The sequence below is a fragment of the Aethalodelphis obliquidens genome, unplaced genomic scaffold (assembly GCF_003676395.1).
Source record: "Aethalodelphis obliquidens isolate GAN/ISIS:26980383/991018 unplaced genomic scaffold, ASM367639v1 scaffold63, whole genome shotgun sequence".
Lineage (NCBI taxonomy): Eukaryota > Metazoa > Chordata > Mammalia > Artiodactyla > Delphinidae > Aethalodelphis > Aethalodelphis obliquidens.
The window spans coordinates 2,553,746-2,623,215 of record NW_020838007.1 but is presented as its reverse complement, the minus strand read 5'-3'; the positions used below and the strand labels follow the sequence as shown (position 1 = coordinate 2,623,215).

At 54.2% G+C, this 69,470-nt stretch overlaps 2 protein-coding genes and 1 long non-coding RNA gene across 5 annotated transcripts; 2 read left to right on the top strand and 1 right to left on the bottom strand.

The window, feature by feature from the left end:
- The first annotated feature begins 10,045 nt into the window (after positions 1-10,045).
- LOC113610446 (uncharacterized) lies at positions 10,046-12,701 on the top strand. Its single transcript, XR_003429086.1, has 2 exons — positions 10,046-10,095; positions 11,226-12,701. It is a non-coding gene; the product is annotated as an uncharacterized LOC113610446 (long non-coding RNA).
- A 7,170-nt stretch (positions 12,702-19,871) lies between these two features.
- Positions 19,872-28,368, top strand: LOC113610530 (protein DGCR6). The gene is made up of 5 exons (XM_027088769.1): positions 19,872-20,088; positions 20,175-20,335; positions 26,254-26,354; positions 27,221-27,361; positions 27,893-28,368. Exons 1-5 carry the CDS (start codon positions 19,979-19,981, stop codon positions 27,974-27,976), a joined length of 597 nt encoding a protein of 198 aa, XP_026944570.1. The 5' UTR covers positions 19,872-19,978; the 3' UTR covers positions 27,977-28,368.
- Positions 28,369-28,921: 553 nt separating this feature from the next.
- On the bottom strand, positions 28,922-47,924 carry PRODH (proline dehydrogenase 1). Of its 3 annotated transcripts, none has more exons than XM_027088766.1 (14): positions 47,652-47,924; positions 43,753-43,961; positions 39,957-39,991; positions 39,433-39,582; positions 37,569-37,633; positions 37,253-37,369; positions 36,752-36,831; positions 36,122-36,203; positions 34,955-35,047; positions 34,720-34,866; positions 34,020-34,195; positions 33,326-33,424; positions 29,549-29,637; positions 28,922-29,470 (listed from the first exon to the last, which is right to left on the bottom strand). In XM_027088766.1, exons 1-14 carry the CDS (start codon positions 47,922-47,924, stop codon positions 29,283-29,285), a joined length of 1,803 nt encoding a protein of 600 aa, XP_026944567.1. In that variant the 3' UTR covers positions 28,922-29,282. The 3 variants fall into 3 exon arrangements, with proteins under 3 accessions (XP_026944567.1, XP_026944569.1, XP_026944568.1); XM_027088768.1 differs by lacking the exon at positions 47,652-47,924 and adding an exon at positions 46,939-47,589 and having other exon boundaries at positions 29,579-29,637; XM_027088767.1 differs by lacking the exon at positions 47,652-47,924 and adding an exon at positions 46,939-47,587 and having other exon boundaries at positions 28,922-29,637.
- Positions 47,925-69,470: the final 21,546 nt, after the last annotated feature.

Sequence of the window (69,470 nt, the reverse complement as noted above, 5' to 3'; positions counted from 1 at the left end):
CTCTGACCCACAGCGCATGCGCGCTCTCTGCCGGCTCGGCTCTGAGCGCAGCGGAGAGGAGCTGTGTCTCCGCAGGCACCACGGAAGCTTTGGCTGGGGCGACGGGGTCAGCTTCTCTGCTGCTAAGAGCTCAGTCTCCTTAGGACTTGCTGGGGTTTCGGCTTCAGGACAAAGTGGAGCTGCGTCCACGCTGACGGGAGCTGGGTTTCCTGACGACCCAGACGATGCTGGGAGGAAAAGGTGAGAAAAATTGAGAAGTGAGGAGAAGCTTCCTGTGGGTGGCTGACTGCTGAGGGGCGGGGGTCTGTTTTCAGACGACCCAGAGGGGCTTGATGTGGAAAGCTGGTGTGCAGTGTAGCCGGTATGCAGTGTGCAGTGTAGCCGGTTTGGTGTGCAGTGTAGCCGGTATGAGTTATGGGGTGTCCAGTTTTCCCAGCACTGTTTATTGTGGGGGCTGTCCTTCCCCTTGGTGTATCCTTGGCCCTTTGTCATAGATTAATGGACCCCACCTGTATGAGTTTAATTCTGGGCTTTCTGTCCTGTTCCTCTGGTCCCTGTGCCTGTTTTTGTGCCAATTCTGCACTGTTTTGGTGACTGTAGCTTCTCAATAGACTGTGAAGTTAGGGAGGGAGATGCCTTCAGCCTGTTCTCCTTTCTCAGGGTCGCTTTGGCTATTCGGGATCCTTTGTGGTTCCACACAAATATTAGGAGGATTTGCTCTATTTTTGTGGAAAATACCATTGGAATTTCAGGAGGGCTTGCATTTACTGTGTACATTGCTTTGGGTAGAATGGGCATTTTAACAACAGTAATTCTTGCATTCCATGACCACGGGATTTCTTTCCATTAATTTGTGTCTTCTTCAATTTCTTCATCAATGTCTCTAAGTTTTCAGTGTACAGGTCTTTCACATCCTTGGTTAAATTTATTCCTTGGTATTTTGTTCTTTCTGATGCAATTGTAAATAGGGTTTTTTTCTCTCTTTCTGATGGTTCATTATTAGTGTTTAGAAACGCAATTGATTTTTGTGTGTTGATTTTGCATCTTTACATTTATTATTTCTAATAGTTTTTTGGTGGAATGATGTGGAAAATTGGAATTCCAAAATCCCACTGTTTCTACCACATCCAGGTCATCCACAACAGGGAAGAAAGGGAAGTCCTTTATATTGGGAAGTCCTAATATAGTTTCTAAATTACATGTGGACTTTGGGTGAACTGGATCTGGGTAAGGCTTGGCCTCTATATGGAAGTTTGATGTTTTCTCTGCTTTTCTGGCATGGTTTTGACATGGTGTTTTGAAAAGTAATTTACTTTCCAATAATTTCAAACATACAGACAACTTTAGATACATAAAAGCAAGTCTTGTATCTTGATTAAATATATTCCTAAATATTACTGTTGACATTATTTTAAATGGAATTGTTTTCATAAGTTCTTTTCAGATTATTTATTGCTAGTATATACGTATAAGATAACGATTTTTGTGAATTGACATTTTTTTCCTATAATTTTGCTGAATTATTGACTAGTCAAATAATTTTTTGTTGTTATAGGAAGTTTTATATATAAGATGGTGTGATCTGTGTTCTGTGAATAGACAGTTTTAATTTTTCCATTCACACATGGATGCCTTTTCTTTCTTTCCTCAAAACTCTGGGTAGAACTTCCAGTACGTTATTAACAGTGGTGAAAGCCAGCTTACTGGGCTTGTTCTTGATTTCAGGAGTAAATCTTTTAGTTTTTAGCATTGAGCGTGATGTTTGCTGTGGCTTTGTATACTACTCTTTTTCATATTGAACAAATTTCCTTTTATTCCTACTTTCTTGAGTGTTTGTGTCATGAAATAGCACTGGATTTTGATTATAGCTTCTTCTGCAATAATTGATATGATCATGTGTTTTTACTTCACACCTTTACAGTTGTTCAATACATTGCATAGTTTTGTTTTTTTAATTTTATTTATTTTTGGCTGCGTTGGTCTTTGTTGCCACGTGCAGGCTTTCTCCAGTTGTGGTGAGCGGGGGTTACTCTTCGTTTTGGTGCACAGGCTTCAGTAGTTGTGGCACACGGGCTCAGTAGTTGTGGCTCACAGGCTCTAGAGCGCAGGCTCAGTAGTTGTGGCGCACGGGCTTAGTTGCTCCGCGGCATGTGGGATCTTCCCGGACCAGGGCTTGAACCCGTGTCCCCTGCATTGGCAGGCAGATTCTTAACCGCTGTGCCACCAGGGAAGCCCTTCTTGATCTTTTAACAGGGTTTAGTCCCACTCTGTCCCTGCCATAAAAATGTCCAATGTCCAGTTATTTACCCTATTTCTGTTGCTGGTTTTTTCGAGGTGCAGATCTCGAAATATAGACAGGAGTCCAGTCATAAATCTGTAGTCCTGAAGCCCGTTTGTCTCTTGCTTCAGGAAATGTAAACAGGGGGCTGGTAATGAATGTCTGGCCTGGAGCCCTTCTTCTTCTCACCCCAACAAGTGTGAACAGGAGGCCAGTTGTAAATGTCTAGCCTGGAGCCCATCTATCTCCTGGCTGATACTCTTTAGGGGTAGCACTGCCGGATCATACGGTAGATCCTTTTTCATCTTTTATAGGCACTTCCATAACGTTCTCTGTAGTGGTTGTGACCATTTACATCTCCCTAGGACCATAAAAGTATTTCCTTTTCTCCATGCTTTCTCCACCGTTTATTCATTGTCGATTTTTGATGATGGCCTCTCAGACGGGAGCCAGGTGATCCCTCATTTTTGTTGTGATTTGCATGTCTCTGCTAACCGCTATGTTGAGAATGTTCTTATGGGGTGTCTATTCATAATCAGGGTGAGTAGAATTTACCTGTTGAAATTGCCTTCTTGAAAGTGTGCCCTGTTTTCAGTTATTTTCGAACACTTAGGCCTGGACATTGTTTGAGGGCAAGTATCATTTAGAGCACAGCAGGCCTTGTGAAAATTAAGTGCCCCCAACCAATCGCTTTCAGGTTGCTTTTGTGAGAAACGGCCACAAGGTGGCAGAATTTCCTTGGGCCCAACTCTGGTTGCCCCGGCAACCAGAGCCTTACGGGAAATCCTGTTGGGGGTTGTAAATTACAGTGGAATGTGCCAGAACAAACACTCAAATCTTGTGTCTCATTAACACTTTTTAAATTAGATTAATTTTTATTTTTTATTGCAGTAACATCGATATACAAGGTTGTGTTTGTTGTAGGGCTAGAGAATATTTTTCTGTTAAACATATACATATATCTATGCATGTTTGGCTTCTTTTCCCATAATGGTTATTAGAGAGTGTTGATAGACTTTCTTTGGTATACACAGATCCTTGTTGAAGATCTGTTTTATATGTAATAGTTTGTATTTGTTAATCCCATCCTCCTAATTTATCCCTTGCCCCTTTCTGTCCCCTTTCGTAACCATATGTTCGCTTTTTAAGTCCCCGAGTCTGTTTATCTTTTCTAAATTATTTCAATGGTGTGTATTTTTAGATTCCAACTATAAGTGATGGCATATAATATTTGTCTTTCTGATTCTGACTTACTTAGTATGATTATCTCTAGTTTTCTCTACGTTCCTACAAATGGCATTATTTCATTCTTTTACATGGCGGAGTCATATACCATTGTATACATGTATCACACCTTTTTTATCTGTTCATCTGTCCATGGACATTTTGTATGTCTCCACATCTTGGGTATTGTAAATGGTGCTGCAGTGCACACTTGGGTACATGTGTCTTTTTGAATTCTGGTATTCTCCGCATATAGTCTTAGGGGTAGCACTGCAGATCATATGGTAGATACTTTTTTACATTTTCAAGGCACTTCCATAATGTTCCCTATAGTGTCTCTTACCATTTACATCCCACAAGCAACATAAAAACATTTCCTTTTCTGAATGCTCTCTCCACCATTTATCATTGTCGATTTTTGATGATGTTTATTCACACCGGTGCCAGGTGGTCCCTTGTTGTAGTTTTGATTTGCATGTCTCTGCTTATTGCTATATTGAGCATGTTCTTATGGGCTGTTTTTATTCATAATCAGTGTGAGTAGAATTTACCTGTTGAAATTGCCTTCTTGAAAGTGTGCTGTGTTTTCAGTTATTTTTGAACACTTTGGCCTGGACATTATTTGAGGGCAAATAATATTTACAGCCCAGCAGTCCTTGTGAATATTAAGTGCCCATAAGCAATCGCTTTCAGGTTGTTTTTTGGGAAAGGGCTACCAGGCGGCAGTATTACCTGGGACCCAACTCTGCCCCGGCAACCAGACCCTGAGGGGAAACCCTGTTTGTGGCTTGTAAATTGGAGAGGAATGTGCCAGAACAAACACCCAAATCTTGTGTCTCAATACCAATTTTTAAATTCGATTAACTTTTTTTATTGGAGTGACATTTATATAGACTGTCGTGTATGTTGCAGGTATACAGAATCATTTTCATTTATACATATACGTATGTCTGTGCATGTTCAGCTTCTTTTCCCATAATGGTTATGAGAGTGTTGTTAGCCCTTCCTTGGTATACACAGATCCTTGTTGAATATCTGTTTTATATGAAATAGGTTGTATTTGTTAACCCCTTTCTCCTAATTTATCCCTTGTCCCCTTCGGTCCCCTTTGGTAACCATGTTTGCTTTTTTTTTTTTTTTGCGGTATGCGGGCCTCTCACTGTTGTGGCGTCTCCCGTTGAGGAGCACAGGCTCCAGACGCACAGGCTTAGAGGCCATGGCTCACGGGCCCAGCCGCTCCGCGGCATGTGGGATCTTCCCAGACCGGGACACGAACCCGTGTCCCCTGCATCAGCAGGCAGACTCTCAACCACTGCGCCACCAGGGAAGCCCCATGTTTGCTTCTTAAGTCCCTGAGTCTATTTATATTTTCTAAATTATTTCAATGGTACATATTTTTAGATTCCAACTATAAGTGATATCATATAATATTTGTCTTTCTGATTCTGACTTACTTCACTTAGTATGATTATCACTAGTTTTCTCTATGTTCCTGCAAATGGCATTAATTCATTCTTTTACATAGCGGAGTCAGATACCATTGTGTACATGTATCACATCTTTTTTATCTGTTCATCTGTCCATGGACATTTTGTATGTCGCCACATCTTGGATATTGTAAATGGTGCTGCAGTGCATGCTTGGGTGCATGTGTCTTTTCGAATTCTGGTTTTCTCCGCATATTCTCTTAGGGGTAGCACTGCCGGATCATATGGTAGATCCTTTTTTACCTTTTAAAGGCACTTCCGTAATGTTCTCTATAGTGGCTCTTACCATTTACATCCCACAAGCAACATAAAACCATGTCCTTTCTCCATGCTCTCTCCACCATTTATTCATTGTAAATTTGGGTGATGGTGTTTTAGACCGGTGCAAGCTGATCCCTCATTGTAGTTTTGATTTGCATGTGTCTGCTAACTGCTATGTTGAGCATGTTTCTTGTGCTGTAATTCTTCATAAACAGTGTGAGTAGAATTTACCTGTTGAAATTGCCTTCTGGGAAGTGTGCCGTGTTTTCAATTATTTTCAAGCATTTAGGCCTGGACATATTTTGAGGACAAGTGTCATTTAGAGCCCAAAAGTCCTTGTGAATATTAATGCCCATAATTAATCGTTTTGAGGTTGCTTTTGCGGGAAACAGCCACAAGGCAGCAGAATCTCCTCGGGCCCAACTCTGGTTGCCCCGGCAACCAGAGCCTTCGTGGAAATCCTGTTTGGGGCTTGTAAATTGGAGTGGAATGTGCCAGAACAAACACCCATATTTTGTCTCATTACCACTTTTTTTTTTTTGGTTGCATAGAACTGATTGGCTTTTATTCATGTTACAAAGAGTTGTTTTCTTTACAAAAATTATCTTTCTGTCTTTTTTTTTTTAACATCTTTATTGGAGTATAATTGCTTTACAACGGTGTGTTAGCTTCTGCTTTATAACAAAGTGAATCAGCTATACATATTCATTTATCCCCATATCTCTTCCCTCTTATGTCTCCCTCCCTCCCACCCTCCCTATCCCACCCCTCTGGGTGGTCACAAAGCACCAAGCTGATCTCCCTGTGCTATGCACTATGCTATTCCCACTAGCCATCTGTTTTACATTTCGTAGTGTGTATAAGTCCATGCCACTCTCTCACTTCGTCCCAGCTTACCCTTCCCCCTCCCCATGTTCTCAAGTCCACTCTCTAGCAGGTCTGTGTCTTTTTTCCCATCCTGCCCCTAGATTCTTCATGACCTTTTTTTTTTTTTAGATTCCATATATATGTGTTAGTATACAGTATTTGTTTTTCTCTTTCTGACTTACTTCACTCTGTATAACGGACTCTAGGTCCATCCACCTCACTACAAATAACTCAGTTTCATTTCTTTTTATGGCTGAGTAATATTCCATTGTATATATATGCCACATCTTCTTTATCCATTCATCTGTCGATGGACACTTAGGTTGCTTCCATGTCCTTGCTATTGTAAATAGAGCTGCAGTGAACATTGTGGTACATGACTCTTTTTGAATTATGGTTTTCTCAGGGTATATGCCCAGTAGTGGGATTGCTGGGTCGTATGGTAGTTCTATTTTTAGTATTTTAAGTAACCTTCATACTGTTCTCCATAGTGGCTGTATCAATTTACATTCCCACCAACAGTGCAAGGGGGTTCCCTTTTCTCCACACCCTCTCCAGCATTTATTGTTTGTAGATTTTTTGATGATGGCCATTCTGACTGGTGTGAGATGATACCTCATTGTAGTTTTGATTTGTATTTCTCTAATGATTAATGATGTTGAGCATTCTTTCATGTGTTTGCTGGCAATCTGTTTATCTTCTTTGGAGAAATGTCTATTTAGGTCTTCTGCCCATTTTTGGATTGGTTTGTTTGTCTTTGTGATATTTCATTACCACTTTTTAAATTACATTAATTGGGCTTCCGTGGCGGCGCAGTGGTTAAGAATTGCCTGCCAATGCAGGGAACATGGGTTCGAGCCCTGGTCTGGGAAGATCCCACATGCTGCGAAGCAACTAAGCCCATGCTCCACAACTACTAAGCCTGTGCTCTAGAGCCGGTGAGCCACAGCTACTGAAGCCTGTGCGCCTAGAGCCCATGCTCCGCAATAAGAGAAGCCCTCGCAATGAGAAGCCCGCACACTGCAACGAAGACCCAACTCAGCCAGAAATAAAATAAATTTATTTAAAAAAATAATAAATTACATTAATTTTTATTTTTTATTGTAGTAACACAGATATACAATGTTGTGTTGTTTGTGGGTATAGAGAATCTTTTTCCTTTAAACATTTACATATATCTATGCCTGTTCGGCTTCTTTTCCCATATAGGTTATTAGAGTTGATAGCTCTTCCTTGGTATACATAAGACCTTGCTCCATATCTTTTTTTTAAAATTTATTTATTTTATTTATTTATTTTTGGCTGCATTGGGTCTTTGTTGCTGTGCTCAGGCTTTCTCTAGTTGCGGCGAGTGGGGGTACTCTTCGTTGCAGTGTGCGGGCTTCTCATTGCTATGGCTTCTCTTGTTGCGGAGCATGGGCTCTAGGTGTGTGGGCTTCAGTAGTGGTGGTGTGTGGGCTCAGTAGTTGTGGCTCACAGGCTTTAGAGTGCAGGCTCAGTAGTTGTGGCGCACAGGCTTAGTTGCTCTGCAGCATGTGGGATCTTCCCAGACCAGGGCTTGAACCCGTGTCCCCTGCGTTGGATTCTTAACCACTGTGCCACCAGGGAAGCCCTCCATATCTTTTTTTTTTTTTTTTTTTCGGTACGCGGGCCTCTCACTGTTGTGGCCTCTCCCATTGGGGAGCACAGGCTCCGGACGCGCAGGCTCAACGGCCGTGGCTCATGGGCCTAGACACTCCGCGGCATGTGGGATCTTCCCTGGACCGGGGCATGAACCCGTGTCCCCTGCATCGGCAGGCGGACTCTCAGCTGCTGCGCCACCGGGGAAGCCCCATATCTTTTATATATGAAATAATTTGAATTTATTAATCCCATCCTCCTAATTAATCCCTGACCCCTTCTGTCCACTTTGGTAACCATATATTTTCTTTTTAAGTCCCTGAGTGTGTTTATATTTTCTCAGTTATTTCAGTGATGTTTATTTTTAGATTCCATTTATAAGTGATATCATGATATTTATCTTTCTGATTCTGACTTACTTTATATAATATGATTACTTCTAGGTTTATCTATGTTCCAGCAAATGGCATTATCTCATTCTTTTACATGGCGGAACGATACCATTGTGTACATGTATCACATCTTTTTTATCTGTTCATCTGTCCGTGGACATTTTGTATGTCTCCACATGTTCGGTATTGTAAATGGTGCTGCAGTGCATGCTTGGGTGCATGTGTCTTTTTGATTTCCAGTATTCTCTGCATATAGTCTTAGAGGTAGCAGTGCCAGATCATATGGTAGCACTATTTTTACTTTTTAAACGCAGTTCCATAATGTTCTCTGTAGTGGCTGTTACCATTTACATCCCACCATCACCATAAAAGGCTTTCCTTTTCTCCATACCCTCTACACCATTGATTCATTGTCAGTTTTTGATAATGGTTATTTACACCGGTACCAGTGATCCCTCGGTGTAGTTTTGATTTGCATGTCTCTGCTAATTGCTATGTAGAGCATGTTCTGATGGGCTGTTTTTATTCATAATCAGTGTTGAGTAGAATTTACCTGTCGAAATTGCCTTCTGGAAAGAGTGCCACGTCTTCAATTATTTTCGAACTTTTAGGCCTGGATCTTTTATGAGGGCAAGTATCATTTAGAGCCCAGCAGTCGCTGTGAATATTAAGTGCCCATAAGCAGTCATTTTGAGGGAAACGGCCACAAGGCGGCAGAATTTCTGGGGCCCAACTCTGGTTGCCCTTGCAACCAGAGCCTTAGCGGAAACCCTGTTTGTGGCTTGTAAATTGGAGAGGAATGTGCCAGAACAAACACCCAAATCTTGTGTCTCATTACCAATTCTTTAATTTGATTAATCTTTACTTTTTATTGGAGTAACAATGATATACACTGTTGTGTACGTTGCAGGTTGACAGAATCATTTTCATTTATACATATACGTATATCAATGTATGTTCGGCTTCTTTTCCCATATAGGTTATTAGAGAATGTTGATGACCCTTACTTGGTATACATAGATCCTTGTAGAATATCTGTTTTATATATAGTAGTTTGTATTTGTTAATCCTGTCCTCCTAATTTATCCCTTGTCCCCTTCTGTCCCCTTTGGTAACCATATGTTTGCTTTTTAAGTCCCTGAGTCTGTTTATGTTTTCTAAATTATTTCAGTGATATGTATTTTTAGATTCCAACTATAAGTGGTATCATATAATATGTCTTTCTGATTCTGACTGACTTCACTTAGTATGATTATCTCTAGTTTTCTCTATGTTCCTGCAAAAGGTATTATTTCACTCTTTTACATGGCAGAGTCATATACCATTGTGTACATGTATCACGTCTTTTTTATCTGTGCATGTGTCCATGGACATTTTGTATGTCTCCACATCTTGGGTATTGTAACTGGTGCTGCAGTGCACGCTTGCGTGCACGTGTCTTTTGGAATTCCGTTTCTTTCTGTGTATATTCTTAGGGGTAGCAATACTGGATCATATGGTAGATTTTTTTTTTTTACATTTTAAAGGCACTTCCATAATGTTCTCTACAGTGGCTGTTACCGTTTACATCCCACCAGCACCATAAAATGATTTCCTATTCTCCATGACCTCTCCACCATTTATTCATTGGAAAGTTTGGTGATGGTGTTTTAGACCAGTGGAAGCAGAGCCCTCGTTGTAGTTTTGATTTGCATGTGTCTGCTAACTGCTATGTTGAAGCATATTTTCATGGGCTTTTTTTCTTCAAAAACAGTGCGAGGGCTTCCCTGGTGGTGCAGTGGTTGAGAGTCCGCCTGCCGATGCAGGGGACACGGGTTCGTGCCCCGGTCCGGGAAGATCCCACATGCCGTGGAGCGGCTGGGCCCGTAAGCCATGGCCACTGAGCCTGCGCATCCGGAGCCTGTGCTCCGCTACGGGAGAGGCCACAACAGTGAGAGGCCCACGTACCGCAAAAGAAAAAAAAACTGTAAGTAGAATTTACCTTTTGAAATTGCCTTTTTGATAGTCTGCCCTGTTTTCAATCATTTTGAACACTTACCCCTGGACATTTCTTAGGGAAGGTATCATTTAGAGCCCAGCAGTCCTTGTGAATATCATTATCCATAAACAATCTTTTTGAGGTTGCTTTTGTGGGAAACGGCCACAAATAGCAGGATTTCCTCAGGCCCAACTGTGTTTATCCCGGCAACCAGAGCCTTAGGAAAAATCCTCTTTGGTCCTTGTAAGTTAGAGTGGAATGTACCAGAACATACACCCAAATCGTCTCTCTCATTATCATTTTTAAATTAGATTAATTTTTATTTTATTTGGAGTAACATTGATATACAATGTTGTGTATTTTGTAGGAAAGAGAATCTTCTCCGTTATGCATGTACATACATCTATGCATCTTTTGCTTCTTTTCCCATGTAGGTTATTAGAGAGCATTGATAGCCCTTCCTTTGTGTACATAGATACTTGTTGAATATCTGTTTTATATGAAATAGTTTGTATTTGTTAATCCCATCATCCTAATTTATCCCTTGGCTTCTTTTTTTTTTTTAACGGTTTTCTTGGAAAGGTTTTTTACTGTATTTTTATTTAAGGTATGTATAACTCTAAATTATATAATTATAAATTTCACCTATTCTGTTACATGGTTCTACCTATTTTGACAAATGTATATAGTTATGTAAAAACCACCACAATCAAGATATAGAACAATTGCATCATGCTAGGAAATTCTCCCATACTCACTTGTAGTCAGTCCCTCCCCCACTTCTTAGCCACTGATCTATTTTCTGTCCCTATAGTCTTACCTTTACAAGAATATTATATAAATGGAGTCATACAGTATGCATCCTTTTGAGCCTGGCTTCTTTCACTTAGGATACTATGTTAGAGAATCATTGTGTGCCCTTTGGTAACCATATGTTTGGTTTTTTTTTTTTTATTCAAGACCCATTTATTCTCTAGTTCTGCCACAGGGAGACACCCTCCTTGAAAAGGCGTTAAATCCTTCCGTTCACTTTAACACCTTGTGCTGAAAACACGTGTTCCAAGTTTTCAACTATGAGATCCACATTCTTAAAGCACTAATTCTTAAACCTCATCTAGATTTCTCCCCTTGGATGGGGGGAGATGACCCAAACACAGCGAAGAACAGCTCAGAACTGTGAGCTCTGCTCGCCCAGAAGACTTTGCAGCTCCCCTGACCACCCGGCTGGAGCCAGGATTAGGGCCTTGAGACGAGGAGCACCTGCTGGGCTGCCGCCACTGCCACCAGCTCCCTAACTCCTGTCCTCTTCACTGGCTTGCTGTCACCTCTAGTTTCCCTGGAGCTTGGGGATTCCAGACGGTCTCTGCTCACACTTCTGCATCACACCTGCTGCCTCAGCACTGCTGATCCACACCAAGGGGGAAAAGCACACAGAACTGCTTTTCAACACACCAACGTTCCACATAAAAGTTATTTTATAAGCCTGCAGGTTCTTTTTCATCAGAGGACATTCCCAAGGCCATGACTTCCCCCAGCTCCCCACTGCCCTTGCCGGCAGACTGGGCATGCTTGGTCACGGTGCTGAGTCGGGCACACGCCCTGGCTCCACTCAGGCGCACTCTCCTGGAGAACTGAGGGCAGTGCCCTGGGCTCATCAGCAGGATCTGTCCTGAAGCCAGTCCGAGAGTGACAAGAGCCACACCTGCAGGTCTGTTCCACTGACCAGCCGCACAAGACCGAGCTGGGCCCACGGACCTTGGTCTGGATTGTGTTGGCTGGTCATTCTTGCCTAGGTTCACAGACCAACAGCCAGTGTCCTTCCTTTCCTGCTCATCACTGCACCAGCGGCTCACTCCTACCTGCTGCCGTCACATGCCTGGCAACCTCGTGTTCCGGGGCCAGCCAAGAACTGAGACCCCAGCAGGCCCCTAGTTCCCAGCAGGCAAATTCCCCACTAAACTACTGCTGCCTAGCCGTGTTCTCGAGGCTTCAGAGCCGGGAAAGTGCGGAGAGCGTAGCAAGCCGCGGCGCCCCCATCCCCGGACCTGCGATGCACCGCGGAGGCGCCGGAACCTCGTCGCACCGCACTCCCCGCCCCAACACAAGCGACATCAACGCCCACCTGTCCCGGGGACCTGGGCGCACCTCCGGCCACCGCGACCCTGGACGGAGACGCGGGCGCAGGGCTCGGGGTGGGGGTGGGGGGGCGGCGGGCGCTGGGGCCGGCGGGGATCCCGGCTCTGGCCCCGGCCCCAAGGCTTTGCGGACCCGCCAAGCCCACCTCCGTCCCCGCCGCCCGGGAAGCTATATGTAACTTTTTAATACCATTTTCTAGTAAAAGGAACCAGAGCTCTTCGAAGAAATGGCTGACAGTAGGACTGAGACAGTAAATATATGAGCCAGGCCAATCTTGAATCTTGTATCAGAAAGGAATTACCAAGAAAACAAATCCACAGGATGAAATGATGTCAAAGGAAAACAATGGAAAGAGCTCTCAATAGCCAAAGTGGGAATGAACTTAGCAACCAAATCTGGATTGCTGGATAATAACACAAAGTTTACAAAATAAAAATAAAAAACTATCCATAGGTGTCCATGTTGGTAAAAATAAGTAACTGCATAGGGTTTTTTATGAATGGGGTTGAATAGAAATCTCCTATGTAGAAGAATTCCAAATAATTGATGTAGACACTCAGCCATCCACGGAGTGTGGAGGTGGAGCTAACTCCTGCCTCCATAGGTGCTGGTTCCCAGTGTGACTTCCTCCTAAGGAAGACACACAGTATGGAAATGGGAAAAAAATTAACTTCATTGTGGGGAAATCTGACAAGCACTACCTCAGGCAGGTAACCAAAGTTAATATTAACAGTGATAAGTTGCCTTGAGAGCCTGTTCCCGTGATATAAAGTGATGAGAAATCACTTTACCTCTGTGATCTGCTTACTCAAAACCCATAACTCAAGCCTAATCATGAGAAAAACACCAAGTAAATCCCAGCGCAGGACAGTCTACAAAATACCTGACCAGACCTCCTCACCAATGGCAGTGTCATAGAAACAAGGAGAGTCTGAGAAACTGAAAGCCCAGAAGGGCCTAAACAGACATGATGAGTAAATGTCACGTGATACCCTGGATGGCATCCTGGAAGACAAAAAGTTAGAATGAAGGAAACCTAAATGAAATATGGACTTCAGTTAATAATAAGGTATCGATATTTGTTCATTAATTGTGGCAATTCTATAGAAAACACTCTCTTGCAGTGTGATCTGGTCTCTCGCCAATCCTTTGTCCTGCTTTGGGGTGGCCCCATTCACAGGAACAGTCTCTCTCACTGCATCCAGGGCCTCCTGGAGCAACTCCAGGCTGATACCACTCAATGTCCATTTTACCAGAAAGGGTCTCTCCTTCCTATGAAAAGCCATGGTCTAAAATGCCTTTGGCTTGGGTCACATTCTCATTCTTGAACCCATCAGAGCACCAAGAGGATAGAACATAGGATTGGCTAGATGTGGATCAGAAGCGCATCTTCAATGTGGGTGGAATGTGGGGTCTGCCCTCTGGAAATGTTTGGATTGAAAGCGGGTAACAAGCAATTCCCCCAAGGAAAGCTGAGCTGCTGGACTTGGCCATGAGAACAGATACCCAGTCGGGGAAAGCAGCTGCTTCTGTATCACTGACAGATCACTGCACAGCTGTGGAATCTGAAGCCCAAAGAAGGAAGGGGTTCAGTTAGGATCAGGGGCTGCAGCCACCCATCCACGGCTCTTGCTGTCCTCCCTTGATGGCAAGAAGCTCTTCTACTTGCTAAAATAGCAACTTTGCTGTTGGTGGTAAACTCCAGGCTCTTGCTTTGGGCATCGGGTCCTCACATCAGAGACTGGCCCTGATTGCCCATGTGCCTCAAAAGGCACACAGACTTCATTCACGTCCCTGGTGGTGGGAGCCCAGGAGTCACACCTGCCCCCTGGCCACATTAGTCACCCATTCCTGAAGAACAAAATTGCTAATGTTCCAGTCTCTTCTCTCTCCTTTACAAAGAGCTGAGACCAAATGCTGGGTGGTAAGTAAACTCTTGCTCAGTGAAGCAGTGGGAGCTTCAAGGGTTATTCCATGCCACACAATCCACAGTTGGCAAGCTTTCTGGAGGACACAGGGGCTGAGCCCTAATCTCACATGGCTCACTGAGACCATGTGGCCTCAGTGAGAAACTGCCCATTGGGAGGCCCAGTGGCCCTCATATCTTTGAGTCTTAACGAGTATGAGTGTCAAAGTTTATTACAACTGGAAAGCCAAATAATTTTAGGGTAATAGTCTGCTGTTTGGATGTTGTGACCAGGGCCATACTCCATGTTCGGAGGGTTATTACCTCTCTTGGCCGGCTACAAGGCTGTGAGGGAAGAGACACTTCTCTCAATCACATGGATGTAGGGAACGGAAACATCCAGGGGCATGTCTACGCTGCCCAGGTAGCTGTTCAGTTGCACAGCTGCATGGTCAGCTCAGTAATTGGCAACAAGAACTTGACAGGGCCCAGGCTGGCCTGAGCTGGAGAACCACAGATGCCTGCCTGAATGCTCAGAGGTCAAGGGCTATCCTGTCTGAGACTTGATTTTCTACTGATGCCCACTCAGATGGGACAAAAGATTCATCAAGTCCCAGGAGGGCCTCAGTAGCCCTCAAAAAGGCAGCACCTGAGGACCAGCCAGTCACTGCACCCATCCTGAATAAATCCACACACGTCTTCTGAGTGCCCTCACGTCAGAGCTGTGCTGGAACCTAGGTCTGCCCAGGCAGAGTGGGGCCAGCACCATCCTTTCCAGGCAGGAAGGAAGGCTGACAGAAACTGCTTGATTTCTGATGCCCTCCACAACCCTTGACTGAGGTTGAGTTGGATTCGAAACAGAGACAAGTACAGACATTCATTCTTCTCTCAGAGCCCAGGACTGGGGGGCAGAAACACAATGATACAGCTCACCTACCTGACTAATGTGTGACCTTGGGAGAATAATGTCCATCCTGGAAGCCTCAGAGAAGGAGAAGGGGGATGAGGGTGGGTTATGCTTAAACCTAAATCTAACCCTAACACCACAGCCTATAACCCTAACCCCTAACCTATAACCCTAAACCTAACAACCCTAACCTTGGACTCTAGACCCTCGATCCTGACACCTAAACTCTAATCTCTGACCCTGACCCTTTAACCATCACCCTCTATCCTGATTCTCCAACTCTGACCATAATCCTAACCCTAACCCTGACCCCTAAGCCCTGACACTGACTCTGACCACAGACCTAAACCCTAGCAAAGTGGATACCGAGGGATGTCTCTATAATCTCTCAAATAAACCAAGGGAATAAATCTTTATCATCTTACATTTAGTAATAGTTTCTTAGATCTGACACGAAAGTACAAGCAATGAAAGAAAAAAATAGATACATAGGATTTCCTCAAAGTTAAAAACTTTATCATATCAAAAATGCTATCCAGAAAGTGAAAAGACAGCCCACAGAATGGAAGGAAATGTTTGCACATTTTATATCTAATAAAAGGCTATTTTTAGAATGTATCAAGAAACTTACCAGGGACTTCCCTCCTGGCACAGTTGTTAAGAATCTGCCTGCCAATGCAGCGGACACAGGTTCGAACCCTGGTCCGGGAAGATCCCGCATGCTGCAGAGCAACTAAGCCCGCGTGCCACAACTACTGAAGCCCTCGCGCCTAGAGCCTGGGTTCCGCAGTAACAGAAGCCACCACAATGAGAAGCCCGCACACTGCAACGAAGAGTAGCCCCCGCTCACGGCAACTAGAGAGAGCTTGCGTGCAGCAACAAAGACCCAACACAAGCCAAAAGAACCTAATTAATTAATTAATTAACTTTTTAAAAAGAAACTTAACAACAAAAACACAAAAAACTCAATTTTTACAACGCACAAAGGACTTGACCTGACTCTTCTCCAGACAAGATATACAAATGGTCAGCAAGGACATGAAAAGATGTCAAACATCAGTAGTCATGATGGAAATGCAAATGAGTACCACGATGCAATACCCCTTCAAACACACTAGAATTGTTATTGTCAAGAAAAATAAAAAATAATGAATATTGGCAACAAGGTAGAGCAAATGGAATTTTTTTTTTTTTTTTTTTTTTGTGGTACGCGGGTCTCTCACTGTTGTGGCCTCTCCCGTTGCAGAGCACAGGCTGCAGATGTGCAGGCTACGGACACGTAGGCTCAGTGGCCATGGCTCACGGGCCTAGCCGCTCCACGGCATGTGGGATCTTCCCGGAACGGGGCACAAACCCGTGTCCCCTGCATCGGCAGGAGGACTCTCAACCACTGCGCCACCAGGGAAGCCCATTTTTTTTTTTGCAAATGGAAATGTTAACCATTGCTTGTGGAAATGTAAAATGGTGCAGGCTATATGTATAATATTTTGATATTTCCTCAAAAAGGTAAATGTACAGTACGATATGGTGCAACAATGTAACTCCTAGTTATAGACACCAAGGTATTGAAAACAGGGGTTCAAACAAAAACTTGCACATCCATGTTAAGGGGAGTGGAATGTGACACCCCATATATGCCTCTTTGGCATAAGGATTATTTTGAACCAATTAATTTAGAAAAACAGACAGGAGAATCTTTGAAATTCGAGTAGAAGTTACCCTTTTGGGGAGGGAAATTTACATTTATAATGGAAATCTACATTTATAAAGGTGTCTCCCTCTCAGTACCAGGAATAGAAGGGTGACTATCTCAAGAAACTCTTATCAGTGGAGAAAGCCCGGACTTAAATCTGCATAACAACCATACTCTTTTTTTACTGTGCTTTGCCTGATAACCTCCTTTAACCGGGTTCCCCCCGCGCCTAACACCTTTCTTTTGCTTTTAGCGGAGGATGGCATTTGAGGAGCTGGCTTGGGCCATTTCAGGGACTTACTCAGTTTTCCTGGGTATCTCCCAAATTCACAGGATGTATGTACGTTATTAAGCTTCTGATTGTTTTTCTTTTGTTAATGTATCTTATAGGGGTGATCTCAACTAAGAACACAGAAGTATAGAAGTAAAATTATTTTTCCTCCCATACACATGCAATTAAATACTATTTAGCAATGGAAAGAAATGAACCATCAACCTATGCAAAGACATGGCTGAATCTTACATGTATAATGCTAAGTGTGACAACCAAAAAAAAAAAATTGCAGGAGACTGCAAACAGGAAAAGGGTTTATTTGGGATCTTAAGAATTGTGTTTGGGAGTGTCCACTGGAAAAAAAAAAAAAAGCACAACGTGAGAGTTGTGAGTTATGTTTTATTTGGGGGCAAAATGAGGACTATAGCCTGGGAGACAGCCTCTGAGATAGCCCTGAGGAACTGCTCTGAAGAGGTTGGGGTGGGGGTGGGGTCAGTATATATGTGATTTTGGTGAAGGGAGATACGTGCAATCAAGCACACATGTTGGCAGAAGATTGCAGCTGGTCATGAGGCGGTTGCTGCTAGTCACAAGGAACGGATGTCTCAGTTAATGATTTTAGTGCTTTTTTTTTTTAATTAATTAATTAGGCTGCATGGGGTCTTAGTTGCAGCACGTGGGATCTTTCATTTACAGCGTGTGGGCTCTTTGTTGCAGCACACGGGCTTCTCTAGTTGCAGAGTGGGGGCTCAGTAATTGCGGCGCGTGGGCTTAGTTGCCCCGTAGCGTGTGGGGTCTTAGTTCCCCGACCAGGGAATTGAACCCGTGTCCCTTGCATTGGAAGGCGGATTATTAACCATTGGACCACCAGGGAAGTCCCGATGCTTCTCTCGATATGAGAAAATGCAAGAAATTGGGCTCATAAAATCTCCTGTCTGAAGACCTGTTCTGCCAGTTTTCCCAGAGCAGAGTGCCTCATTCCTGATCTCTACCCTGAACTCCTTTCAGGGTGTGTTTTGAGACTGCAGTGGCTGGTGACCTCATCCTTGCAGAGCCAGATGGCGAGTGACAATTTTTAGTTGGCAGGAGACACAGATTCAGGTAACCCTTAAAGAGTGTTCTAGGGAAGAGAAAGGGTCAGGGGCTTATAAAGACAAAAAGACACCAGGTCGTTAAAAGTTGCCTGGCAATAATTGTTATTGACTCTGGCGGGAGTCAGAAAATATTTGTCCTTAAGAAATCACGAGTCTTGGGGACTTCCCTGGTGGCGCAGTAGTTAAGAATCCGCCTGCCAATGCAGGGGACAAGGGTTCGAGCCCTGGTCCGGGAAGATCCCACATGCTGCGGAGCAACGAAGCCCGTGCGCCACAACTACTGAAGTCTGCGCGCCTAGAGCCTGTGCTGTGCAACAAGAGAAGCCACCACAATGAGAAGCCCGCGCACTGCGACCAAGAGTAGCCCCTGCTCGCCGCAACTAGAGAAAGCCTGCACGCAGCAACGAAGACCCAACACAGCCAAAAATAAAAAATAATTAAAAATAATAAATAAATTTAAGAAAAAAGACATCATGAGGTTTTTTTTAGGGTAAGGATTGTTGCAGCAAAACTAAAAATGAAGTTTTCCCTCTCCTAAGAACAAGGAAAATAAAGGGAACAGTGAACAGGCTAGAGAAGAAACATAACCTGGCCTGAAAGAGTTAATCCTAGTTTTATTTTAACTGTTACTAATCTGTAGTGTCTGTAGTTAGAATTGTCCTTCACAAAGCTAACCTGTCATCCCAATCCTTTGTAATTTACATTCTGCACCTGGTATTTGCTCCCCCTGTAACCTCTTGTAGCAAATCACCCCTTGTAGTTGTTTGCATTTCAGAAAGGAGGTCGCAGACCGATAACCCGGGCTGGGGGATGCAGTTACCGGGTTGCTTGACTCCAGCGGTGACTGTTTTGAAATAATGCAAGAAGAATGCATGACCTTCACCATTTTGATCCTTGTCACTTACTTCGGATTGCGAACTCCCCTATAAGAATCCCTGTAATTCCCCAGGAAGGTTGGTGGGATGGGGCACAGTTCTTGAGGCACTAGCCTACTGTCTTCCCTTTGCCTGGCAAAGAAAATTAAGCCTCGCTACTTCCTATCTTCCAAACCTCTGTCTCCATATTTTTATTTGGCATCGGTGCACAGGGAGCCAAGATTTTTGCAACAGGCTTGGGATTTAATCCTTGTGGAGGTAGATGGCAAGTGCCAATTTTTAGTTGGCGGGTTTACTGTTACCATTTTACTCTAGCCTTTGTGTAAAATTGAAAAGTCTGAAAAGAACCAATGTTTTAGAAGAAGCAGTGTCACTTGTAAACATCCTGCCACCTAACAGGACAGCCTTTTCTTCTCCACCCATGACTTGATAAAACAGGAAGCTCTCAACACAGGCCTGAAGAAGGTGGATTTCACAAGTCACTGTGAATTAAAACTGTTCTAATGCAATGGAGCTACTAAATACATATGCTTGTTCTTAAGAAAAATTATAAAACTAACAAATCCTTTACTCCAGATATAAAAAATAAAATCTATTAATCACTACTGTAATTTGATTCCAGAAAAATAGCCAACTGAAGCAAAAAAAAGCACAGGCTGCCCATAGCACGGTCTACAATGTAGGGCGGGGGTGGGGGCGGGGCGTAGGTCCACGCCCACCGCGCGGGCGGGGGAGAATTCTCAGAAATCTCGCGATTTTGAGGCTGTGGAGTAACGCCTCCGAGGTCGCGTGGGCGGGGAGGCAGGGTAAGGGGCGGGGACAATGCGGGACGCTCCCCGGTGGGGCAGAGACAGCCTCCTTCTGGGTGACGCAAGGCGGGCCGCGCTGTGCTCAGAACTGTCGTGAAAGGGGGCGGGGCGCGCCGCGCTGTGGACTGACGTAGAGGCGCGCGTCGCTTCGGCGGCGGCTGGCGGGGTGCGGGCGACATGGAGCGGTACTCCGGCGCCTTGGAGGAGGCAGTGGACGGAGCCCGGCAGCAGGAGCGGCACTACCAGTTGCTGTCGGCACTGCAGGGCCTGGTCAAGGAGCTGCCCAGGTGCGCGGCCTCGGGGCACGCGGGGTGGGCGGGGCCGCGGACAGGCGGCTCGGCCCCGCCCCGCTCACCGCGCCCTCCTCCCGCAGCTCCTTCCAGCAGCGCCTGTCCTACACCACGCTCAGTGACCTGGCCCTGGCGCTCCTCGACGGCACCGTCTTCGAGATCGTGCAGGGGCTGCTGGACATCCAGCACCTCACCGAGAAGAGCCTGTACAACCAGCGCCTGCGGCTGCAGAACGAGCACCGAGGTGCGCGGGGGCGACGGGACGGCCCAGCTCCCCGCGCGAGAGCTCGGCCTGCCCGGGCAGTTCCGGTCTCTGCGGGCGGAGGCCTTCCGCGGATACCGTTCGAAAGAAGCCCTTGAAATTGACCGGATTGAGGGCGCGGGGCCATTGATGACAAATGGGTCAAGTCGGTTTTACTTTGTCAGTTGCAAAGTCATATTTTCGCAGGACATCCAGAAACTCCCTGCTCGCGCTCCCGCGTGCCCTCACTCCCCTTCCAGGCAGGATGGCCCAAGGCCTCTGTGCTTGGTCAGCCCACTGGCAGGTCTGGTGTTGGCGGTTGGCCGCCCGCAGTGATGCCCCGCAGTGTTGACAGCTCTGCAGCGCCCTTTAGTGTCAGTTTCCTTTCCGCAGCGCATCAAGTTCCCTTGCACTGATCCCTGAGGCACCCTCCAGAATCCAAAAACTTTTCCACTTGAGCCACGCGTTTGGCCAAAGCCTTGGGAGCCTTGGCCCCTCCCAGGCATCCCTACTGGGAATGGGAGGGGCCTCCGGAGCACCTTCCTGCGAGGTGTGCTGGTCAGCTCTTCCCGCCCCCTCAGATTTCCCACCTTTCTTATTTTATTTTTTCCCAACTTTTTATTTATTTGAAAAAGGTTAAGTATTTAGAAAAGTTGGAAGTATAATATAATGAATACTTATACGTTCTCCAGCTACACTCAGTAACTGAAGTTTTGACAAAGTTCTTTGTGTCCGTAAGTATGTGCAACACCACAGGGCTTCACCAGGGGTCCTCAGCATTCCTCTAGACCAGGGTTTTCAACAGCAGCGCTGTTATCATTTGTGGCTGGACAGGTTTTTTTTTTCCTTCTTCTTTCTTTATTTATTTTTGGCTGCATTGGGTCTTCGTTGCAGTGCGCGGGCTTCTCATTGCGGTGGCTTCTCTTGTGGAGCGTGGGCTCTAGGCGCACGGGCTTCAGTAGTTGTGGCACGCGGGCTCAGTACTTGTGGCTCGCAGGCTCTAGAGCACAGGCTCAGTAGTTGTGGTGCACGGGCGCCGCGGCATGCGGGATCTTCCCGGACCAGGGCTTGAACCCATGTCCCCTGCTTTGGCAGGTGGATTCTTAACCACTGCGCCAGTCCTTGGACAAGTCTTAATGGTTCTTTGCTGAATGTTTAAAAGCATCCTTGGCTTCTAACTACTAGATTATAGTGGCACCTTCCCCCAATAATGACAGCCAGAAATGTCTCCAGACATCCTTGGGGGTCAGCCTTGGTCCAGTACTGAGAACCAGCGATCTAGAACAAGAACGCTCTCCTCTGTAACCACAATGGATAGAAATGAATCATTCCAGGGTGTGTTCTGACATTGAGTCCACGGTCACATACCGAAACTTGTCTCAAATTGTCAGTCCCTTTATAAGGATCCAGTGTGTGGTCATGCATTGCCATTGGTTACTTTGGTCTCTGCTTCTGAAACAGTTCCCAACATTTACTGTGGCGCTGACTTTTTGAAGAGTCCAGGGTATTCTGCCTTAGAACGTCCCCACTGTGGATCTGTTGGATTGCCTCCTCGTGTTGACATTTTACCTCTTCCTCCACTTTCTGTGTTTTCTGTAAACTGGACAACCTGACGATACACACATTAAGCATTTGTGGCAAAAATTCCTCCTAGTGATGATAGACATCTGCCCCAGGATTAGTGTGTTTCTATCAGGAATGGATGTTGGGATTTGTCAAATCTTTTTTCTGCATCTATTGAGATGATCAAGTGGCTTTTTGGTTACGACGGTGAATTACATTGATTTTTTAAATTCCTGGGATAAACCGCATTCCTGGGATAAACCTTACTCAGTCATGATGAACTATTATTTTTGTCTATGTTGGTTTGATTTGCTAAAATCTTAAGAATTTTTATTTCTATGCTAGTGATGGACATTGGCCTGTAGTTCTCTTGTAACATTTTTGTCTGGTTTGAGTATCAGGGCGATACTCGCTTCACAGGATGAGTTGGGAAGTGTTCTCTTTGGTTTTCCAGAAGAATTTGTGTATAATTGGTAATACTTCTTCCCTAAATGTTTGGATGGTTGTCTTTGTACATGTTTTTTTAATATAATTATATTTTATTTATTTATTTTTGGCTGCGTTGGGTCTTCGTTGCTGGGCACGGGCTTTCTCTAGCTGCAGTGAGCTGGGGCTGCTCTTCGTTGTGGTGCCTTTGCTTCTCATTGTGGCGGCTTCTCGTTGTAGAGCACGGGCTCTAGGTGCACGAGCTTCAGTAGTTGTGGCACGAGGGCTTAGTAGTTGTGGTTCGTGGGCTCTAGAGCACAGGCTCAGTAGTTGTGGCGCACGAGCTTCATTGCTCCGCGGCATGTGGGATCTTCCCAGACCAAGGATCAAACCTGTATCCCCTGCATTGGCAGGCAGATTCTTAACCACTGCGCCACCAGGGAAGTCCCTGTACACATTGTTATTGAGGAATGAGATGCATACTCACAAATCCAAAGTACATAGCTGATGCCTTTTAACGCTCAAATCATGCCACATTTGGCCAGTGGAAGAACAGTGGGCTGGCTCCTGTGTCCTTTTGATGTGTCCCCCTCATTCTTGGAGCACTTCTTGCTTTCTGGTACAGGAAGGTGTTCAGGCTCATCTTTTCTTGTTCTTTCCCAGCCTCAGCCCCTCTTCTGACGGCCTGCTTCCAGCTTCCCCACACCAACAACCTTCCATCAGGATGGACCTTTCCCCTTTGCCACCGTAAAACTTTCCCACTCCTCCTGCCTTTGACTGGGTCTGTGCCAAATGCAGGCTGTCAGTAAGTAGTATTTGCTCTCGTTTTGGTGATTTTTATTTATCTTCAGAGCTTAGTAGCTCAGGGAGCAAATCAGGCGCTCAGAATAATTTTTTTAAAGGGAGAGGGGGCAGCAAGGGAAAAAGCCATGTCTCCATGGAGCCCTGGTTCCTTTTAGTGGGGAGTTTTGATAACTCTTCAGACACTTCGCTTCTTGTCCTTTGGAAGGTTTTGTGCTGTCAGCAGTGGGAAAGTGCCTGTGACTTTCTGCTTTTCCTTCCTCTGACTTAGCAGGTGGTGGTTGGCTGCCATTGCTTTCCTTGGTCATTGCAAAGGCCAGGCCCCCGCCCGGGCAGTGGGTGCAGCTCTCTTTTTGCCTCTGGTTGCTTGCCCTGTGGAATCTGGAAGTTGACCTGAGATTTGTAGCAACGTTGATAAATGGGGTGAAGATGACATTTCCCTGCATTTATCTGTTTTCTTGCATCCTGCCTCCACACGTTGTAAATGTTAACTGGGGAGTGTCTTTCTCATCTCTTTGTTTATGGAAATGTCTTGAGGGTGGCCCTCAGCTTCAGACTCACTTAGTGTGATAAATGCCATAGTCGAGATGTGCACGCACTGTGAAGAAACAGGAGATTGGGGAACCTCAGGGGTCCTCCAGAGAAGGGCTGTAACGTGAGGTCTCTGCCGAGGACCGAGTGATGGCCTTGTGTCTTATAGCCGGGACCCCTCCTCACAGGGGAGATCTGGCCACTTGACACTTACTAGTCTAGGATTTTGGCTGCATAGTGTTGAGTGTTCTGTTTTGTGATTGGTTTCTTTCCATCCCATGCTACCTTTCTCTTCTGTCCAGTCCTGTACAATTAGTGGGGACTGTGGAAGCTTTCCTTGGTGGTCGTGGTGGCCCCTCTTGGAGCAACACAGACTCCCTGGCACATGGCCTCTGCCGGCTCATGCCATCTATTGAAAAATTAATCAATAGTCAATCTAAGAAAGAAATGGAAAATTATAGTCGATCCAACCTGAGGATTCTAACCTGGAGACAGTCTTTCCGAAAGCTCTGAGGACTGTTCCAAAGAGGTGAGGAGGGAGGCCAGTATATATGTGATTTTGGTGAAGGGGTACATGTAACCAAGCATGCAGCTTGGTAGAAGGTTACTGCTATTCACGAGGAACAGATAGCTTAGTTAATGGTTTTAGTGCATTTCTAAGTATGGGAAGATGCAACAAACTGTATTCATAAAATTTTCTCCTGAAAATATCCAAGTGTCTGAGGGCCAGTTCTGCCAGTTTTCCCAGAGCACAAAGTGCCTCATCCCGATCTTCACCCTGAATTCCTTTCAGGTAGGTCAGCGACTGCAGTGGTTAATGACTTGATTCTTGTAGAACTGGGTGTTGGGCAACATTCTCTCTGTTACAGTCCCTTCTCTTTCAGTCTTTTTTTTTTTTAAATCAGTGTTACTTTATTCTTTTTTTACAATTAATTAATTTATTTTTGGCTCTGTTGGGTCTTCGTTTCTGTGCAAGGGCTTTCTCTAGTTGCGGCGAGCGGGGGCCACTCTTCATCGCGGTGCGCGGGCCTCTCACTGTCGTGGCCTCTCTTATTGCGGAGCACAAGCTCCAGACACGCAGGCTCAGTAGCTGTGGCTCACGGGCCTAGTTGCTCCGTGGCATGTGGGATCTTCCCAGACCAGGGCTCGAACCCGTGTCCCCTGCATTGGCAGGCAGATTCTCAACTACTGCGCCACCAGGGAAGCCCCTCTTTCAGTCTTAATTTCGACCAAGTTTTGGGAGGCATTTCATGACCAATTTGTCCCACGGTGTTAGGAATGCTCATTCCCAGGTCAGGCGAGGATTTCCTTGATAGGCCACTCAATGTGCTGTTACCAGACTAGACCCCGTTAACTAACAGTAGCCCAAGGCCTCCGGGCTGCCTGTCCTACTAGTCTGTTATTGCCCTGTTGTTGCTTCTTCCCACATCTAGAGCTACACTATTACAATCCCTGATCTTACAGAACTATATATTTGGTCAGTTGTTTCAGGTCTTATAGTCATCATTATCTTTATTGGAGGCTCAGCCACACATTTGGTCATTAAAGAAACAATAATCTTGTAAAATAGGCAGAAATATAGCTAGTGACATTAATAAGGTCATCAGTAAATATTTAAGCTGAGAACTCCAGCCCAGTGTCTCCCCAGGTCGTCTGACCAGTCTGTTCTGCACCAATCGCTGTCTTTAAGGGAAATGATATTGTGGCCTTGTCCATAAAGTCCACCAAAGACATCTGCACGTACAAGGCCAGTGGTGGGTCATCATGACCCCTTACAGGACTGAGAAAGGAATGTTACCTCCCAAGGAGTTACATGGCTGGCACCAGAAGGAGAAAAATTGATCTTTGTGGTTGAGCAGGTATTTCTGCCATTTGGGAGTCTGGTTCATGCTTAATGCAGATGCACAATGTTCAGTGGAGGGAAGGGAGGAGGCTCAAATGAGCAGAGAAAAAATTTTATTTAAATGTTGCGTGTCTTAACTTAAAATATGAATTTTATTTCATCACATCCTTGGGCCCCTCAGGGTCTGTGCCCACCCTACTCCCTCTAGGAGCTATGGATAGGGTACAGGGTGGCTCTGCATCCCTCACCACCACCAAGGGCAGCACTGAGGGGGAGTGACTGCCACACCCCAGGGCAGAGGCCACTCTCCTTGTCCTCCTTTCCCAGGCCTTTGCCTCGGTGGTCTTTTGGATGTCTCAGTAGATGTCCCTTGGATGATGGCAGGTCACGCTGGACTCCTGGCCTGTAGCCAGCATCTGAGCCTAGAAACCTCTAGACCGCAGTCTCCTCCCTCCCTATCCACAATTCTCTGAGCTCAGGCTGCAGCCCTGGCTCCACCCCCATAACCATACACTTGGCCTCACCCTTCTCTAGTGCCCTGGAGCCCTGCTGCTGGAGAAGGGCCGTACCCTGGGTGAGGGCCCGCCTGAGTGGGCTGGGGGCTGGGTGTCCAGAGCTCCACCCAGCTCCCAGTGCAGGCCTCCCTCACGTCCACGCCTCTGCCCTGCTTCCCTGTGGTGGTGGGACAGCTGGAGCAGGCCCCCTCCTTACCCCTCTGCCACCTGCTGATAACCCCTCTGGTCTCGTCCCCTTCCAGTGCTCAGGCAGGCGCTGCGGCAGAAACACCAGGAAGCCCAGCAGGCCTGCAGGCCCCACAACCTGCCTGTGCTCCAGGCGGCCCAGCAGCGCGAGCTAGAGGTAGGGGTGTGGGCAGGGTGGGCACCACCTGAGCTCTGCTGAGAGGGCCGTAGAGGAGGGGCTCCGGGTGGCTTGGGAGCCACTGGCCAGCCTGGGCCTCAGCCTGGGGTGGGCCGCGAAGGCTCCATGTGCCCACATGTGGCTCTTCACTGTCGGGGGTTGGGGTGTGCTTGGAGTGGATGGAGAGTGTGTGATCCCCCCACTCCCCTTCTTCTGCTCCTCGAGACAGCAGCTCCTAATGGGCTGGGCCTGTACAGGGCAGGTGTGAGTGGGGGCCATTGTGCCCCATGGCCTTGGGGATGAGGGCAGTGGTGGGATGATGGAGCCAGCAAGTCCTGCTCCCACGTTGCCTGGGAACAACGCAGAGGCCCACCCATAACCAAGAAGCCACCAGTGGTGGGGTGCATGTGGAGGCGTATGCAGGGTCCCAAGGCAGCCCCAAGCCAGGGCATGCAGGGAGGAGGTGCTGAGCCGGGCTTGGCCGCAGCTCCAGTGGAGAGGAAACATACGCAAAGGCCCAGAGATGGTGGCCAGCTTGACAGTCAGCAGAGGTGGAGCCAGCATCTGGCCAGCTCATGGTGGTCCCGAGCTGTCAGGGCTGGGCGAGGCCTGGCACAGCAAAGGGAGGACACCTGACAGGAGGTGCTGGAGGAAGGGCATTTGGGGCAGGTCATCTGAGCCCCTCTGCAGGGTTCTGTGTGGCTAAGGAGGGACGGACCTGGGTGCAGTACGGGATCCATCCATAGTCTGGGAGCTGGATCCACTGGGAGGTGGGGAGGGGCCAGAGGAGGTGACAGGCCAGGAATGTGTGTGTGAGGCACTGATGGGCAGGAGGCTGAGCCCCTGAGCTGCCTTCACCGTGGCAGGCGGTGGAGCACCGGATCCGTGAGGAGCAGCGGGCGATGGACCAGAAGATTGTCCTGGAGCTGGACCGGAAGGTGGCGGACCAGCAGAGCACACTGGAGAAGGCAGGGGTCGCCGGCTTCTATGTGACCACCAACCCGCAGGTCAGTGGCACAGGCCTGCCCCGGCACAGCCCAGGGGATGTTGGTCCCCAAGGCTAGATTCCATATGGGGTTTTAGCTGGTCGCTGGGAGCCCAGGCCCAGGGTGTGTGGACACAGGGGACATGGTGAGTTAGGGAGGCTCCAGGAAGGGTTTCTGCGTTGTGCTCAGCATGGAGGCTGGTCACACTGCCTCCGCCACAGGAGGGTAAGCCATGTGACTACAGGGCATTGCCCACTTTCCCCGGGTTCGCTATGCCCTACAGGGCCTCCTGTGCAGTTCCCCTACATCTCTGCACACACCTCCACTTATGCCAAGCCAGGGCAACTGCAGGCCCTGCCACAGGTGGAGTCCCAACACCTGCCCCTTTCTGGCAGGCGGTAGCCAGGCTTCACTGGAAGTCAGCCCCATGGGCTCAAGCCTGGTGCTCTCTAGGTCCTGGTATCTGCCCTGGGTCCTTGGGTAAAGGAGGCTGCTTCCTGGGGCCTTTGCCAGGGCTAAAGGGGACCTCACAGTGGCCCCTCTGCATCCCAGGAGCTGACGCTACAGATGAACCTATTGGAACTCATCCGGAAGCTGCAGCAGAGGGGCTGCCAGGTGGGGAAGGCGGCACTATGAGCAGGCAGGGTTCCTGCCAGTGACCCGCTGCCCATCTTGGCTGGGAAGACAACCCTGTTCCACAGTCACCAAAGGCAGCAGAAAGCTGAGTGGCGCTCATCTTCCTGAAGTCTGGCCACCACCCTCCCAGCTGCTTGCAGGAGGGGTACCCCGTGAGGAGAAGCTAGGTGGACCTGGGCTGCGTCTGCCACCCACCTTCACCTGGGCTTTTTTGTCCAAAGCTAGGGTGGGAAGGTAAAGGGAAGAGTGGGCCCAGCCTTCTGGCTGTCTGCCCCAGGCTTCCAATGTGTTCTGCTTTCGGCCCCTCCCTTGGCAGGTGCAGCCCCCGAGTAGGAAAGGCTCATGAGCTGCATGTGACCCCGAGAAATAAAGACACCTCAGCATGGCCTGCACATGGCTTGCATGACAGCTCTGTGGTGCCTGTCGTGACCAGGGCCTAGCTAGGGCCCTTGCCTGTGGGCTCCGTGGCCTACAGGGGAATCAGCAGAAGATGGCCCCACCCCCAGGTCACAGAGGCCCCTCCCTGGGGCAAGTCTGAGGGCACTAGGGCCACATCCAGTCTGCTCTGTGGGGCGGTCAGAGCAGCCAGAGCCTGGTGTGGGTCACTGGGGCCGCTGGGGTGAAGGGCACAGAGCAGCAGGAAGGGTCTGAGAGAGGAAGAGACTGAGGATGGGGAAGCACCAAGCCCACTCTGGGGAGTGCGCTGTCTGCATTGGTCTGAGCCCCGGCTGTGGGGTTGGAGGTGAGGGTATCCAGTGCCCTGCGTGGCTGGGTCTGCAATACAGCTTGAAGGCAGGTGTTGGTGGGTCCACCCTGCCCAAGGTGTGCCGGGGGCGCGTGACACAGGAGAGGCTGAGCATGAGGCTTCTCGGGCCATCGGAGCCACTCCCTCTGCCACTGACTGCACGTGAGGGCTCTGCAGGGAAGAACATCGTGGGCCTGGAGTCAAGGGCTCTTAGCTGCAGAAACAGTGGTTTATTGACAGGCCACCTTTCCCAGCCAGCCACTGCCCACCTGTGGGGCTCAGGGCCCATGGGTTGAACCCTGCAGTAGGTGGTTCTTCAGGCCCAAGGTCGTGGGGGTGGGCAGAGATGCAGCCATGCTCGCTCACTGAAGGGCGGTTTCTGACAGTTCCCAGCAGCTCTGGCAGGTAACGGAAATAGCCCACACCTGGGTGCCCACGGGCAGGGGCCAGCGGGGTCTCACAGTTTGAGATGTAAAAGGTGTTGTGTGTGAGGTTGGGGTTGGGCTGTAGCCCTGGGTGGTCGCAGCCCAGGTGAGGATGCGTTGGGACGCAGCCACAGCACTAGGCCGGGCGGTGGAAGAGGCTGCCCGTGCGGAGCCTCCGCTTGAGCTCCTGCCAAAGCAGCTGCCACTCCCTCTGGGCGCCCTTCATGACTCCGCTGTTCTCTAGGGCTCGGCGGGACAGGTAGGGCAGCACCTCCATCACAGGGCCGTAAGGCACGTACTTGTACACGGGGTAGCCTGCCTGTCCTGCACACAGGGGTGGAGGCGGTGAGTCCCAGCACCTCCGCCCCTGCCCCCCGCCCCCCCACCGGAAGCCCAGCTCACCTAGCGGGAAGCTTATCTGGTCGCACATACCCAGAAGCTGTCCAAAGTACACCTGGCAATCGGCGGGGTGCAGGCCCAGTTCCTCCATCCTGTGAACAGGCAGGGTGGTGGGTAAGACCCTCCCTCCACCCCCAGATCCCCACCCACAGGGTAGGGCGTGGGCATAGGCTGTCTCCTGCATAGACCAGGCCTCTTCCCTGCTGCTGCTGCCGCTGCCTCAACCCAAGGCCACCAAGTGCCCCCCTTCCCCAGCCAGCCTCCCTCTTGCTGTGCTTGCTCCCCGATGGCCCCTTCCCTGCTACCCACTATGACCCAGCAAGGCAGATTCACCCAGTGGCCAGCCCTTGGTGTGGCCTGGGAAGCTCTCAGCCCTCCCACCATCCCGTTCTCAAACCCCTCAGAGTTACGTTGCCTCTGTTTCCAGCCCTGCGACCCCACCTCCAGCTTCTCATCCTCCCCTTGCTGCCTGCCCTGTCCGTAAGGCAGTCACCAGGTACTGGTGGCAACTGAGCCTTTGGAAGGCGGGTGGTCTGAATTGAGGTGCACTGCAAGTGTCAAACACATGGGCTTTTGAAGACAGTGTGAAAACTGAATGTAAAATATCTCACTGTTTTTCTGAAAACATGTTTAAATGGTACTATTTTGGATATGTGGGGTTAATTAAAATGTATATCAAAATTAACTTCATTTTTTTTAACGTGGCTATGAAACATTTGGGGTTAATAGATGTGGCTCGAATTTCTATTAGTGCTACTCAGACGTTGAGGTGGGGGCCCCCAAATCTGTCCACACCCTCTCCTATCCTCACACCTCCCCTCGTAGGATCTTTAAAAAATTCCCAGGGTTTGAAATATCTGTGCATTAATGATTCCCATGTTTTTACCTCTGGCTTCCTGCACGTGCAGATACAGACTCAGCCTATCAGCACCAGCAGTCTATAGCCTGCCTCCATCCTTCCACCCCACAGGGGCGTGTTCCACCTGGGTCCTCACACCCACCCAGGCTACAGGCTGGGCCTGCTGGTCCCCATCCCTGCCCTTGGAGCCCCCTCCCTTCTCACTGTCTCAGGACCCCACCCCAGGCTTCCAGAGCACTTAGCGCCTCTTACCCTGGGCCTCCACGTGAGGGGCATCCCAGACCGTTTCTCTCCTTCCCCCAGGGCTAGGCTCCAAGGTCGGGGCCCCAGTCTGCACAGTGTTGCCCAGCTTACATGTCTCTGTCCCCCGTGAGAGCAGGGCTGCCACTGTGTTGCTGCCTGATGGTGGTGGGAACACTCATGTGGCGTCCTGCAAAAACTGACTCCTCCCCTGCTGCTGCCCCTTCCCTGCCAGTGTCCATGCCTGCTGCCATGTGACTGTAGCTTTGCCCAGCACAGAAAGAGGTTCTCTCCATCTGGACGGCAATATCTGGGCTGAGCATGACTTCCTTTAGCCAACAGAACGATAGCAAATGTGACATGGGCAGAGCCTTGCCCCCTCCAGGGCTTCTGGTAGTCTGAGACCACCTGTGGAGAAGCCTAAGCTGGCCTGTAGGACAGTGCGCTTTGCTGTCCCAGCCACAAATGAGGCCATTTAGGGCCAACCAGACACCATGTGACCACGGATGCAGGACAGGCCCCAGGCAAGGCCAGCAGAAGCAGCCCGAAGCAGAGCCCAGCCCACACTGCTAGCTCACAGAACATACTGTGTTCAGGCGTCTGAATTTTGGGTTGGTTTGTTAACTCAGCCAAAGCTAATCTGACTGAGGTCTCTAATGTGTGGCATCAGAGGCCCACACTGCTGCCCCTGGGAAGACCAGCCCAAGGTGTTCAAGGCTCTGTGGCCCCTGAAGCAGGTGCACAGGACCTTGGCCTGGCGTGGGCCACGGAGCCTGTGAGACGGGCAAGCGCTCAGCTGGCACTCAGCATGGCGGGAGCCGTGTCTAGGGCAGGAGGCCACCGCAGCCAAGATGGGGAGGCCACACATGCTCCCAGTGGCAAGATCCAGAAATCAGGTGAAAGGAAGCCCTTCTGAGGGCAGGTTATACCTTTAGACGTTTCACTGTCCTCGCCTAGTCAGGCTGAGTGGACTAGCCTGTGACAAAAACCTAAAACGGGGCAACCACAGGCTGCTGAGATGGTGATGGAAACCTCAGGAGGTCGGCACTGCCAGGCAGGAGCCAGGGCCTCTCTGTGCACATCGTCTTGGGGTGCACCCTGGTGCCGCACGGACCACTTCTGATCACAGTTCCATCACAGAATTGTACTTTTAAGCCTAAGTGAGAGCCAGCTTTTAAAATTTTCAACTCAGCCCTGTGTTCCTTCAAAAGTCAAAGAAGCCAGAACTGGGGTTTCCCTGGTGATGCAATGGTTAAGAATCTGCCTGCCAATGCAGGGGACACAGGTTCGAGCCCTGGTCCAGGAAGACCCCACATGCCGCTGAGCAACTAAGCCCGTGCGCCGTAACTACTGAGCCCGCACGCCTAGAGCCTATGCTCCACAAGAGAAGCCACCGCAGTGAGAAGCCCGTGCACTGCAACGAAGAATAGCTCCCACTCGCTGCAACTAGAGAAAGCCTGCACGCAGCACCGAAGACCCAACGCACACAGCCAAAAATTTTAAAAATAAATTAAAAAAAAAAAAAAAAAGAAACCAAAACTAATCTTCCCCAAGCACAAAAGGTGTCCCTGGCCATCCCACGTCCAGGGGTAGGATGGGGCGTCCAAGGAGGCCCCAGGGATGGAGGGAAGAAAGCGAAACAGTCCACCCGGCTAGGACGCCAGTCAGAGCCAACCACCAGCAAGGAAACAGCCTGACCCCAGCCTAGCAGGACTCCAGAGGGAGCCTGGACACAGTCTGACCTCCACCTGGCAGCCCTGCTGGCCTCAGCGCTCCTGTTCACAACCAAGCAGCTGCAAATGCAGAGCATTAGAAATCGTGGCCTTTAGTTGCAGTTTCACACCATGAAAAAGCAGCCCCAGCATGAGAAGGACAAGCACGACATTAATGAATGGTTTAAGACGACCAGAGTCACCCTCCAGGCAGAGCCTGCAAGTGCCTCTGGGTGCACGCCCTGCACCTTCACTACTCGGCCCAAGCCTTGGGCTTGGGGTGCCCACTGTAGGAGGGGGGCCCCTGCCTTGCTCCTGGGGAAGGCAAGGGCCAGCAAGGCCACTGCCCGCCCAGCTTCCTGTGGCGGGGGGTGGGGGGCGGGGGGGGGGAGCTAGGACCCCTGCTGTGGTCCAGTTTGGGTTAAGATATGAGATAAAAGAACGTGGTGATTGGAAATTCCCTGGCAGTCCAGTGATTAGGACTAGGCGCTTTCACTGCCTGGGGCCTGGGTTTGATCCCTGGTCGGGGAACTCCCAGAACACGGCCAAAAGAAAAAAATGTATATTTATTTCACCTCATTCCTATAACTGACTTATAAGGATGCTCCATGGGACAGGCATTTAAAGAGAAAACAGACTATCTTAAATTCTAAACAGTTTAAAGTGCTGAGAAATTGTTTATAAATGAGGCAACACATCTGAGGGCTCCAACATTTCACATTTAAATTTCACCTAATGAAATTTATTTTTTAATTTGAAACTTTAGTAAGTCTGGTATTAATGTTAAAAACCCAAGTAACTGCAAACAGCCTTTTGGCTACTGCAGCACAATGCCCAGCCAGCCTCAGGGTGTCTGGGGGCCCTAAAGCCGCCACTTCAGCTCGTTCCACAGATGTCCCCCCAAAACCCACTGCCTGCCCACGCTTCCTGCCCACCAGGAGCGCCCAGCGGGAAGGGGGCGGGGCCAACCTGCACAGCGTGAAGCGCACGGTGTCCTCATTGTGCGAGGCCACCATCACTGCAGCCCTGGCGTTGTGCTTCAGCTCCTCCAGGACGTAGTTGAGGCACCTGGGGAGGGTGACGCGTGAGTCAGGCCTGCACAGCCCCTGCAGGGGCAGAGGCAGAAGCAAGTGCAAAACAGTAGACGATCCTGGCGTGGAATTAAAAAGCAAACAGGGGCTTCCCTGGTGGCGCAGTGGTTGGGAGTCCGCCTGCCGATGCAGGGGACGCGCGTTCGTGCCCCGGTCCGGGAGGATCCTACGTGCCGCAGAGCAGCTAGGCCCGTGAGCCATGGCTGCTGAGCCTGCACGTCCGGAGCCTGTGCTCCACAACAGGAGAGGCCACAACAGTGAGAGGCCCGCGTACCACAAAAAAAAAAAAAAAAAGCAAACAGGCCTTGTGCCATTTGGGGAGGGCTGCCGGGGTACAGCTTTCATCTTTATCAACCCAGGCAGTTCAGTAAGTAGACTTTTATATTAAAAAAAAGAAAACCTTAATGGTTTTGGAAAAAGTAAAACAAAGGCAGAGGAGGTATTGGTTCTGACCCCGGGGTTGCTCCCACGTTGGACAGGGTCACGTCGGGTCAGCTCCAGCCCCTTCCCGGTTTCTCCTCCCACCCCCCCGGGAAGCTCTGAGGCTCCAGGAGCCAAAGAGGGCAGCGCACCTGTGGTACATGGCGTTGGTGGCCTCATAGGTGGGGTTGATAGGGTCCTCATACCCAATCTCCAGGGCGCGGGCACGTTCCTGGGCCATGTATGCACCACGCACCAGCTTGGCCCCGAAACACCAGCCCTCTCGGCGAGCCAGCTCCACATCCAGGGTGACATTGTCGTAGGTGTCCTGTGGGCCAGAGCCGAAAGTTGAGGATGACCAGGATGGGCCCCCCTCCAGCCTGCGTCCCATAGGGCCTCCCTGGGGCCCGGGTGCCCCCCAGTGTGTAGTCAGCAGGGGCACTGGGGCCAGCAGCTGTGGTGACTTGGGGGCTGTCAGCACCTGCCTGGACCCCACGCACCCACTTCCCCTTGTCCCCGCAGCCCCTACACCCACCCCACCCTGAGTCCTCCAAACACCTGGCTGGTCCCTGAGCGGCCGCCAGAGTTTGTGCTCAAGGGTCCCTGAGGCACACGCACGAGGCTGGGGAGGGGCCCAGAGCCTTCCTCAGACCCTTAGAGGGAACCAAGCTAAAAAGGGCGGGAGTAAACAGTCACTCGAAATCTGGCGATTAAGGCACAGATGGACTCCAAAAGCTCCTTCATCGTCCTCCTGCCCCTTCAGCACCCTGTCTGGGGTCTGAGGCCCAGGGGACGGGTCTGCTGGCAGCTGGTCCTGGGGGCCTGTCTCCCCACAGCAGACGCTGGGCGCACCTTGAGGTAGCACTGGTACGTGTTGAAGATGAGTGGCCTCTCCACATTGAACCTGCGCTGCATCTCCAGTGTCAGGCGGCTGATGGCCGGCTGGAAGTAGGTCTGCTCGGCATCCACCATCAGCCGCACGCCCACCTCGCTGGCTTTCTGAGGGGCACAGCGGGGAGAGAGGGTCTGTCTGGGGCCCGGGTGACACGGGTGCCCCCCCACCCCGGCACATCCCAGGGTCCTCGACCTTGGCCAGGACGTCCATCCTCTGCAGCATCCTCGTCATCTGCCGTTCCTCCTCCTCAGTGAACCGCGACAGCAGAGGCTCCAGCTGTCCTGTCTGAGGGGGCAGCGCAGTCAGGCCACGGCACGGCTCCAGACCTGGGCTCTCGAGGCCAGCGCTCCCCCCACTCCCGTGGGCAGCCTCTCGCCCCTGGTGCAGGGCCTACCGATACCCAGTGCCTGGTACCCGGGACCAGTGGGCCTCATCCCCGCGCCCCCTTCTCCACCTGCCACCCTGTTTGTGCATTAAGGTCAGTGTCCTGTCCAGGGTCCCGCCGGCCACACAGCGTCCCATAACCGCGCTGCCCACCAGCACACCCTTCCTCACAGGGCTGGCTGCCCCAGGTCAAGCCTGCACCCAAGGAGTCGGCTCCCACGGCCTGCACAGGATCCTCACGATGGGTCCCCCTTCTGTTCCTGTGCAAAGTTCAGGAAGTGACCCTTGACCCACCCTGGAAAGACTCAGCCCCTAGCAGGCAGAGGACATGGAAGAAGAACTGTGCCTACAGGCAGACTTGGCTGGCCACACATCACAGACTGACATGCAACAGGGGGACGGAGGCATCGGCCCCAGATGGTGGCACTCAGGGCGCTGGGCAGGTCAGCAGTAGGCACCCACCCTGCAGGTCCGTGAAGCACGGGGGACCCTCTGCTCGCCCCGCTTGCCCACTAACACTGCCCAGGGCACTCCCAGCGAGGCCTCAGGCACACCCCTCCTGGGCCCTCCATCACCAGGCTGGAGCTTGTTAAAGGCAGCGTCTGTGCGGTGTTTCCCAAGGCACCTCTGCTACTTCCTCCCATCCCAGCTCAGTGGTGCGTTCAAGCACGGCCACAAATGCCCGATCACCCTCCCAGGGGCAGGTGGAGTCTCATTTTTCTCCCCCTAACACAGGCCAGTCCCTTTTAACAAACAACAGCGACTCCCTTTTAACAAACAACACTGGGCAGAAGGGACGGCGTGGGTCTCCTGAGGCTCGACTAGAATAGGTAACAGCTTCTGCCTGGCTTGTGGGGACACTCATCCTGGGGACCCAGCGCCACTCTGAGGAAGCCCTGGCGGTGTGAGCGGGGACCCTCCGTGACGACCCTGCGAGAACGGTGAGGTGGGGGGCACAGACGTGCACAGCGTCACCTGCATGTTGGGGACCACCAGGTGCCTGGAGAGCTCGGTCCTGCTGTCAATGAGGCTGCCCCAGTCCAGCAGGTCCAGGGTGCTGTGGGAGAAGGTGCGTCAGCATGTGGACACACGGCCTCACCACGGCCCCAAACCAGCCCCCTCCCTGCAGAAGCACCCCCAGACCCAACCCCACAGAACCTGCCTCAGTGCTCAGTTTTGAAAGACTGGTAAAATGTAAACATGGTCCTCTGTTTAAAAAACAGAAACCAAAACATGAATATTCTTACATGAGGGCCGAGACCACCCAGGCCACATCAGGCTCGGGGAAGAGCTGGACACGGGAGACCAGGCAGGAGGGGACGGCACACTGCCGCCAGCCCCCAGCTCCTCACAATGAGGCTTGGGACCCTCCGGGATCTCAGCTGCCCTCACCCTTCACCCGCCTGCCAGATGGGTCCTGGGACGGCTGGGTGTGGCACCCTCACTCCACAGCCCAAATAATTCTGTAAGAAGCCCTAGGGTTCAAGGGGGCCCATGCCCTGGAAGAGGGCGACCAGGATTGGAGGAAGGCGTTGGGGCTAAGCCAGAACCTTGGCTGAACCAGGGCGGCTGCTCCCGAAATCTCAGCCTGGGGGCTACTCTTACCCAGACACGCCAAGGGTCTCCACAGTGAACCAGTTCTCAATCTCCATCCGGGACGCGATGCCCATCTTCACCACGCTTTCCTTCAGAAGCAAGAGGGTGTTGGTCCCACTGCCATCTCCCAGGCCTGCTCACGAACATCTCCTGCCCCTGCCTGCTGGCCTGTGATGCTAGGCTGACTTTATTATGCCAGTACTGAGACTGGCTACACTTCTGCCTTGGGTTTATGCTCCAGAGATAGTCTCTCCCCGCTGCCCACCCCCCCACACCTGCCCATCCCTGCAGGTCCACAGAGCTCGGCTACTGGCAGGGCCAGCCCCGCTCCAAGCCTCCCACCCAGCACATCCTCCATCTCTGCTCAGATTCCCTCCCCACCGACCCAGCAGCTGGGGGCTGGGCAGCAGGCCCTGGGAACCCACCTCGGACACTGCCTGGCCAATGCCTTCTGGGCAGGGCTCCTCCCTGGCCCACCTTCTCACACCCACCACGGAGCGGCGGCCTCACCTGCAGTGCAGCCACCTCCAGCTTCGTGTCCATGGCAGCCAGCCCGGCCTTGCCCTGCTCTGCGGCCATTTGGTGGAAGAACCGTCTCCACTTGGTCAGCACATCTGAGAACTGCAGCTGCGGATGCGGGCCTGAGCTGCCATCCCAGGTGCACATCCAGCCCCCTCCCAGGACCCCCACGTAGCCCGAGCCACCCCATGCCACCCGTGTGCCTGGCTCCCAGGGCCAAGGCACCAGCACACGAGCTTTCACTTAACGCTCACGGCAGCCCCAAGTTCTTACAAACTCCCTGTGGGTGGAAGGTTTTGACACTTACCAGAAACTGGGGTCTCCCCAGTGCAGTGAGCTTAATGGCTGAGAAGCCATCCTCGCTGGCACCACCTATGAGAAGCCGCAGGAAGAGCCGTCAGTGCTGGGGGGGGGGGGGGACCCTGAGCCTGCGCCCGGAATCTGTGCCACTCAAGAGTTAGGACACTTCTTGGGACGTCCTGGTGGCACAGTGGTTAAGAATCCGCCTGCCAGTGCAAGGGATGCAGGTTTAAGCCCTGGTCCGGGAAGATCCCACATGCCGCGGAGCAACTAGGCCCGTGCGCCAAAACTACTGAGCCTGCACTCTAGAGCCCACAAGCCACAACTACTGAGCCCGTGTGCCACAACTACTGAAGCCCGTGCGCCTAGAGCCCGTGCTCCGCAACAATAGAAGCCACTGCAATGAGAAGCCTGCGCACCGCAACGACGAGCAGCCCCTGCTCGCTGCAACTAGAGAAAGCCCGCATGCAGCAACGAAGACCCAACGGAGCCAAAAAGAGAAAAAGAAAAAAAGAGTTAGGATACTTCTCATCCACATATGACAGACTTCAGGAGGCAGGCGGTGGCCGTTCTTCCTATTAGTTACCTACAACACATGGTACTGGGTCTACCTTGCACCTGGGCCCTGAGACCCCCCCAGAGCACGAACAATCCAGCCACCCGATGAGACGGTGCAGTGGCACCAGCGCATCTTTCCTCCCTTGCCCACCAGGCCCAAGCAGGCCCACAGTGGCCATGCTTCCCGGGCAGGCTGCCTGGCCGTCAGAAGCAGCTCTGGTGGCTGCCTGGCAATCTCAGGCCGAGGGGCGTGGCAACAGGAGGGGAGAGCCCACCGAGGACCCAGACGCCTGGGCTGGCTGACCACCCATGGCAGAAGAACAATGACCCTACGCAGCCCGCAAATACCCTACACTCGGCTGCTCCAGATGCCCCACCATGCAGGTGGGAACTGGTGACTCAGCAGGGTTTGAGTTTGCCACGTGGGTCCAGGAATGCAGTGAGCAAAGGAGCTGGTGATGCCTGCCCACTCAATCCCTGCCTGTTTCCTCTCCAATACCCTCGGCACCCGGGGCTGCCCCTAGGGGTTCACCGAACACAGACACGCCCAGCAGAGCACAAGCTGGAGGCAGGAGGCACTCAACCACCACCGCCATTCTCTTCTCTGGCTTCCGGAAGCCCACGACACATATCTTTGCTTCTGTGGGGCCCTCCCCGTCTGTCTGCCCCCAGGCAGAGTGGGCAGGGAACCAAGAAGACGCCCCTGGCACTGGACACTGGGCAGCCGGGTGTCTGCCTGACCGCCCGGGGTGCCCAGCGCTGCTCCTAGGAGGCTGCCTCTGGGCGTTGCTCACTCCCCCTCCTTAAAGTGTTCAGAAGGTGTGGGACCTACTAACAGGAGGGCTGCTGGGGACCTGATGGACGCTGAGGGCTCTGTGACCTCGCGGCTTAACTCACCTCCGTAGCAGGTGTTCCCACCCAGAGGCCACGCGGGGAAGAATTCTCTGTTAAAGAGGACGTGGCACCAGCTCCCGGAATGGTGTGGCCCTCGGCAGAGCCAGGGGTCATGTGATAAGAGTCAAGCCCCTGCCTGGGACTGGGGGCCACTTGGCCCGCTGACAGGGCCACATCTGGACACCTGGTACCCAGGAGAGGGGAGGCGCCCTCCTGTAGGCAGCCAGGCTCCTCAGGAAGGGGCTGGACTCAGGTGTGAGCCCAGGTCATCCTCAGGACCGAGGCCACAGAGATGGGAACGGAGCCCTGAGCAAACACTCCAGGCCCGGCCTTGTGTTCCCACACCAGCATCTCCTCGAGTGGAGGTCAGCCCAGGCTGGGCCTGGTGGGTGGTAGGCCAGCGACAAGCAGGACCCCACCTGAAGCCTCGATGCAGCGCAGGAACATCTCCATGTGGCTGTCACACTTGGCCTCGCTGGCGTAGAAGTAGGTGCGGGTGCTGACAACGCCATCCCTGTGGTCTCCGAATGCCCGGTGGGCCTGGAACTGCTTCTCCCTCTTACTGGTGCCTGGAGAGGTGGGCATCCGGCCTGAGCCACCTCCCCACACCCCCAAGCCCGCATCCCGCCACCAGCGCCGCACTCCAGCTCCAGCCCCATCCCACCCCGAGCCCACGGCCCCCTGCCTGTGCTGCTCCCCAAACCCGCCCATCCTGGCGCCCACTCTTCCTTCTCCTTGGGTCACCCTAGTCATGTGGCAAACCCAGGGCAGGAAGGCAAAGCCCAGACCCACCGAGGGCCGAGTGCACCGGCCCCCCAGGTGGGCCGTAAGGATGTGTCAGCCACTCATAATGACGGCCTGGGTGCCCAGGGACACGGGGAGGAGCCGGGGGTGTGTGCAGGTGGGGAGCGGGCTCGTTCCTGAATGGCTGCCTCCCACTCACCATGGCCGTCCCTCTCCGATGCTGAGGTACAGGACCTGCAGGAGGGAAGAAGAGGGAGAGGGTCGCGGTCACGCCACCTCAGGTACAAGTGACAAACGCGTCCCATTGAGGAGGCACAGGTGGGAGGAAGTAGAGGCTGAGCCCTGACCCTGACCCAGGAGGGCTGAAGAGGAAGGCAGGGTCACCTGGCCAGGTAAGAGTGACTCACGCCACCCCACCCGCCCCCAGCCTCCGGGGTCACCTTCTCTGAGCCTGGCAGCCTACAAGCCCTGCTCCGGAGGAACCTGGGTCTCCCCCTGGGTGAGGCCGCCTCCCTACACTGGGTGAGGAGGAAATAAAGCAATACACAGCCCAGGGCGTGGGTAGGTCCTTGAGGCCGGCTAGCCATGGGGTACTCCTTCCTGTGAGGAAAAGGCGGGGCGCAGGCCAGTCAGGGCTGAGGATGGCGGAGAGAGGGAAACCACCAGCTTCCTTATCCCCAGAGCCAAGGAGCGGGTCCCCTTGCTCTGCCCTCTGCCCACAGCCGGCCCCACCTCCACCCGCGCTCCTCAGGGTTATTTTCAAACCAGCAACCACAATTTATTTTTTTAATGCAAACCCTCCCCTGGCCTCCCCTGGCCATCATACCTGAATATACCCAGTCCTCATGAGGACAGGACAGAGAGGGCACCTGTAAGGCCCGACGCAGGCCGCCCTGCAGCTGTGGCCCACTGAGGTGGAGGCATGACATGGCACCCACCATCTGCACCAAGGCAGGGGCCTCATCCCGAGGTTGGCAGCTGAGGAAGGCTCGGGCCTGCTCTGTCACCACACAGCCCATAACCTGCAGGTATCCACCTTCTAGGCAGACTGCCCTCCACTGAGGGGACACCACTACCCAGAGGCCCCCAGGGGCCCGGGGCCGTGTGACGGTCCCAATTAGCATTTCCACAGCTGGCCTTCTACCCTCCAAGCCCCAGCCTAGCTCCAAAGGCACAGGGGAGCCAGCCGGCCACACAGCCACGTGATCAGGGGCAGTGGCCTATCCCAGAGCAGACAGCACTTAGCATGGGCGGGGCTGCACTCTTGACCAGGCCCGGTGAGTGGATCACGAGGAGACAAAGATGGCAGTTACCAGGCTGGGGGGAAGGGGAGTGTCGTGTCACCATGAAGAGAAGAGCATGCTCTGTACACACACACACACGTGCAGACACATGTGCACACATGCACACACGTGCAGACACATGCGTGCACATGTAAGTGCACGGGCCAAGATGTGGAGGAGGGAATGGAGTGCCCCCGGGGGCAGGGGGTTAGGAGAGGACTGCAGGAGCGACCCAGGGGCTTGCGGGAGTGGCAGGAAGACCCCAACCATCCCCTCAGCCACCTCCAAGCTCAGCTCTGCATCAGGTAATTTGTTGGCTGGACACCTTTTAGAAAAAAGTGAAAAGTGAGGGGAGACCACGCCGGCCGCCCTCACACCAGCTCTCCCCTAGTGAAACGCAGGAGGCAAGAGAAGAACACAGAAAAGCCTGTGGTACCCCAGGCCCTGGCTCCAGGCAGCACCCAAGACGCTGCGCACACCAGTCCCAAGGAGCGGCCTCCACCCTGGGGACCAAGGCCCAGGCCTCGCCCCCAGCCAGCCCTGGGTTTGCACAGCCAGGACACACACACCTGCTGGCCACACTGTCCCCAGACATCCTCATCACAACCTCATCACAGCCAATCATTGAGAGGAACCCAGCCCTGCGCCCTCTCCCCACGGCCCTCAGCCTGCTGGGGGGACCCTGCGAGGCTCCTCTCCTAGAGTTAGGTTCCTGGCCTCTGCCTTCTAACAAGTGTTCTGGGAAACACCATCCCACCCCCTCCCTGGATGGCTATTCTCCCTCCTGCGCCTCTGGCCTCCTACCTCCAGCTTCCTAACCTGGGGAAGCCCCACGGACCCCCTCCTCCCAGGGCCACATCCTCAGGGCACCTGCTGGGCCTCTTGCATGTTCAGACGCCCCCATCTTTTCTGTGCCTCTTATGGTTATGCCTGGGGCAGGGCCCCACCGCCTGTGCTCGCTCCCCGCCCCACCCCACTCCACTCCTGTGGCTTTAACTTGGGGCAGTGGCCTCTACATCATTCCCCAGAGCAGGGTCTAGGGGCTCCGCTCCCCACACAGGGGCTCCTGATGGAGAATGTGTGGCATCTCGACGGCGTGGATGTTCGATCAGTGCCTATGAGCCTGGTTCTGCACCCTCAGCCAGGCTCCACGGAGCACACAGGGCTGCCTAGCAGCAGCCCTGCCACTGGCATCGGACGGCGGCCACCAAATTAGGACAGGAAGGGACTGCCATTCACGTCCCAAAGCCCACAAAGCAGGGCTCCTGCAAGACAAGGGGCACCAACAGCAGAGTGGCCCAGGGTCACAGGTTCCAGTGCCCATGGTAGGGCAAAGCCGGCCCTCCTCCCAGTGCTCCCCTGCAGGGCAGGGAGGAAGCCAGGCCGATCGCCCTGGGAAGGAAGTCTTTTCATACCAGAGAGAGAAAATCCCACTGTGAAACCACCAGCCCTCACCCAGACCCAGCGGGGATACAGCCCATTAGTTATTCAACAGGCAGCCTCAGTGCAGGCTGCAGCACCAGCCCACAGCCCCCCTAGGAACACCGGGGCGCTGAGCTGGAGAACCCTGCCTTCAAGACAGCAAATCACAAGGCAGGGGCTTGGCTCCCCAGGCCAATCCACCAGCAGCTCAGCTCGGACATTCGGACATTCCGTTCCCAGGGCAGGAGCCTCATGTGACGCCTTCCTCTCCCCTCCGTGCCCCTCCCCTCCCCTTCCCTCCCCAGGCCAGAGCAAACACCAGAGCTTGAGACAGGGCAGGTTACTCAGCAAGCCTCCCAAGCCTCACACGGTCAGGCGCGGCTGCTGTCAGGACTTAGAGGCCCAGATGCCAGTGAAGGGTGGAGGGGTGCAGGCACCAGCCCAGGAACTGGGCGTTTTGCAAAGAAAGGGCTGGTTCTGCCTGGATCTCCCATGAGGCTCCTACTTCAGGAAGCAGAGGGTGAAATGGTCCTCGAGTTCTGTCCTATGGCCCAGGAGGGTGGGTCGGGGGATGCCCATCTGTCCCCATACTCACTGCCCAGAGAACGGGCCCTGCAGCCAGTTGGTGACCTCGGCAGGAGCCGCTGGGCTCGCCTGCCACACGTGTGCTCCTGGCAGCACATTCCCTTTTCCTCGGACCCCCAGGCAGTCTCCACACCCACCAGGTGGGGCCCACCTGCTAATCAGGAAATCATCTCAGGGGCCAGGCAAGGGTGGGACAGTGGGACCTGCCCAGTAGGTCAGAATCCCCAGAAGAGATGCTGCAGGAGAGCAGGAAGCCAGAGCACCTCCAACACCAGTGTCAGCAATCCTATTTTGTAAACTGCTGGGTAGCACCCAGCGGCCACCATTGAGTCACGGACACTCAATTCTGCCCCTGTAGGGTGAGAGCACTTTGAATTTCACATAATTTTCACGTGTCACAAAACATTACTCTTGCTTTGTTTCAACCATTTAAAAATACAACAATGATTCTTAGCTTGCAGACTGTACAAAACCAGGCTGATCGGGCAGGGGACCAGAGACTGCTGACCCCATCCTCGCCCCTCCTCCAGCTTCAGCACACAAGGCCTCGGTGGAAGCCCAGAGCTGTCATCCTCACGGGGCAAGAACACAACCCCAGGCAGACCCAGGAGGGCTGCCGTTAGTCAGGTGGACAGAGCTCTCCCAGCCAGGCCCAGCCCAGCCCCGGTGTGCTGGGGCTGCCAGCAGGTGCCACGTGGGCCTTACTCCATCTCCTCGCGTTCGGCCTCCTCGGGGGTCAGGTCCTCCTCCACACCATAGTCCAGGATAGAGCCCACGCCGAAGGCCCTGTTGTGCTGGATCAGGGGCCGGATGGACTCCTGGTCCTCACCAGCCACAAACTGCCCGTAGAAGGTCATCTTCATCAGCCTGTCGAACAACCTTTGCCCCAGAAGTCTCCGGGCAAGACGGAGCAACTGAAAGGTAAAGGGCAGCGGCTATCCTGGGCCACCTGGCCTCCCATGTCCCCAGCAGGACACTCCTGCTCCCCCGCCCGCCCGTCACAAAGCCTGGACGTGCTCTCCCCAGGGCCAAACTCGGCTCACGGCCTTGGTTTTACGGTGACACCACCCGAAGCAGATTGCTTCTCTGCTCACAGTGACTGTCCATGCCCCACTCCTCATGCAGGGTGGCCGGTCCTAGGCGCTGCTCTTGCCTCCCTGCCCTGCACGCTCATGGATGACCCCAGTGGCACATGGCAGTCGCCTGACTACCGCTCGGTGGATAAAGAAGTGAACGGCAGCTCTCTCTGGGAACAGCAGTGGGCGTGTTCATAACATTCTCTGTATCCACACCTCTGCAGGTTATGCTGGGGAAGAGGGGGATTTGGTGTGAGTTTCTAGAAGGTGAGAACCCAGATTTTTCAATGTTTTGTTCACTGCTTATTCCAAGTCCCTAAAACAGTGCCTGGCAAGGGGCCGGCCCTCCAGTGGGTGCTGAACGGATGAACACACAAAACTCTGAGTGAGTATGAGTTCTGCCGGAGAAAGCATAGGCTAAAAGTGAGCCAGGTAACCACCCACAAAGGTCTGGGAGATGACCATCCACCCGGGACCAGCAGGGACTCAGCACACTCATCCAGGCCGCAGCAGGCCGGCAGCCCGAGAGTACGTCCCCCAGGGGAAGACAGCCTCCCAAACGACTCAGCTTTCTCCTCCAATCATATCTCGCCACACCCCAAATTTCTGCCATCATCATTCAAATGTCCCAAGCAACTGCCTCCTGCCGACACAATTTTAGGGTGAACAAAACAGATGACAGGGCTCCCATCCTAGTAGCAGGGAGACCCAGAAGGAGGGAGGGGCAAGGTACCTCCATGGAATTCAGAATGGGGGTGAGGGAGTGCCGGCCAGGGCAAGGGCGGGAGGTGTTTGCTAACTTAGATCCAGGGTGCAGGGCTTGCCTGGCTAGGAGGTGACGCGGTGCTCCTGCACTGGGGACAGTGGTGGGAAGGAATAAGGTCAAGGAGGGGCAGGGGGATGACCACTGGGAGGACACACCCACCATCTGTCTGGGAATTCCTGTGTGTCTACTATCCGCGGCTCCAGCTCCAAGGCAGGAACAGTCTAAGGTTTCTCAAACCCAGTGAATAACAGAACCCCACTTTTTTGTGAGGAACATCTCTTGGGATCAGGGCCTCAGGGAGCAATCTCTAGTCTAAGCAAAAGCATGAGTCAGTCACACACCTTCATCCACAAACCAGTCCCAAACAGCCCAAGCCTCTCAAAGGCCGACACACCTGAACCGTGGCTGGCACCCAGACGGAAATTCTTAAGGAGCCATGCGGCAACACGAGGGAGGGTGAAGGTTTCCAGGCCATCACCTGTCTGTGCCGTGTCTGATTTTATTGCATCTCATCATTTTTATAAAGAAGAAGAGAAATGGAAAGTGGAAGTGTCAACCCGGGAGACGGGCAGGCCTCCTCCACCTCACAAGAGCCCTAGCCAGCAGTCACGAGTCTGTGGGTCAGAGCACCCTAGCAGGAGGAAAAGCCAGGTCTTGGATATATCAAAGTTCACCCCAGAGGCAGGCGAGGCAGAAACAGGGACCTGAAAACCAGCATTCAGCTCTGGAAAAACCCGGACATCATACACGTCAATTCTGAGGACTGTCAGAAACACAGTGTGTGTGGAAGTGGGCCAACTGTCTACTCTAGGGCTGGCAAACTTTCCCGCCCAGGAACACGTGGTAAATAATTTAGGCTGTGCGGGCCACCCAGTTTCTGTCATAACTACCCAACTAGCATGAAAACAGCTCCAGCCAATGTTCATAGAAGGAGCAGGAGCAAGGCTGATGCTGAGATGTGGTCCAGGGGTCAAGGGCTGGTGACCTCCCGCTCCCCTCCTGTTCCCCTATTGTCAGAGGGAACAACAGTGAAGGCCACCCAGGTAACCTGAGCTGGTCACCGACCCTCTCACCCTGGCAAAGGGGAGGCCAGCCTGTCACAGAGGGCTATGGAAGCACATGGTGCAGGGCTGGCAGTTTTAAGCCAACTCCAGAGCAAAACAGCCCCTTTAAAACCATCCTGGCATCAGGCGTGCCCTGGGGTGCCACTACCTGAGAGCCCCACCTCTTCCCCAGGTAGGAACATCCTTCGTGGATTTAGAAACTTGCACCAGTAACACAAACACCGTAAAAGACTCAAAGACATGTCTGCAGAGCGAGGACAGGTAAAGCCGGTTCTCTCCCCTCCCTGACTGCCCCTTCCCCCACATTCTCCTGCACTGGCTCACACCCAAGCACAGAGGCTTTCATCATGGAAGACCTTACTTTTCTAAACCCTTCTCAAAAAGGCCTGCCTTCGGGCAAGTGCAGGCCCCCACTGGGTCCTGAGCCAATGCCACAGCTCAAACTGGGCTCCTGCAGGCTGACACTCCCTGGGGCATGAGCTGCACAGACCTGCACTGGCTCAGCAGGAGGAATTTTTGCTGCAGGCCAGAGCACAAGAAGGACCAGGTTCTGGTGAGCGGCCCACTACTCTGAAGTCTGGCCTCTGCCCCGTCTCCTCCAGCACCAGGCACCAAGGCCACTGTCACCAGTGGGACCACCAGCAATGATGACAGGGGGAACAGGTCCCACGGAAGGCAGGCAGAGCACACCACACAGTTACCGGGCTCCTTAAGGATGTCCCCAGGGCACAGGTAGAACACGAGGGGAGCGTGGGAGAAGCCTCCTTGCTCCTCCAGGCACCCACAGCACAGTCACAGTGCACTGGCACTTGCCCCAGGCAGGCACCCAAGGGACGGTGGAGCTGACATGTCCCTCCCATTGCTGCCCATAGTACCCGAGGACCCACAGCTCTGCTGGCTTCTCTGCTGGTTTTGAACCTAGCCCCTTCAGAGCCACCCAACTCTAACTCTGCCCTCATCACCCACCCACCTTTGGTGTCCTCACCTTCATGTATGCCCAAGGTGTGGCTTGGTGCTCCTCCTGGGTCCAGTCTCCCTAGCCTCTGCCCGGAGCTAAGGTGCGCTCAGCACAGTCTCACTGAGAAGTCCACACCACCTGCTTGAAGCGCCTTCAGGACCCTCAGCACCAACTGGACCCTTGCTTTTAAACTGTTCCCAGGATCACCTTGACCAAGAGCGGCTAAGACACTTCTGCTTTTCACTTCCCCAAAGCCCTCACACTTTTCAATGTAACTGTGTTAAAGTTTCAAAAGTCGGAAATTTGAGCAGCAAGCGTCCCATTCTCCCTCAACATTGTCTGTTCAGAGTGACCATGTCTGGGGATCCCCTGGGTCACAGCGTCCAAGAACTCCGGGGTCCCAGGCTATGAGCCGCTCAGTACGGCCAGGCTTCCCTTTGGGCAACATAGACGACACTCAATTTTAAATTTCGGGTGAACACTGTGTATTACTGCAAGCAGCATATAGCTTAATATTTAAACTAATCTTTGTTTTTAGCTTCCAGTAACTGACACGTAGTAAAATTCACGGGCCCGAAAGGGCGTGCAGGATACACCTTCCTTCCTGACTTCCCGGCCACAGGCGATGCTCCAGAGGCCCCGCTTTCCACTTTGAAACTTCATAACGGCTCCCAGGACCGGCGAAGGCCCGCGGGGCCCTGGCCGCACCCCACCCCCAGCGTCCCCGAGCCCCAGCACACCTGCTCGTGGCGCGCCAGCAGCGCGGGCGAGGCGCAAAGGCGCAGCACCAAAAGGCTGCGCGCCAGCTCCCAGCTGCGCCGGCTCCGGTATGCCTCCTGCGTGTTGCCGAAGTCCACAGCGGGCACTGGCGGCCGCGCGTCTTCGGCCGCCCCGCGCCCCCGCACGGCTTCCAGGCCCGCGGCGTGCTGCTCGCGGGTCTCCGGCGCTGTAGACAGCGGGGTTCGGCGGGAGAGGGCGGAGCGTAGCACGGGGAAGGCTCGCCTAAGACTCATGGCTGTTGTGCACGTGCCCCTGGGCTGATTAAGTACGCGCCGCCAGCCCCGCCCCGCGCTCGGCCCCGCCTTTTCCCGAGAGGCCCGGCCCCGCGCTTGGCCCCGCCCTCGGTCGCGCCCCACCGCACCCCGAGCTCGAGCCTCGCCCTCTACCCCGGAGGCTCCGACCCGCGAGTTCCTGAAAAGTGTGGGTCCCCTGGAAGGCCCCGCCCACCGAGCGGCGCCACGTGCGCCTGAACCCCGCCTTCTCAGCTAGTGGCCGCCCCCCCCACCCCGAGGAGACCCCGCCTACTTGGCTGACCACCCTAGCTCCGCCTGCTCCGCTGGAGGCCCCACCCTCCCCGCCCCCCGCACACCTGTACACCTGGGCGCCTCCCTGGGCGTTGAGCTGCAGGAACTCACAGCTGAGGCCGGGGCTGCGGAGAATCCGGGAAGGCCGAGCTCGATGCTGCTCCTTTCGTGTAAAGGGGCTTTGGGAAGCCCTCCGTCCTCTCCCCTTCCACCGGCCTCCCTTCACTCCTAAGGACCTTCAGGGCCTTCCCACCCTCTGTCCCTCTGCCTTGGATTCCCTTCCTTCCAATATCATGCTAGGCCTGCTGTCCCAGCCCCAGATTTCACCTCCTGGGAGGAGCATGTCTTGACCACCCTCCCCATCACTCCCCCTCCCCACACCTGCATCTCCTCAGGATGTTCCTGCACACCCACGGGTGCTGGGTCTGACTGTGTGTGGCAGCCTCACGCCATACTTTGCCCACCTGTTTCACCTGGTTCTCTGGGTGCTCCACGCATCTTGGTGCATTGGACACCCTGACCTGTTTGGCACTTGGGACTGAATAATCGTGCGTTGAAGGATGTTTATCAGCATCCCAGTCTTCTACCTGCCAGATGGCAGTAGCACCCCTCCCCCAGACCTTGCTCATGTCTCCTGGGGGATACCATCACTACGCCCTATATTGAGGGAGGCTTCTTGACATTGTCATGGGCCTCTTGCCCCCCTGCCCCCTATTGGAGTTGAAGAGAAAAAGGGAGAGACACAGGGGGCAGGTGAGTCAAGGCCCAGGGACAGGAACTTGGGGGTCCCTCCAGCAGCTCAGAAACTTAGCTCCCCAAGAGTAGGCCAGCCTTGACAGCTGGCCATGGCCACCAGACTCTCCCATTTTCCTGTCATGGATAAACTTCCCTCCTCCTGAAAACCCTTCAGGGACTCCCCGCTGCCATCTGGACAAGGCTGCTGGTTCAGCCTGGCTCATCGGGCCCTCAGTGGCCAGGCCCCGCCTACACCCACCTTACCTCTCACCGTGCTAGTCAATCTGGTGGCCCCTCCTCTGAGCTCCAGGTCATTTGCACACTGCTCGCTGCTCTGGGGCACCTGTCCCTCCCCTTGCACCCCAGCCCCCACCCTCCTCCTCCTCCTCAGGGTCGGCTTGGTGGGCACATTCCCAGCTGGGCACCAGCTTGACCACAGCTCCCTCTTCTTGCACTTGACTCCCAGCCACCTGCTGTGTCCCTCCCCAACTGCCTCTTGATGTGTCTTTATTGAATGAAGAAAGGAAGGAACACATTCAATGTGGGAAGTTTGATGCCAAGCTCTAGGCTGGTGACTGGGTTGGAGACGTCCTCCAGGCCCCGCCCTGAATCCTGAGTCGCCCTGGACCACACCCAGCCCTTGCCTAGCACCCTGGCTCCTGCTTTACAGGCAGACACCCTGTTGGTGCCATGTCTCTCCTCTGCTGGGCACACAAAGCTGGCCTGGGTTGCGTTCCCCCAAGAGCGTCTGCACCTGGTTACCAGGATTGGACCCAGGTTCCCAGCCCTCAGCATCATGTGTCAGGACAAAGTGCAGTTCTGTGGGCACCTGGTGACGCACACGCCAATCGGTGTTGGTACTTGGTCCCAGCTGACACACAGCGCTGGAGCTGACCCTAACCCCAACCCTTCCCACCAGCAGCCAGTACTGCGCTTGGCCCATCTTCAGGATAATCTTGTTGATCTCATCTGCCCCTGCCAGTGATCTCCCTCTAATGCACTCGTATAAGGGGCCAGGGTGGGGGGTACCACAGCAGCCCCAGCTGTGCCACGGCTCACTGCACTGATAGTGAAGAATGCTGGTAATCATCCACGTCACACACACTTTTGGCAAAATGATTGTGCATGTGAAATGCCAGGTCAGCTTGTGGGCTGACCTTCCCACGCACCTGTCCTCCGACATCTCCAGCCCTGCTCTGACTCAGGGAATAGAGGGTGGAGTCTAAGCCAAAACACAGCTGACAAGGTCAAGGCAAGGTCCAGGCAAATCTCACAGACCAAGCAGCACAGTCGTGGTCAGTGCTGGGCCCAGCCTGGTACCGCACTCCAGCCAGGGACAGTCCCCAGGGGCATGTTCAGCCCTGCCTCCTGTGTGGGAGGTCACACTGGGTTCCTTGCCTCACATCAGCGCTGGATTCCTGTCCTCCAGCTCAGGAGACTGAGACAGATCTGAGAAGGCCAGACCTCTGGGGTCTTTGCCATGTGGCAGTCACCTGCTGGTCACACCTGGATGACGGCGAGTCAGCAAGGGCTCCGAGGAGGAAGCAGCTGAGCGGCAGACACGAGTGGACGGGTCTGTCCCACTCAGTGGACTGACCCATCTCAGAACAGTCACTGACCCACTTCTGCCACAGTCGTGTGGCCCGGTTCTTCCCAGAGAGCACACCCTCTGAGTTCCCCCTGCACCTCGTCTCCTACGGATACCCGGTAAAATGTTTGTTTTCACCTCATTGGTGAGCATGACATTGGAACTCTGTCAAAGTTATTATTTTGCCATGGGCCGTATTTCCTGAAATATTTGTCTGCCCGAATCGTGGCTCCCTGTCAGAACACATTCTAATTTATTACAGTTTGCTGCTTGCTCTATACCCATTTTCACTGATATATTTGCTCTGTCTACACACAGAGGAATTCATTCACATTTGTTTAATTTGGGGATTGTCTTCCTGTTATCAGCCTGCACCAAACACAGGCCAGTATTTGCCCCCCCGGAGCGTAAATTCCCTCATAGGCACATCATCCCCTTATCCACTCCCTGCCAGTGTTCATAGACTCTGCCGGAGCTCTGTTTAACTCTGTGATCTTAGTCATTGTTTTTCAGAGCTAGTAAAATATGATTGCATTCCCTGACATTAAGGTTGTCTGCTCGATCGCAGAACACGCTGCTGTGTTTACGTGGATGCCATCACTCTTCACCACACAGGCCGCTTTGTCTGGTGACTTTCAATACATGTGAGGAAAGGCATTCAGATTTCCCCCCCAATTCTTTCTCTGTAAAATCAAAGTGTCCTCTGTGTGCTGACAAGCGTGGCTGTCACAACCTTCCCCCTCGGGAGCTATGATTGCTGACCCGGTTTATGCAGGAGAAACTGAGGCCCAGAGGGGAGGAACAACCTGCCCAGGGCCCACTACAGGATTGGAAGCCTGGGTCACTGTCCCCAGAGCCTTCTTCCACCTTTTCTGGTTGTCAGGCATGCACTAGGTCTGCGGAGCACACGACCCCCGGTGACGCACGTGGCCGGCACCGGGCTGGGGACCTGCAGGCCAAGGAGGCAGGAATGTGGGGACCCCGGCCTGGGCTCAGGCCTTGAAAAGGGGCCAAGCCCAAGGGACCCGCAGCCCCTGGTGACAGAAGGGAGGGCACGACAGCAGAGTCGAGGCTAAATAAGCCTGTGCATCTGAGGTTAGTGGAGTGGAATCCTGCCCACGAAGAGGGCAGTTGGCTGGGGGCTCCAGACGCCTTTAACGGGACGGAGCAGGCACATGTCATATGAAGGCCAGAATGACACAACAACAGGAACAGCAGCCCACGGCAACCCAGTTCAGGTTGTGTCCTGGGCACACCCACACCTGGAGTGCAGGGACTGCAGAGGGAGGCCGCGGACTGTGGCTCTGGGCCAGAGAGAGTTTGGGACCTCTTCCATGGGGAGATGAGAACAACAGTAATCGCCCCCAGGGATAACTGCCAACAATCAATGGGCACCGAAGGCATTTAGCACGAGCCCTGGCACCCACCAAACTCCTGACAAACCAGAGCTCTGCTCTCGCCAGCTGCGCGGGGCACCTGAGAGGTGCGGGGAAGCCTCAGGAGACCAGGTCTCCCACAGGCTGGAAGGGGGCCCCAGGGGACCGCAGGACTTGACAATGAGCAGGTTGCAGGCAAGGATCCCGTGTGGAAGCGGATACCCTGCTGGCATCTGTCCTGGGGACACAGACATGGCAGTCCCCTCACACAGAGCTTCCTGCATGATAGTTGTTCCCTCGGGGGGCGGCGGCAGGTCACCAGGGCCCTGGACATTGAGGATGGCCAACGGGTCCTGGCCAAGTCTCAGAAGCAAGGCCATCCTGGGAAGCTGTGACTTTGGTCCTCCTGCCCACAGCCCTCCCTGGGTGACCCACACACACCCTGTGAGTCTGGGTGGGATGTGAGAGACATGTCACCCATGGTCCTCTGCAGGCAACTAGAAGCCAGGACTCTTGGTGACACTGGGCCAGCCATACCCTCTCTGCTCCAGCCTGGTGATGGTGGCACCCCAGCCCAGGTGGAAACCTCCCCGGGGAGCAGGAGCCAGCTGCCCCATGTGGCTCCTTTGGGGCATCCACCTGGCTTCTCCCTGAGGCCATGGGGCATGATGCAGGGTGATGCCTGTGGTCTCTGCCCGTGCCACGGGCCCAGCAGCGCCTCCCGGGAGAGTGCTGTGGGACAGACACAGTCACTCGTTCCTTTACACACCTGTCTACTTTGAGCTTTTTAATCCCGACAAGCAGGTGTGACTTCTGTAATTAAAAAAAATATTTTTCAAGTGTGTAAATAATAGCCATAGAAAGAAAAGGCAAAGCAGGGGCTCTGGCTGAAGTCCTGGATGTTCGTGAGGAGCTGGCTCAAGGCAGGGTTACACGACTGGCCTTTCATGCCTTCGGACACAGGTGGAAATGGCCCTGGCCCTGCCAGGTGCCTCGCACACGTGGGACTTGCACAGCTCCCTGTCCCTGGTGGTGTCTCTCCCAAGGTGGGAGGCCCTGGTATGCAGGGATGAGCTTGTCCAGAGTCCCCAGGGCTTGGCCTGGCTACGTGTGCCAACCCGGCCACCAGCAACGGCCTCAGCGCTGGCCATGCTTCCTGGGCACCCACGCAATGACTGGTTGGCTTCCTGGAGGAGGTGACAGCTGAGTTGGAACAAGGAGGACCCTGGACTGGTAAGGGAGAGCTGGGGTCTTCAGGGGGTCACAGTGAGACTTGGCCCGAGATGCGGAGGCTTGCAGTCCTCCTCTACCAGCTGGATGCACCCTGAGCATCCTCCAGCCTGCGGGGCTCCTGGGGTCGGCTTGTAGCCTTTGCTTCTGACTTCTGACCCTTCACCACGGGTGCCCCCACACCCCTTTGTCTGCCTTCAGCAGTACTGGGATGAGCCCCCGCCACCAGCTCCCATCAGTCCCAGCTCCCGAATTAGTGCCAAACCACAGCCTCTCCTGGGGGTCTCGGCATGGGGGGAGGTCAGGGGTTCCCTGCCCTGCCCCTCCCCCAACAGTAGCTACATCAGAACTTGCACCGGGGTCCCCAAGATGGGTTCCCTTCGGTAGGGGTCGGGGACAGATGGGGGCTTCACAAAGCATGACTGAGGGCCCCAGTTCCTCCTGCTGCCCCAGCACCTCTCGGGGACTTCAGGCCTCCTGCAGAGCCATCTCCTTGGGCTGCATGGAGGCATTTCGGCCCAAGGTCTTGCTGGGGGTTGCTTGGCGGCAGGGGCAGGGCCGGCCTGGCACACTGGGTCCTGGATGAGGTCTTGGGCTGGGATTTCTCACAGAGCCCCCTGATAAAGAAGGTTTGGGACATCCTTAAATGTCACCACAGGGGTTGAAGGGCTGGGAGCACCTTGGGGCATCCACATGATGATAAATGAGTGTCCTCTGTGTGTTGGCCACAGTGACACATGTCCCTAGTACACGGGAGTGAGGAAGGCCTGCACAGGTGAGGTTGCGTGCCCACAAGGGCCGCAGAAGGGGGTGGGAGTGGGGCAAGAACAGGTGAGTCAGGGAGGCCAAGACTCAGTGACTCTTGTGTTTTACAGTAATGTTTTTATATCAACTGCTCTTTTATAAAGAGTTGCCATCATTCTTTTTCAAAAGTTATAACATCATAAAATAACCTTACAGTTTACTTTGTAACATGTAATAATCAGGGCCAGTCAGAGACGGAGACGAGGCCCCCAGGCTGACCCCTCACCAGTGTCCTTCACCCAGTCCAGGCTTGCCGGGACTTTTTGGAGATTGGTTCAGCTGGTGTGGCTGGAGCTGGCCTAGGGCGTCTCTGGATCGCTGTTCAAGGCCCTCGGCTTCTCTCCAGATCCGCCCCAGTGCGTGTCAGCAGTTCTGCTCCAGCTGGGCCAAGAGCCCGACCACCCCCAGGGGATATCCAGGGCCCAGGTGGACGGGCTCCCGGAGTGCTGTTCACCTGGCCGCCCCTTCCCCAGGTTCCCATGGGAAGTGGAAAGGCACAGGGGCCTGTGGAGCCAGGGTGGATCTGGCGCCCCCAGCCCTACCCCCAACCCTGTCCCCACTCCGCCCCCACCCCCAGCCCTGCAGCTGCGAATAGTCCCTCAGCCCAACATTGATTTTCCTTCCTTGCTCCGGCCACACTTTGAAGTTGGTACGAGCTGTACGTCCAGGTGCTCAGCGATGCTGACCTTGGCCTCCCTGCCCCTCAGCAGAGCATGCTGACCTTGGCCTGCCCCTCAGCAGAGCACGCTGCTTTGTGCATCCTGCCGTCCTCCTGGAGAGGCAAGGCACGGACGACCCGGCCCCCTGGCAGTCCACGTTGGACCCCGTATTGCAGAGAGCAGCGCAGATGGGCCTCCCCCTCCTCTGATTAATGTTTAAACACACGTGTGGGGGAATGTGGTGCGGGGCAGGGGGCCAAGGGGGAGAAGAGCTGTGTCCTCTGTCCACTCAGATGCTGCTGCCTGCTGAGGCTGAAGGGGAAGCAGGAGGCCGTGGGCATTGGGGGTTACATGCCTTCTCTGGGGGCTGAGCCTGGGGAACGAGGGTGCCCACCCCAGGCGAGCCCCAGCAAGTTCCCTGAGGGCCAGGGGTGGGTCTGGAAGGACTAGGTTGGGCGCCCTGGGGCAGAGCAGACTGTGGGGCACAGTGGGAAGGCCCCACCTCCAGGCCATAAGGACATCAGCCAGGCGGGCCTGGTGAGGACAGGGCCCAGAGGTGCAGGGTGGCTGGTGAGAAATGCAGCACACAGGGCTTCCCTGGTGGCACAGTGGTTAAAACTCTGCCTGCCGATGCAGGGAACACGGGTTCTAGCCCCAGTCTGGGAAGACCCCACATGCCGCGGAGCAACTAAGCCCATGTGCCACAGCTACTGAGCCTGTGCTCTAGAGCCTGCGAGCCTAGAGCCTGTGCTGCACAACAAGAGAAGCCACCGCAATGAGAAGCCCATGCACTGCAACAAAGAGTAAGTAGCCCCTGCTCGCCTCAACCAGAGAAAAGCCTGCGTGCAGCAATGAAGACCCAACGCAGCCAAGAATACATAAATAAATAAATAAATAAAAATAGAAAGAAATGCAACCCCCCCACACACAAACACACACACATAAACGATACTAAAACAGAGCCCTGTGGGTCCGCCGAGTCCCAGTGCAGCCCCGCTTCTGCCTTAGCTGCCCTGCCAGGTTCCTGGAGCCTCTCTCTGGACCACCTGACCTTACCCTTAGCCTCTCAGAGAACTTCATGTGCTTTGAACACTGCCTGATGTTTTGAAAAAGCTGGTTTCCTTTCTGATTATAGAGCTAGCCTGTGCTTTCTGTAGACATCTTGATAAACATATGGAAGGTCACCAGACAGAACAGCACTGTCTGAGACCCCAAACCCAGGGCTGGAAGCCAGGGCTGAAATTCAGGCGTGTCTCTCTCCAATCTCTTCTTTGCAGGTGTGACACGTGTGCACACGTGCACCTGTACCCGAGGCACACTGGCCCCACCCCACGCATGTGTTCATGTGTGCACACCCACCCTCCCTTCTGGAACTTCCTGTCCCACAGGGCTCGGGGCTCCCGTGCTCCCGGTGCTCTCAGAGTGTCCGTGTCCACACAGGGACCTGCCACGTGGTGCCTCAGGACGAGTTCTCTAGGCGCCCAACGGCCCTGCACCAGCTCACAGCAGCTCAGTGGGTGTAGAGGCCCCACAGAAGCCGAGAGACGCCTTCAGCTCTGTCCCCCCAGCAGCCTGCGAGGGTGGGTGGACTCAGGAGCAGCAGCACTGAGGGCACGAGACTTGTCACCCCCACCCCCCGAAGAGTAGGGCAGGTTCTGAGTGATGTCCCCGGGGGAGCGGAGCCTCGGGGCGCTGAAGGAAGTGGGGTGTGTAGGGGGAGGCCCCGGGGCACTGAGGGCTCTTAGCAAACGGAATCGGCCCTGAGCCCTTCACAGCCCCCGGTGATCACAGGTGAAGACCTGGCCTCAGCTCAGCCCTGGGCTGGGCACAGGGTCAGCACCAAAGTCACTGTCCATCCAGAACAGTCCACTGGCCTGTTTTAACCACGTATCAAACTCCATTAGGATTGATGGAATTCATTACCTGTGTACAGAGCTCTGGGGCACACAGAGGAAGGTCTGCCATAAAGAGCGTCTGGGTGGTGAGCGCCCTCTGGGAGGGGCTGGGGGAGTCAGGCCACGTTCAGGGTGATGTTGGGGGCAGAAGGGGTGGATCCCCTGCCCTTAGCCTCTCCTTAGATCTCCCACCAAGGGCCCAGATGGGGAGCCACAGTGCCAGGTGCTTGGGGTGGGGCTTCCGGTCCTCCTCCTGGTGGCAGGGCACCTGTCAAGCTGGCCCCTGCTGTCCTGAGACCTTGGGTGGCAGCCCAGCCTTTCTGAGCCCTTTCCTCTCGAGCCACTGTGGGACAGTGGTGGCGGACCCCAGGCTGTCCCATGGAGTCCCCCAGGACCTCCTGCCCCAGATGACGCTGGGCACAGGGGTCGGCACAGCCTCCCAGCCCCCTCAGACCTCAGCAAGTCAACTCCATGCCTGCCCCTGGCACCGCCTGGCCTGGTCTCTTGGGGTCCATGCCCTTGGGGGTGTTGGGGAGCTGAGGGGCTAGGCCCGCAGTGACAGAGCTGGCCAGCAGAGGGCAGCAGAGGGCCATGGAGCCCCCTCTATAGAGCACCCCGCCCCCCCAAGGGGCCTTATCCCGCCTCTAGGACACCCAGACCCTGACCCTCATCTGCAGAGGGAGATCAGGCCTCATCCCTCCCCCACCCCAGGCCACCTCTCCTTCAGGCCTCTATCCTACCGCCTGCCCCCAGCACAGAGCTCTCCCCCACTGCTCTCACCAGCCCCCACGCACGGGTCACCCCCAGAAACTGTCCTGGCCCATCCCAGAGCCCAGCACAGGGTTTGCCTCCTGTACCCCTGGGCCCCCAAGGACAGGGTGAGGCTCCAGAACATTCCAGGTGGCAGCCCAGGGGCCATAAAGCACGTTTGTGTTGCCTCTGCACCACGCATCCTGAAAAACCCACCTCCCAGCAGCTCAGAGACCCCACGTGCACCCAGCTGCTGAGGCCACAGATAGGGAGCACCTCCAGGGAGCGAGACTGGGCCTCCAGGGTCTGGCCAAGCATCCTCAGGGGCCAACTTCTCCCAGTGGGGGTCCCGACAGAGGTGGCTGTACCCTGCAGCAATGTGAGGCTCCCTGGACCCAGCATCTTGAAGGCTGCAGAGCCTTGTTGCCTCAGTGGGTGGTCAGTCTCTTTGTGTCCTCCAGTGACAGGGAGCTCACCCCTTCACGGCTGCTGGTTCCAGAACCTCCACAGCTCCTTCCCATAAGCTCAGGTTTGGTGGTATCAACACCCTCGGCCCCATGGGTGATGTTCTGAATTTCCATCAAGCCCTCCTCCTCCCGCTGCTAGATCCGGCCTCTGGCCTGGGACCCTCCCTTCACTGTCCACCTTCTTTCTCAGGTGAATGCATTGGTGTCTTGGCTGTAACTACAGTCCACAATGGTCCTCCCACCAGCCCAGCCACTCCCAGGACCCACCCATGGGCCCAGGCTCCCACTGTAGGCGCCACACAACTGACCCTCCTCAAACAAGCCCCGACCCCATCCCCCCAGCCACCACATGGCACCACTGGCCCTAGGACATCGACCCCCCCATTCTTCTTCACTCACCCCAACTTCTGTCTCCCTCTCCCTCCTTCCCCAGCCCACTTGCTTGGCCCCATCCTGGACAGAAGTTCCTAACTGCCCTCCTGCCCCCAGCCATGCCTGAGAAACCTCCCACGGCTGTTCCATGCACTCAGAACCAGTCCGGGCTACCCTCCACCCCCACCCCTCCCCAGCCACACTGGCAAGAATCCCACCCCACCCCCGGCAGCTGTGACCTGGCTGGGCCTGGCCCATTCCCACTGTGAAGACTGGGGCCTGGCTGGCTCAGGTTGTCAGCACAGACTTGTACCTGCCACAGAGGCTGATCTGGACCAGGCTGTGGCCTGCCCTGGGCATGGAAATGGGGCAATGAGGGTGGAGCCGAGGGTGGCTGCTGGACAGCTGAGGTGAGAAGTGCACTGTGGGCTTCCAGGAAGGTAAGCAGGCACACAGGGCAGCATGGCCGAGGGAACCTCTAGGAGCAGAGCGGCACCTGAAGCTTACATCGCTGCAAATCTTCTCAGTTACACAAGCCCATGAGTTCCCTTCACAATCCAGCCCAGTTTGCAGTGGGTTTTCTGTTCTTTGAAGCCAAAGGCTCACTGTGGGTGTATCACCACTGTCTATCCCACCTCGCCCCCACTGCAGCCCAGAGTTTCTCCCCACAGTCTTCCAGGTATGTGTGGCCGGCTCGCCTGGGGATGATTGGGTCCCCACAGCAGCCCCTCTTCAGGGCCTCCGCCTCCAGAGGAAGCCGGCAAGGAGCAGGCTGGGTGGCACCTACCGCAGAGTAGTCACGCTGGCCCACAGTGAGCCCCAGAGACAGAGACACCCGGTGGCCCCCAAGGGCCAAGGGCCAGCCAACCAGGATGCCCATCTGGAGGGGCAGACAGGTGGAGGGCATGCTCCCTGGAGGTCACTGTGCCAAGGAGGAGAGTGCCCCCAACCAGGACACTCTGGTCTGGACTCTGGGGGGCTGTCTCCCCCAACCCACCCCATCACCCCTAGGCCTGCAGCCTCTCCAAACCCCACACCATGTCCACACACAGGGTCTCCTGCCCCAGCCCTGCCCACTGCCCCACACGGTTCCACACCCTCACCCTCTGGGGCCTGCAGTCCCCCAGTGCCCGCAGCCCCACGGTGCCCTTTGTCCAGCCTCCCGAGCCCACACTGAAAGTCGCAGCTTCCTACCTGACACAGAGGCACCAGGAAGATGGGCTAGGTCTGACGTGCCCTATGTGAAGAGCTGGGTGTGCGGCCGTGGCCTTGGCCGGGCGAGAAGCTGGTGAGACCTACGAGCTCCCACTGGGAACGGGCCCAGACTCCAAAGCTCGTCTCCCTCTTCAGAGTGTCGGGACAGACACCTGCCCAGGGTACCAGCTCGGGTGCTGAGTAAGTGACAGCCTGAACCAGCGAATGAGCCTTGAGCTGCCCCTCGTGGGGGCTCAGCCTGGAGCCCTGGGCCTGGTGACCGCAGGCCCCGTGTCAGCCAGGGGGCGGCCCAATTCTGGGCACCGTTTTCAAGGAGCAGCCCCAGGGGCTGAGGGCTGGCCGGGTGGGTGTCTTAGGCCCACTCCACCAAGGACAGACTTGAACCTGCCTCACGTTTCTCCTCCCGAAGCACATTGTCTTCGAGGATGGGGCATTTTGTAACGAAAGGGTTTGATGATCAATGGGAGCAACTTCCCCCTTACAAAATATTGAATGGATTGTCACAGCGTTGTTAATTGTCTATACTCCAATATAAAATAAAAAGTTAAAAAAAAAATTGAGGGACTTCCCTGGTGGCACAGTGGTTAAGAATCTGCCTGCCAGTGCAGGGGACACGGGTTCAAGCCCTGGTCCGGGAAGACCTCACATGCCACGGAGCAACTAAGCCCGCACACCACAACTACTAAGGCTGCATTCTAGAGCCTGCAAGCCACAACTACTGAGCCCACGTGCTGCAACTACTGAAGCCCGCGCGCCTAGAGCCCATGCTCCACAACAAGAGAAGCCACCGCAGTGAGAAGTCCATGCACCGCAATGAAGAGTAGCCCCCACTCGACGCAACCAGAGAAAAACCCACGCGCAGCAACGAAGACCCAAAGTAGCCAAAAATAAATAAATAAAAATTTTAAAAAAACGTTGAATAGAGCCACTTCCCCAGGCCACAGCCCCTAGCTCCTTCCCATTCAGAACAGAGGCCTCCTACCTGGCCCAGCTCTCTGGCAGGGGTAACCCTGCCATTGCCGCATCTGGCTATGTGTCCCCCTATACCACCAGTACCAGCCTGGGATCTCCCATCCTGTGACTGGGTTTCCTCGATGTCTTCACCTCCAGTGTCCCCGGGAGTGGCTCCCGCTGTGCCCTGCTCCATGGCACCCACTGATTCAGGCTGCCAAGGGGGCACTGGGGTCTCCAGCAGCCTTGTGCCCTTTCTCATCAAGGTGTAGGACAGGGGCCACTACTCCCAGCCTCTGAGGGAGGAAAAGAAGCATGTGGGGGCCTGAGGCTGTGTACGGGGAGAGTCTGGCCACACAAAGGTCGGCGGGGGTGTGGCAGGCCCTGGGTGGCCTGGCCTGAGCTCCGTCTCCCCCCGCCCAAACTTCACTTTGCTGCCCCTCATCTCTGCAGGGGAGGTGATGTGGATGAAATGGGAGCGTGAGACACGTCTGGGGAGAGGACGTCCCCAGTGGGGTCGGAGAGGGTCGATGGGGATGGGGGGAGCAGGTGGCAGCCCCCAGCCCTTTTTCTGAGCATCAGGAGGAGCTGGGGCTTGTCTGGGCTGGAGCCCCACAGCGGTGGGCAGTGGCCGCAGCGGAACATGCCATTTGTTGCCCCTGACAACGTGGTCTTGGAGGGGGTGGTGGTTTGAGGAACAAGCTCATCCGGGCTCCCTGAGCTGGAGGGTCATCTTTGGAATGGGGGGTCCGGGGCTGTTCCAGACATGGTTCCCCTGGGGAGAATGAGCTCTGAGCCGGCCACCTGCTCCCCCCAGGCCCCCTTCCTCCCACTGTGTGTGGCTCTGTGCTGGTCCAGCCCTTGTCCCCTCCCTTCACCCTCAGTCCTACCTGGTTCCCTGGAGCCCTCACTCTCCTGTCTCTGGGCTCAGAACCCAAAGTTGAACTTGGGGGAGACAAAACTGAGCCAGACCCCACCAGGAGAGAGGCAGCCTGGCTCGGGGCAGAGGTGGCTGTGACGGGGTGTTGTCTTAAGATGCGATGGGAGGAAACAGCACCAACTACCCTAAATTGCCCTGAGGCTTGAGCACGGGGTGCCAGGAGCTGTGGGAACGTGCAGGGGACAAAAACGCAGACGTACAGTGTGGGTCTCGGGACGGGCCCCAGGCTCCTGGGGACAGAGGGCTTGCAGCTTCCCAGGCAGGCCCGCCCAGATCTCGGGTGGAGGGAATGCGGCATTTCCCACAAGCCCCCTCAGCCCGCGGTTTGGCTGCTCGTTAACATCTGAGGACTGCGGTCGTGGGCACTCCAGCATCCCTCCCTTGCCTCAGAGGACATGCGGGTGACTCGTTGAACATGCTGGGTTTGAATTTCCAGTTCGGTTCTCCCAGTTTCATAAAATATTGACCCAATCTCAACATTTACAAGGAAAGGGCATGCTGCTGGGAGGCGCGACGGGCTGTTGTGGGATGGGTCTGGGGGAAGTAACCGCAGGGCTCTGACACTCACGCCCGTCTCTCTCTCTCTTCAATCTGGCTCAGATATTTTAAAAAGGGAAATAAAATCTCTGCTTCACGATGGTGGTTTCTGCACTGCTTCCAGGTCTCTGGGGTCAGAGTCCCCCTCGTGCACCCTGGGTGCAGTTCCCTGCATTTGGGGGCTCAAGGAACAGGGTGTCAGCACTGAGGGGAGGAGCTCGGGAGAGACCGGGCTGGTGGCTGGAAGCCAGGAGTGGACGGTGGCGGCACCAGAAGCAGGCAGGACGTATGCCTGGCGGCCCCAGCCAGCATCAGAGGCCTGGCGCCCATGGCCAGGTGGGTGGGGGGAGAGGCTGCAGGGGGCCGGTCTGCCCCCTCAGGCTCCTGGCTTCCTGCCTACCCTTAGATTCCCGCAGGTCTGTCTTGCCTCAGGGCCTTCGCACTGATGGTTCTTTCTGCACATGCCTGGCTCTTTCTGATCTCCTCTTCTGAGAGGACCTTTGGTAGCACCTGAGTTCGGCCACATTTCCTCACTGCCTGCACCTGCCCTAGCACCTGGCATGCACCTGTCCTAGCAAGTGTGCCATACAGACTAGGGTGCAGGGGAAGGAGGAGGCTCCCTCACCCCTGGGGGCCTCTGGGGTTGCTTCTCAGGCTGGATGTGTGCTGGACTCTCTCCAGCCTTGCCCTCGATTTGCCCACACTCCATCCTCCCAGACTGACCACGTTGCTCGGGGGTGCCGGGCAGGCGCTGGCTCAGGGGCCCTGGCTATGGGGCAGAGGGCAGAGGCCTCAAGACCTCGGTCTGGCCACAGGCATGGGCGTAGCCCAGCTCCCCGACGCCCTGTCCCCACAAATAAAAGATTCCCTTCCTCCTCCCAGCCTTGCACAGCCGCCTGCAGCCTGCTCAGGCCCGGCCCTTTGTGCCCACACGTTGCCATGGAGACGGCGATTCAAAGGCCTGGCACTTCAAGGCTTCCCTCCTCTCTTGGCGGGCTGGGCGGGGGTAGCTGGGACGGTTGGTGGCAGGTGCTGCCTCCTCTCTCCGTCCAACTAAACGCCAGGCTCAGCCAGGACTGGCACCCACTCCCTCTCACCCAGGGACAGGTGCACTTTTACTGGGATCTTATTTGAAGTTGTATATAATGAGGGAAACTGAGGCCTGGTGGCCCCTGGCTCCTTTGGTCTCTCTGCAGCCCAGTGTGGTGCCGGGTACATGAGGGCTGCAGCGTACTACACGGCGGCCACAAGACTCTGCATGTGCCTTCTCCACTCCCCGGCCAAAATCACCATCTGTGCAGTGGGCTGTTCTCAGCCTGAGTGCCCACAGGGTGTCTGAGCCTCTGGGACCCAGGCCCAGGCAGATGCTGCCCCTCCCTCCATACCCACAGCACCTGATGGCCCTGGGACTGACAGGCAGGGGGTGCTGCAGGGGGCTCCTGATCCAGTACTAGTCCATCCTCTCCTTGTCTCCACGTCCGCCGTCTGGTGTCTGTCTCTGAGTCACCCCACTGGGGGTGTCGCGGGGTTTTTGAGGCTCTTGCGCTTTCTCTATGCCCTGTGCACTACTCACGCTTTTTATCTCCCCATAATCCACCCTTTAATCATCTCAGACTCATGCAACTAAAAAAGTCTACAGCAGAATCTTCTGGTTGCAGCCACTGCCCTCCCACCCCGTGGTGTGGCAGAGGAGGGATGACCATTTGGGGTGTCACCCACTCACTGTGGCGCGTGGGGGCGTGTGGAACAACTTTGAGCCTCAGTTTCCTCTCCTGCCTAATGGAAGCAGCCACCTGCTCTTTAACACGTGTCCCCAGATGTCTGGGGGGCTGGGCTCTTTGGGGGCCTCATTTCTTTGGGGGAGACCCTTTGTTCCAATCCAGGAGCTCTGGTGAGGGCAGCCCATCCAGACCTCACTCCCCTGCCCACGTTTCAGAGCAGGCCGGGCCAGTGAGGGACTTCCTGGGAGTTTCCTGATGGAGGGACGGAAGCCAGGGAGAGGCAGCAGGGCTGGCTGCACCCCAGGCTGGCTCCATGAGGCCCAGGCTTTGCACCTGCCTTCCTTGGCCTGGACCCCTTTTCACTTGAGCAGCTTGGCCCAGGGCAGCCCTCACCCTCACGGGCTGTGCCCATGGAGCCATGGTCCTGGTTTCTGGAGCAGGCAAGTGTTGTGAACACAAAGAAAGAGTATACAGGCCAGGGCCCTGTGACAGGGCCCAGCAGGAGCCGGACAGCTTCACTAGGTGTTGCCCCAGCACAGCATCTAGGTGTCCCTCAATGTTTTACGTTAAACTCCTGGGAGCGGGTACTCCCTTCTGGAAAGATGCTGGCGATGGTCTGGTGTCCCTTTTCAGTAGAGAGGTTCCCATGACCAGTCAGCGTCCTCACACCCCATGAGAAGCTATGAGACGCAAGTTTGCGGGATCTAGTGACATATCTGGACCCAATCTTAGCAGAGGAGGGGCCATGGCCACCCCTAGGTGCTGCCCCTTAGTGTCCCCAAATGGGAGGTTTTAGTGGATGTGTGTGCCTTGGGGCTGTGTCAGGGCTCCAGGCTCCCAGATGAGCCCTGGGTGAGTCCTTGGGCTGTGTAAGGAGAAGGAGGGGCAGAGGCTGGAACTGATGGAGCCTCTGGCGTGGTGGGTGCAGGGTCTGGCACACAGAGGTCAGTAACAGAGCTGGGCCCTCCACCCCATCCCCAACCTCTCATCGCTCCTGGAGATGAGCACATGGACATCACCTAATTTGGACTAATCTGGGCTCCCCAGCCCAGTAGAGGAAACACCTGCCACAGGCAGAGCCCTGCTTGGCCCCTCGTTGGGTGGGCACAGTTAGCTGAGGACCGCTGCCCATGTACCACCTCCCCGGAGCTTAGCGGGAGCTAACTGGTCCCTGTTCTATCACAGGAGCCCCAGCCTGGCAATGAGGTCACTCAGCTAGGGAGGGATAAGGCTACAGGGGTTGGGGTTGAACCCCGCCCGTCTGACCCTCAGGCCTGGGCATCACCCACCTCACTCTTTTCTGCAGAAGAAACTGAAGGGGGCCACAGCCTCACGGGAAAGGGCCAGCTGGGCCCCAGCCCATGGCCCCCACACCCTGTGAGCTCAGATGGGGCCACCCCCTCGTCCCACCTGGAAAGGTGGCCGGGCCAGGTCCTAAGTGCAGGAATACTCTCTGCAGAGTAAGAGCCTGCCTAATTCAGAACCCAGCGCCACGTCCAACCGTGTGGGGTTCATGGATTACACCCATCAGGCTTCACACGGCCAGGAAGAGGGGTTCAGAGGGTGTCCCAGGCGGCGGCAGGCATCGGTGAGGGGAGAGCAGGGAAGGGCAGCACAGGACTGGCCCGATGGGGTGAAATGGGCACGCACGGCCTGGGTTGTCACTGGAGGGAGGGTGTCCTCCTGCTCCATTCTGTATATCCCAGACTTCTGCTGACAAATCCATCTCTTCTTCTCCTTTTTTTTTTTTTTAAATAAACTTTAAAATTTTAGAACAGTTTTATATTTACAGAAAAATTGAGAGGATAACCTAGGGAGCTCCCATCCCAGTTTCCCCTATTGTTAACATTTTACTTAGTATGTGTAATTGATGAACCAATATTGATAAATTATTATTATCAACTAAAGCACACACTTTACTCCTCTTTCCTTCGTTTTTACCTGATGTCCTTTTTCTGTTGTAGGATCTGCTTTTTAGTCATTGAAACTTCCCAAGAACAAAGGGACACAGAGGTGTGGTTTGGCACCTGGGACCCAGCCCACCGGGCATCCAGGGGACTACCCAGGAGTCAGGCCTGGACAAGGTGGAGACAGTGACCCACCACATATCTGGCTGAGGCCCTTCCCCACTCCTTACTTCCTGTACCACAGAGACCCTCCTAGACTTCAGTCTCCTTATCTGTGACATGGGCCCAAGCTGCTGCCACGTCCACACCATGCTCCACACCCGACAAGCACATGGAAAAGCCTTTTCCCCAACTGTGGCCAGATGCTCTCGGGGCTGGATGCCCCCCTCTCAGGAGCCTGGGTCCCCCAGATGGGGTCTCCCTGTCCTAAGACCTGGGTGGGACAGGGGCAGCATAGCCTGCTCCCTGAGGGGCACACAGGAGGCGTTTCTGACCCGGCAGGCAGAGTGGCTGCTGGAGGTGCCTCCCCCCAGTTCTCACCCCCCAAGTCTCACTCCTCCACACCCGGCCCTGCTGCCATCCTCCCACCTCCAGTCAGCCTCAGCTGAAAAGATGACCTTTTCCCCAGAAAGCTCTGCCAGGACAAGACAAGCTGGTGAGTTATGGGGCAGGAGAGACCCATGCTCTGCTTCAGTGAAAACAGCTTCCGCCTCACTCTGGTCCTTGAAGCCCAGCCCCAGGGGCTGCCCAGAGCCCAGGCTGGTCAAGCATCCCCTCCTTGGTCCAGGTGGGGGGCGGGGAGGCAAAACTAGGCAAGTGGGTCCCTAAGGAGTGGACAGTCAGCCTTGGTTGCCCTGGCCCAGCACTCAGGGACCAGCTATCTGCCTCTTCCAGGGAACCCTCCTGGATTACCCACCTCTTCTCCAAATGACTGTTGTCTTTGCACCTCCCACATGGACATGCCTAGGCAGGACCTGCAAACTCAGGGACCCCCAACCCACTTTGGGACCCTGGGAGGGATGCTCCTCCCATGTCCCACCACTCCTGCCTTCCCTATTCTTGTTAATTCTACCTCCTAAGAAGTAGGTCTTACCCCATTTCACCAACAGGGAAACTGAGGCTGGGAGGGGAAGGGACTGCCCAGGGACATGTGGCCAGTCTGTGAGAGGCCAAGGATCTGCTAGCGACCTGTGACAAGTGGGGATAGCTGGGGTATGATAAAGCAATGTGGGTGAAGCTGACTGGACCCATGAGGAGGGGCAGTGGAGCTTCTGGTGACGGGCTGCAGTGGGAGCCGGGGATCAGGGCCCCTGTGCACCCCTGTTAATCTGGCACTGCTGCCGAGAAGCAGGACAGCTGGACGACAGACTAATTAAAGCAGGTCTTGCTAGCACAGCGTCAGTGAAAACGAGGGTGGGGGGAGGCTCTTCCAGGTGCCTGGTGGCAGCTCCGCACAGGTGGGCACCAGGAGAGTCCCTGCCTGCCACCTTGTCAGTGGTGGCAGCCAGGAGGGGATGGGGTCATTTGTTTTCTTTGTAAATAATGCTTTATTTCCTGTTTTGAGTGGATCCCCAACCTGTAATGTAGATAAAAGGGGCACAAGAGTGTGTCTCACTCTCACCCCATCTCCAGCCTTCTGACAATACAGCCCTACCTGCAGGTGCCCTCCCTCACTCCCCATCCCTTCCTACAGGTGTCCCCCCACCCTCCATCCCTACCTGTGGGCCCCCCCCCAGCCCCCATCACTACCTGCAGGTGTCCCCTCTCTCGCAGAGTGAGTCCCTCAACCTTAATGAAATCTGTTGCCCTGTCAGGGGGTGGGGGTATTGCATCTTACAGCAATTTAAATTTGCATCTTTCTTATTTTGAGTGAAGTTGAGCCTCTTTTGATGGGTTCGTTTCATATCTTGGTCATTTTTCTCTTGGTTTGTTGGTCTTTTTCTCACTGATTCGTAAGAATTTGTTATATGTAACAAGAAGTGGCCTTTTGTGAAATGTCTCCGATACTCCCACAGTATGTTGTTTATCTTTTTATTTTGTGCCCCCCTCTCACTGCCATGCATCTGCCTTTTATTTTTATGAGGTTGAATATATCCATCTTGTACTTTATGGCTTCTGGTTTTTGTATAATTCTTAGAATGATTCAAGTTTACAGTTTTTTTTTTTCTTCTTCTAGTAGTTTTATGGTTTTTTACTTTTTAAAGCTTTAGTCCATTTGGAACTTATTTTAGTATCGGGAGTGAGGTAGGGAATCCAAAAATTTCCCCCAAACGTCTGTTTAGCTGTCCTAAGATGATGTATTTGTTATGTATTTTGAATTATTTGTTGAATAATCCATTTTTCCTCCTGGATTTCACCTGCTCCCTTCTCATATTCGCATTGGAGTCTCTTTCTGGGTTTTCCTTCCCATCATCTGACTGCCCATGGGCTGTGTTAATTATTGTGGTTCTAGAATATATTTTAGGATGCCACATGGCCCGTCTCCCTCGGTATGCTTATTTTAAAATTTTGCCTGGGTTTCTTTGCTTGCTCAGAATTGCTTTGGCAAGGCCTCTTGATTTAGTCAGAGAACCACCACTCAGAACTCCAGCGAGGCCCAGGACGCGCCCCAGGGCCCAGCGCCCGGACCACCTCCTCTGACCTGCGCCCGCGGCCCCGCCCCATCCCGGCCCCGCCCTTGAGGCAGAGTGCGCAGGCGCGGCGCTGTCCAGCGTGCTGAACAGTGGTTCTGCCCCCTGGCCTTGGAAAGGGAGTGTGCCAAGGGAGTGGCCCAAGCGGAGGACATTCTTTCTGGGTGTCCTCACTTGTCTATGGGAAAGGAAGTGGTCCTGGCCGAGCCGGGATGCTCTGCAGGCCCAGCTGTGGGCCCTTCTGCTCATATGCAGAGCCAGCCCACCCTGTAGGACAGGCTGGAGAGACCCAGTGGCCAGAGCAGGTGGAGAGCACTGGGCAGGGATGGCCGGGAGGGGAGTTAGGCCAGGGGCAGGTGGCTATGGCCACTCTGTTGACCAGTCATTCCAGAGGAGGCCTGCAGGCAGGTGGGAAGCAGCAGACAGTGGGCCCTCAGGCCGAACTTACACATGCTTAGCCCAGACCCTGGAGCCCAGACCCTGGGCATTGATTGGAGACTCCCAGAAACCCATCTCTCAGGCTGGTCAAGAGTGGTGGCTGGGAGCCCAAGATTCAGCACATAGGCAGCCGATGGCTCTGCTCCCAGTCTCCCTTCACCAGTTTTCAGCTGCACCCTCAGGGCCCAGGCTCAGTTCCCAGAATGCCTGACCTGGGAGAGCCTCCCCTGGGAGAAACTAGCCACCTGACTGGGAAGGGCTGCAGCTGGATGGGCTGGTGGGGCGGGGGCCCTGAGCCGGGCTGGACTTGGGTGGCAGACCCTGAATGTCCTGACGCAGGCTGGGAGAATTGCCTCTGTGGCTGGCAGCAAACCTCGGCCAGCCTGGCCTGTCAGCAGGAATCCTGGCTAAAAATACCCCAGTCTCAGAGGCCTGCCTGCTGCTGCAGCCGCCTCAGAGCCCCCTCCTCATGCCAGGCATTGCAAACGTGCCCTTCAACCCCTGTGCAAGAGGCTGGTGATAGGGCCCACTGAACAGATGAGAAAACTCAGAACCTGCACCTGGTGAGTCCCAGCCCAGGACACTAGTCCCCAGGACTGGCCACAGAGACCTCTGTCTCACTCGAAGGGCAGGTTTGGCACCTGTCCTGCACCCTGCTTGGGACCCTGGACAGGGGTCAGGGGGAGGCTCAGTCCAGGATAAGCTGGAGAATGGGGCATGGCTCTCTGTCCCATGGCTCTTGGGGTGCAGAGCCACTTGCTGGGGGGTGGGGGAAGAGCCTCAAGACCTTGGACTGAGCCACCCCAGAAGAATGTGGGGCACCAGGTGAGTGCCAAGCCATCTCTGTCCCATTTGCCTGCCCCACTGTATCAGACCCTGTGGGCTTCTGGGGGACCACTTGGCATGGGCACACCCTTTGTTTTGGGTTCATTAGCTGACTGACCCCAGGACAAGGCTGTCTTCCCTGGGGCTAAATTTCCCCATTTGTACCCTGTGAGGGTGAGAGGAGTCGAGTCCATATAAGCGTGGACTGGAAGCAG

Excerpts from the sequence above, each read along its gene's own strand:
- LOC113610530 (XM_027088769.1), top strand. The coding sequence starts at position 19,979 with ATGGAGCGGTACTCCGGCGCCTTGGAGGAGGCAGTGGACGGAGCCCGG. Across the intron at positions 20,089-20,174 it reads CTGGTCAAGGAGCTGCCCAG|CTCCTTCCAGCAGCGCCTGT; the intron begins GTGCGCGGCCTC and ends CTCCTCCCGCAG. Across the intron at positions 27,362-27,892 it reads ATGTGACCACCAACCCGCAG|GAGCTGACGCTACAGATGAA; the intron begins GTCAGTGGCACA and ends TCTGCATCCCAG.
- PRODH (XM_027088766.1), bottom strand. The coding sequence starts at position 47,924 with ATGAGTCTTAGGCGAGCCTTCCCCGTGCTACGCTCCGCCCTCTCCCGC. Across the intron at positions 37,370-37,568 it reads TGGGGAGACCCCAGTTTCTG|CTGCAGTTCTCAGATGTGCT; the intron begins GTAAGTGTCAAA and ends CCGCATCCGCAG. Across the intron at positions 34,867-34,954 it reads GGATGGACGTCCTGGCCAAG|AAAGCCAGCGAGGTGGGCGT; the intron begins GTCGAGGACCCT and ends TGTGCCCCTCAG.